Source organism: Anastrepha ludens, chromosome 2, assembly GCF_028408465.1.
Source record: "Anastrepha ludens isolate Willacy chromosome 2, idAnaLude1.1, whole genome shotgun sequence".
Lineage (NCBI taxonomy): Eukaryota > Metazoa > Arthropoda > Insecta > Diptera > Tephritidae > Anastrepha > Anastrepha ludens.
In genome coordinates this window covers 115,191,768-115,263,856 of record NC_071498.1, presented here as the reverse complement: position 1 = coordinate 115,263,856, position 72,089 = coordinate 115,191,768, and positions in this window count along the sequence as shown.

The following is a 72,089-nucleotide window of genomic DNA, read 5'->3' as shown; positions in this document are numbered from 1 at the left end:
AAGTCTAGTAAACAAAGTAGAGTCAAGTCTCCGTTGTCAAAACTAATTCTAATGTCGTCCATTATTTTAACCATTGCAGTCGAGCAACTGTGACTTTGTTTAAAGCCAGATTGTAGTGGAGAGAGTAGACGATTGTTCTGTATAAATGATGAAATTTGCGTGGCCATCAAGTTTTCGCAAACTTTGGAAAATGCGGGCAGTATACTGATAGGTCTATAGTCACCAGCATAAATAGCATTTGTCTTTTTTGCGACTGGGAAAACTATAGCCTTTTTCCATGGTGCTGGGAAACATGAACTAGTCAAGCAATGGTTTATTATATGGGTAAGGGGCCCTATTATATATTGTATGACTATACGGACGAATTTTAGCGAGATGCCATCATCGCCTACAGCATTAGACTTTATTTTGGATAAAGCTTTCAGGACATCTACCTCACTAACGGTCAAAAATTGAAACTGTTCTTTTAGAGTAGCACAAAGTGAGGACTCTTTTAAAATAGGAGCACAATTTGTTTTCTTACCAACACTAATGAAGTAGTCATTGAGTTCATCAAGGTCAATCTCACATTCGGAACTTTCCTTGCCATGGATTTTAAATTTTTTTAGGTTGCGCCACAGTTCTCTTGTTGGAAGTGACGGATCAAGTTTTGAGTAACTGTACCAACGTTTCGCTTGTCGTATTATTGCAGTGGTTTCATTTCGGACTACCTTGTACCGACGCCAAGAAGTATCCGTCAAGTTTTTTCTCCACTTAGCATAACACTTGTTGCGCTTTCTAATGGCAGCTCGAACTTTCGAGTTGTACCAAGGACATGAACTATTTAAAACATTTACAGAACGAAGCGGAACATGAATGTTAAATATCGAGGATAGGTTATGGTTGAGGAAGTCAAGTTTATTATCAACAGTACTAAGAAACCAACATTCATTCCAATTTATAGAACCCATGTCTGAATACAGGGAATTAACATTCAACGATTTAAAATCACGATACTCGTAGGTGGCACATAAATTTGGACGATTCATCACAACATCTAAAGTACAAAATATTAAGTCATGGTCGGAGATAAAGTCAACTTGGTCGAATTTAAGAATATGTGACAAGTCACATGTTATAAAGTAATCAAGAAGACTAGGTTGTGAGTTATTTGAATATCTCGTTGGTGTAATTCCGTTAACAATACAAAGTCCAGCTGTTGCCAACTGGTCGAATAGTTTACTACTACTAGGCTCATTTTTTAAAATGTTAACATTAAAATCACCACACAACAGGATACGTTCGTAATTTAAGACAGATTCAGACAGGTCAACAAATAGTTTATCAAGAGCAATACTTTTGTTAGGATTGTAAACACATGCAATTAAAATTTTATTCATGCCATCAGATACTTCAGTAAATATATATTCATTTTCACCGTTATTTGATTTTGCTATCAGTTTAAATTTCAAACTTTTTTTGCAGTACACTGCAACTCCCCCCCCTTTTCTATTAGGATTACGATCGTTTCTCAATAAATTGTACCCATTTAAGGAGAGGTTGAAATCAGGGAGGTCATTATGAAACCAGGTCTCTGAAACGCAAATTACATCGACTGCAGAATCTTCAAAAGTGCACCTAGTAAAATCGAGTTTTTCTTGATTTAGGCTACGTGCATTAAAATGTACTACATTAAAACCATCATTTTGTTTGCACATAATATCAATGAGAATTTTCTTATTTTCATTAACGCTGGACCTCACTTTACCGAACAGACCTAAGAATTTAAGTTATGCTGAACAAAAACAGAAGCAACAAAGCACAAGCACGCAAGAGTATATGTATGTTTGCAAAAATTTTTGGCGTAAACAAAGATAGAAGAGCAATAAACAGAACAAGAGCAGTAGTTAGAAGAACAGAGAAAAATAAGAAGTAGCACAAGATGAGCGAGGGTAAGAGAAGAACTATAAAATAAAGGAAGAGAATAAAAAGAGTAAGTAGAGCTTAAGCATAAACACATAATAAATATTCTCAACAGCTAATTAGAGCATTAGAGCATTAGGTGGCTGCAGCAAGTGCATTTTGAATGCACTCAATATTAGTCACCCTAACTGCTTTGCATTTCTGCATTTCTGCCAAAAGCCAAAGAAGAGAAGAGAGGAGTCCGTCCACCTTGTCGTGTGCCTCTGCAGACCTCATTTAGCCAATACTTTTCTTCTAACGAGTATAGCTTCTATCAGAGCAACAACGTTTGGTTCAACTCCAAAATTTTCTAATGCATCTACTATAGCGTTTGTATTTACATATTATATATTGTTGAGGGCGCCTGCTATGTCTACAAAAGCAACTAAAACAAACCCTTTGTTTGATAAACTTTTCTCCACAAATTCGACATCCCTTATGGCCGTAAGAATGACGATTTTTTTAACAGCATTATCTACTTTTTTCTTACATTTTCAAATGCAAATATGTAGCTCCTAATTAAATGAACGACTTTCTAATATTTTGTAATATATTTTAAATACTGTAGCGATACCAGATGCGACGTAAATTAAAAAAAATATTTCATTTCAAAATTATATTTTTAGATTTGTTTCAACAATTTTTGTACCAACTTTTATTCTATTCGTTTTAATTTCCAGTTACGGCTCACTTTTCCTTTGCTTAAAATTAATTTAATTGTGCTTGTGTATATCCCCGCCTCTCTGTGCCACACAAACCTTACTGGCACAGCGAAAGCCATCCGGCCAAGTGCAAAGCAACAAAGTAAAGGCCGTGGACACTTTCATGGCTTCACGTAATTAGCTTGTCTCTCGGCTTTAAACAGACGCCACTACTGCTCCGTTGCACATGTCCGCCGTCGCAGTCGATGCCCCTTAAAGGCGTGGGGTGTACGATTTCATGTTTCGGTATTTATACAAAAACCCAGATAAGTGCGTCACGGGCCAGACAGACAATGTAAATACAAACAAACAAAATTTACAAAATGCAGAAATGTTGAAAAATATCCTATGTTGACGATAGGCGCTCGATTGCTAGGCTATAGCAGCTAACTTTGCAGAAGTGTTTTTGTTTTAATGTAATTTAAAAAAAATTAACGCGGGTGAAAAAGGATGCGAAATGTTCAAAGTATACCTCTTTATTTAAATAGGCTGATGCCCTTGTGAGATAGATCAGTCAAACACCCGAGTGCACTGTATATGTGTCGGTGTTTATGCAACACATTTGGCTCCATATAAATATGCATATTTATGTGTATGTATGTGTTTGTGAGGTCAGCAATAATAACCGTTTTAGTAAAAGCGATTGTAGCAAATATTTTATAAATGTTCGCACATTTGAACTTTTAGATGAATGTACATATATACCTATGTACATATGTATGAATGTTTGATGTATGAATGTACATATGTACATAGGTTTTGTGCGGGAATGTAAGGCATTAATTTAATAGAGTTTGTTCTACATAAAAAGTTGTTAATGGCAAATTTATTTGATAATATTTGTAAAAATGTATTTCCATTAGATCGGGTCGTTCGCCGTACAAAAAAAAAAGTTGAATAAGTTTGCCCATGTATTTAATGGTTATAGAGGGTGGTTAAGTTTCAAGGGCCGGTGTTGGTTTCGAATAAAATACAAGTTTTTTTAAGAAATTATTGTCATTTCTCTTTATTGTGATAATATTGGTATGGCTCATTTACATATAAAATAAAATATCGGCGAAGTGACCGCCGCGTCCTCGGCGGACCATCCGATGGTCCAAATTTTCGATGACGCCGAGGCATAATTGAGATTCTATGCCGTTAATGTGCCGAACTATCTCATTCTTTAGCTCTTAAATTGTTGCTGGCTTATCGATGTACACCTTTTTTTTCAAATAACCCCAAAGAAAGGAGTCCAGTGGTGTCGTTGACGTTTAGGCGTGGGTTACATTCAACATCGGTCCTTAAAATTTAACCACCCTTTATTTTTTCGTTTTTTATTTTTTTTATTTTTTTTTTTTGGCTGTGAGGTTGGGTTACAAATGTCTTCGTCCTTACTATATTACATGTGTGGGGATTCCACTAAAAGTATCCCTCCTGTTCTCTTGGATTTTTCCCTCCACCCCGTGACTGTTTCCGCATTGCTTCGAGATAGAGGTCCATACGGCGTCCTAAGAATGACACTTACTTACTCACCCTGCGTCCAGGGACGCCTCTTCTGAGAAACCTATGCTCAATGCTCTTCAGCATAAGTTTCCATTTCACGCTACTTTTCCCCAAAGAAATTTGCGACGGCATTCCATTTTTCTCGCCTATCATTATTTTATCGATTATTTTTGCAGGTGCAAATGCCCCAATAGCTCGTTGCAGAGCTGTTCTCTCTATGTTTCACCACTCGCATTTAAAGAAGGTGTGCTCCGCATCATCATACTCAGTATCTCCATATCTGCAGTTTGGTTGGCTCACTTTTTCCATTCGCCACAAATTCTTGTGAAAGGACCCATGCCCGGACAAAAACTATGTGCGATTTTTGCATCCCATTTCAAAGGTTGTTCAACGGTTATATTAAGAGGATTTTAGCACCATAAAGCTCGTAAAAAAGCAGAATACGATATTTTTAAATTGGATCCACAAAATTCCTTTAAAGTTTTCTATGCTTCAAGTTTCCCCAACTAAACTACTTCGGTTAAAGCCGTATGTTTTTCTCCATTTTCTTTGAAATTTTTGCAGAGGTTTAAGGAAGCATTCATTATACATTTGAAGAAGTAAAAAAAAGTTCGGAGTTTGCAAAATAAATCCATAAAATTAGTTTTACTAATTTACATCGGTTACACTCATACATATATATCCGTAAGTTTATCATGGTCCTTTTAAAAAACGCCGCTACTTTGTTTTATTATAAATTTGTGTTCCTTGATTTTCTAAGTCAATATGTCGCTATTCTGGTCTTGAGGAGTTCTATATTTCGTTTTTATGTCCTTTTAAGCTTCGAAGTCGTTTTCACATAGTTGGATCAGTTACCCAGCGTTGCAACTCCCTGAGATTATTATTAATTAATAATAAATCTTTATTAGCTTTTTATACTCTATTTCACAACTATTCTTAATTCTATTACAAATTTTGCTGAAATGATTTTACCTTAAACAGAGTGAATAGACTGATTCATAAGTTTTTAATATGGTATACCCAAGTTCTTCTGAATATATTTACAGAGGGTGATCAATTGAGAGGTATCGGTTTTAAATTGAAATAAAGCAACGAAATTTCAAATTTATTATACAATCTTTATTATTTCTGTGTAGAACCATTTGGGACATTTAGTTTTTAAATATAATCTCTTTAAATGTTGGCCTCAACTGCGCCGTAATTCGAGCATCCGTAAACACCAATTTTGAATGACTTGCTGGAGGGACGGGTCGGTATTTCTTATTTAACTTTAGTCATGTTGGCATCCAATGCCACAATCGAAGCTTATTTATTCACAAATCATTTGGACTTTTCATACTCCCACAAATAAAAGTCAAGAGGAGTGATATCACATGATCTTGGCGGCCAATCCACTGCTCCAAGACGAAAGATAAATTGCTCACCAAAACGGCGACGCAGTAAATTCTTTGTTTCATGGGTTGTTTGGCAAGTAGGGCAGTCTAGTTGGAAGCAATTGTTGTGGAGATCATAGGCTTCAATTCCCAGCATCAAAAAGTCGTTTATCTGGCATGAGAGCGTTCGCCATTCACTGTTACATTGCCGCCAGCCTCGTCTTTGAAGAAATATGGGCCGATGATTTCTCCAGCCTATAGGCCGCACAAAACGATTGTTTTCAAAAGATCTAATGGCAGTTCTTGAAAGGCTTCGGGTTGCTCTTTAGCCCAAATATGGTAATTTCGTTTATTGACGTAGCGATTAAGCCAAAAAAGGGCCCATCACCATACCCCATAAGTTGGCCTGAGCGCACGATAAACACTTTTCACAGAATGTCGAATTTCGTAATACAATTTTACGATTTGTAAACGTTGTTGAGACGTACGTCTTTCCATGATGAAATATCAATCAGTAGTAAAACGAAATATGAATTTAGTTTGACTTTAGTCACGCGTGATCTGTCAAGAAACCCCTATTGGAAAAAGTACCTTCAATCTGATCGCCCTTTAGTAGCCGAACGGTCCCGTGAGGAGTTGTCTGATCTCTCATCGGGCGCATCCCAGGTGGTGGATAGAGAAGCCCTAGCATTACACGAGTGGCCTTCCCTGATGGGTTAGGTTCCAACGGATAAAGGGCGCTGCTTGAAGACAGTGATTTGGCGATTCCTCAAAACTCTGAAGTCGAGCCAAAATTGTTGGAATGCGCTATAATCCCGTGATTCTTATACAGTTCTAGTTTCAATTTTAGCAATTTTTATTTTGACAATTTGAAGACTCATCTTTTGACTTTATTAATTTTTAATTGTTTTATTCATTTGTTTAGTATTTTATCTACTAAGAACAATCTAAATTGACCCTCCTAAAATACAAACGAGCTCAGTTTACGCCAACCATGCATACGTGCGGATTAATTTGATCTCGACTTCGTGTGAATTGTCATTTTATGTGCATAGGAAATAAAATTATTCAGAGACCGAAAACTCGTATCACAAAAAGGAACTCTAATCCATCCAGTCCATCGACATACTCTTCCCAACACACTGTGCTGAGAGGGAAGAACTCGAGTATGAAGCAACGGAACCTGTCTTATTCACAGAAGAAGAATTTATGAATGGTGCAAAAGCAATGAAATGCAATAAAGCGCCAGGACCTGATGGCATAGTTGCAGAAATATTGAAACTATTGGCAATCGAACGCCCTCTTTTGCTGGAAGGAATTTTTCCAGAAATATGGAAAAAAAAAAACTAGAACTAATCAGTAAGGGAAAGGGAGACCCAACTTTAGCGTCCGCTTATAGACCGTTATGTATGCTGGATAGCGCAGGAAAACTCTTTAGAGAAACTGATAAAGCATAGGCTTAGCGAAGCCGTAGAGAACAGTGGCGGCCTCTCTGACAGGCAGCATGGTGTTAGAAGTGACAGATCTACCTTAGAAGCCATCCAAGATGTAATAGCTAGCGTAGAACAGGCCCAGGCAGGTAATCGATGCTGCAAACGCTTAGTATTACTAGCCAAGCTAGATATTAGAAATGCTTTCAACAGTTTAAGTTGGGACGACGTAATTGAAGCCTTAAAGGTAAAATTCAAGATCTCGAATAATATATTGAAGATTATTCGTAGCTATCTAAGCAATCGCGTGCTCTTATACGAAACGCGAGAAGGGTGTAAGACGAAGCAAATAACAGCAGGTGCGGCCCAAAGATCAATACTCGGACCTGAACTCTGGAATATATTCTACGATGATGACATTGCAGCTGTAATAATAGCCCGAAACACTGACGAAGCCAAAAGGAAGTTAAATCAGGTGATGACCCGAATTCAGACATGGCTAAAAGACCATGGATTAAAGCTGGGCACAGAGAAAACAGAGCTAATCCTTCTAACGAACAGACGTATCCCATTAGAAGTAGACATACAAGACTCGATGCCACTTTACCGACAAAAAGAGTGGTCAAGTACCTAGGAGACACAAGGCTAACCTACTGGGCGCATATAAACCATGCTGCCAAAGTAAGCGGCATGTTAAGTAAGCTCATGTCAAACCTTGGAAATCCAACGTAGAACAAACGAGAACTTTTAATGGACACGACGAACTCGATTCTCTTATATGGATGCGAAATATGGGCAGATTCGCTAAGGGTACAATGTCGGCGGAAAATTCTGCAATCTGTGCAGCGCACCTGTGCTCTCAAAATGGCTTCGTCATACAGAACAGTATCTGAAGCAGCGGTGTTAGTTATCAGCGGAACCATCCCTATAGATATTCTAGCACAAGAGCGCAAACGGCGATGGGAGGCAAAAAACACAGGAATCCCAATACCACGCTTCTCCGATATTAGAGTTCAAACGATCACACTTTGGCAGGCAAGATGGAACTCTGAACAGTATGGTAGATGGACAGCGAGACTAATATCCGATCTAAAAAAGTGGGTAGAAAGAAAGCACGGTGAGGTTAACTATTACCTCACACTGTTTTTGTCCGGACATGGGTCCTTTCACAAGTGGCGAATGGGAAAAGCGAGTCAACCAAACTGCAGATATGGAGATACTGAGTATGATGATGCGGAGCACACCTTCTTTAAATGCGAGAGGTGAAACATAGAGAGAACAGCTCTGCCACGAGCTGTTGGTGCACTTGCACCTGAAAAAATAGTCGATGAAATGATGATAGGCGAGAAAAATGGAATGCCGTCGCAAATTTCGTTGGGGAAAAGAAGTGTGAAATGAAAACTTATGCTGAAGAGCATTGAGCGTAGGTTTCTCAGAACAGGCGACCTTGGTCGCAGGGTGAGTAAGTATATTAAGTGTCATTCTTAGGACGCCGGATGGCCCTCTATCTTGAAGCAATGCGGAAACAATTACGGGGTGGAGGGAAAATTCTAAGAGAACAGGAGGGATACTTTTAGTGGAATCTCCACACATGTAGTAAGGACGAAGACATTTTTAACCCAATCTCACCGCCAAAAAAAAAAAAAAAAAAAAAAAAAAAAAAAAAAATCCATCCAGTTCATGGTGCCTTATCCGCTGAGCTTATTTTGTTTGACACATCTGTTAGTTTTCACTTTCGTCTGCCAAGGTTCTTTTATCAACCGATTCAAATAATACGTGAGTTTTAGTGACTAAGTAACTTTTGTTGCAATCGAAAGCTTGAGTCCTGAAAGAGTCAGTTATTTTGTCCCTCACCCTTGCCTCTCCAGCTACATTTATAATTAAGCTTTACTTAGTTACACAGATACATAAACTAATGGTTATTGATTGTTATATATAAATTGAAATTGTTGAAATTAATCAGAGTGGCATTAATGATTAAAAAGTGAAAGTAAAAGCTTTATACTTTATAAAATATTTATAAAATGATAATCCTTCAAACGAACAAACAATACATACATACATATGTACTTGGATGTCGCGTAATTGATACCATTAGATATAATAATTGAAGTAAATGTGACGAAGCCCATAAAATGAAATTAAATGTATTTTGCGCCTGCAATTTAATCAATATGGCGCCCCACATACTTGAAATTTTATCCAACAAAATGTCTGGTACAAACATAGGTGCATATATACATGTATGCACACATGCACATATATAGGTGTATATGTGTATAGCATTTTCTACTCTCTATGCCGCACAGACCGTAGGTGGTAAAGTGAAAAATCAGGCGCGAAGTTTACATCAGGCGCGCTTCTGCATAAATTCAATTTAATTATCTGCACGTAGTGCGTATGAGCGTCAACAAGTACATGCATGCATTCATCAGCAACAAAAACAGTGTGCAATATGTCTTCCGAAACCTTAGTCTTCTGGGGAATTCAAAGTCATGACTATGGCAATTTTCGTTTCCATTCAATACGCGCCTAACCTTCTAATGCACAAACCTAAAGCACTACGAACTGTGACAACATATTTTTTCTGGGTAATTTTGGTCCAAGAAATACGATTGTGAAGCCATATTTGTGAAATAAGTTATGGCTTAGCCGCTATTGTGATACCACACAGGGGAGGAGAGGGGAACTGGAGAGGGGAGGAATCATACAGCATCCAGGGCTTGGGTTAGAGGATTTGAGGATGACGACCAACAATGGCGATTTACGTATGTGTTACCCGCTTCAGGCTGCTGTTGAGTTTCACGAGAAGTGTAATATTTAAACCCGCAATATCCGCTGGTGTAGCGAAAAATAGAGAGCCGAGATGTTGAAACCTTAGCCCGACGAGAGAAGGGCAGGTGAGAAAAAGGTGTTGAGATGATTCCACGTCGTCTTCCAGAAAGTTTCTGCAAAAAGGACTTGAAGCGATACCAAGCCTCACCGCATGGACACCTGACGGGCAGTGTCCGGTGAGGAAACCTACCAAATTCAATACCTGTGGTTTTGTTAGTTTTAGCAGTTCTCTCGAGCGCCCCCGATCTACCCGCGGTCAGAAGGATGTCGCAACTTTACATGTTTGCGCACTAGCCCAGCGTTCGCTGAGTTGACGCGAGGCCCATCTTTCCAGTAGCAGACCACAAGTTCTTAAGGGAAATCCAATCCTTTCATATTGCGATGAATCCATCTCAAGGGACCCCTGTCTAGCTAACTCATCGGCCCAGTAGTTTCTCTCTATGCCGCTGTGACCGGGAACCAAAATGAGCCTAATATCGAAGTATTCCGATGCAATCGAGCGGGAAGTCAGGCATTCCCCGACTAATTTCGAACACACAAACAACGAGCACAAGGCCCTAATTGCCGCTGGACAGTCGGAGTAGATATTTACCTCCTTTATTGTAGTTAGGAGGGGGGAGAGGAAGCCTGAGAACCTCCTTGTGAGACTGGGCGGGCAAAAAACAGGTTAGTTGATTATAAATATATTAGACAACAGTTTTTTTTATTGAAAACTGAAGGTACTTAAAAACTATGGAGAACAAATCCGGATGCGGCTAGGTGCTTGAGGTTTCTTAGTGCACATTTTGGGAATAGCCTGATGCAGTTCTTTAGCCCAGATCCCTTTTCTCTCTTCCACTACATCAGCAACACTAGGTAGCTGTATACGGTTTTTCTTCCTTTAAGCTATCGAAGTGGTCTACATTATGGTATTAAAACGGCTCTCTAGTGCCACGTGTAGTGTACACGTGTGCCCTATCAAGCCAGTTACGTGGCAGCCGAAGTTAGTCGCGCACTTTTGTTTTCCACCATAGCAAATGGCCAAAACCTGGTAATCTATCATCGTTGCTTAAAAACTTCGGTTTGGTAAATTATGATAGAAAGCAATTTTTAGCTGCACTGCCACACAAGTTAAGGTCACATTTTCAAAAAACGTATTTCGTTTATGACGTCTTGCATTACTTGCATTTGCTTTAAAATTCTTTCGTGGACAGTCATACAGTCATCTGGTTTAATCGGTCATAACGCACATCTATTTCTGGATGTTAGGCTAGTGGGCATTTGTACTTGACAGCCCTGGTACAGTAGACGGTCTACCAGCAGATGGTTTTTTCGTTTCACCAAGAGCAACAGTTAAATTAATGTGAAACGCGAGATATGTATGATAGTAAGTAGGCTTCTTTTATGGTCCTGATGGATACTTCTATTACCTCCACTGTACTGAATTCAATAATTTGTGATGATCATATCTTTAAAATTGCTTTCATCCGCCTCAATTTCTATTATCCACCAAATCTCTCAGATCACTTATTTGCTCATCCCTTGTTGAGTTCAAGTCGAATTTCTTTTGACCTTCGCTGGAGACCTGTCTTCGATTTTTTGCCTTTTCTCCTCTTGTTAGAACCGTTTATGTGGTTCAGAAATATTTGAAATTTTGTAATATCCAACATAAATCAACAACAGTGGTAAAAAATATTGCTAAAAGTTCATTCATTTTTTTTTCTCGTGCTAACCAGCGCCAGTTGGACACACCAATTGAAGTCAAGTCCTTTTCCACCTGATCTTTCCTCTTGCTCTGCTATCACCAGCTGGTACCCTATCGAATACTTTCAGAGCCGCAGTATCCATTCGGTCGGCATGACCCAGCCAACGGCTCAGTCATAGCCCATACAGCTCATTATTATTTCGACTACGACGGGCATGATGAGATCCTTAGTCCAAAGTCGCTCTTGGGGTTAAGAGAGATTATCCGTGGGATTCAAGGCTGTCATTATTATCGGTGTTAGTGCTGGTTCCTAAATAACCGAAGTCTTTTACAACCTCAAAGTCGTAACTGCCAACAGTGACGTGGGTGCTGATGCGCGAGTGCGTGGCCTGCTTGTTTGATGACAGGAGGTACTTCGATTTATCTTCGTTCACTGCCAGGCCCATTCGGTTTGCTCTTTTACCTAGTTTGGAAAAGGCAGAACTAACAAAGCGCTTGTGAAGACCGATGACTGATGTCAATACCAGTTAATAGATTAACCTCAAAAAATACCAAGGATGGACATTTTTAATGCCTTGCTTCACATGACCACCCCCGATCAAATTAAAAAATCTTATAATTTATTTCTTATGCAACTTATTGATATAGAACCGAAACCGAACCAATAGAGGGTTACGAAGAGTTAGTTGTCTTCCAGCTGAGGAGAAGAAGGCGCTAGCTCAATTTATTGCATATTCTTCCTCCTTAGACTATGATTTTTCTTCCTTTAAGTCTACTTTTAAAAAGTTACTTATAGACACTTTGCAAAAGGTCTTTGTTTGCATCTAAATATATAAAAAATAAAAAAATAGGTCTAGTTTATTTTTTAAATAATTTCAAGTCAGCTCAAATTTATCCAGACACAAATTTTTCGTCACTATATCACAGAATCACAATCAATTTCAAAGCCGTAGGGATTATGGATCTGGGAAACTAAAGGTTGGCAAAGCTTAGCGAAGAGACAAAGTTTTTTAATTTGTTCAAAAACTTGTCTAACTTGAATTCAAATCAAGCACCTGTTGAAAAAAAAATTGTAAATGTTTATATAAAGGGTTTTCCAATAAGAGGTGTTACGATCAATGGTTTCGTTAATTGTGTGGCCCGTGGCGCCGTCTTTTTTAAAATAAACGTTGTGCAGATCAATACCATCCAATTCCGGCCACACAAAATCGTTAATCATCTCCCAATAGCGCAATCCATTCATCGCAACTGTTGCTCCAGCTTCATTTTCGAAAAAGTAAGGTCCAATGACTCCGCCGGACCATAAACCGCACCAAACAGTCACACGTTGAGGATGGAGAGGCTTTTCAATAATAACTCTTGGATTTTCTGAGCCCCGGATCCGACAATTTTGCTTGTTGACGAAGCCACCGAGGTGGAAATGGGCCTCATCACTCAAGATGATTTTTCGATTGAATTCCGGATCATTTTCATGTATTTCAACAACCCAATCAGCAAAGGAACGACGTTGTTGATGATCGGTCGGCTTCAGTTCTTGTGTTAACTGGACTTTGTAAGCCTTAAGACCCAAATCTTTATGCAAAATACGGTGTAATGACGTTTATGGAATACCTAATTCCAAAGAACAACGAGGAATAGACAAACTTGGGTTTTCTTCAACACTTTCGGCTACAACAGCAATATTTTCGGCTGTTCTTGAGCGGCGTGCACGGGTTTTATTCTTCACATTACTAACTTCTTCCAACGGCTCGAATTTTTTCACCAATTTCTGTATTGCGGTCCGTATCGTTGGATGAAGGTACTTCACGATGACCCAAAAATGTTCGAGTTTTACGAACCATCTCTGCGAAATTTTCACCATTTTTATATTTTTATAGTGAATTTTAATAATTTCAATGCGTTGTTTAAGCGTGTATTGTTCCATTTTTATTAATGGCGTAGTTTCTATTTGTCAAATATCAAAAAATGACAACTTCAAAAGTGACATCTACCGAAATAGCGGGCTATTCAAAATAACACCTGTTATTGGAAAACCCCTTAGTTTATTTTAATGTACTTAGGATAAGTTGGTAACGTAAATTTTTGAATTTTTCATACATTTATAACCGTATTCTGCGCCCGTCATAGCATAGAGGGCTTGTGTGGAGCTACCCTGTGGTAGGACCGCATCTGAAACCCACTGGGACTAATGATGTGCTCACCTCTCATCAGGCCATAACGAAATCATTTGAGGGCAATTAATAATTTATTTTATTGAAATACACACGCACACCTCCGAGTGTATTTCGGACATGAAAAAGTCCCTTAAAAAAAACCATCTGCCGTTCGGCGGCATCATAAAATTGTAGGTTCCTCCATTTGTAGGCCAACATCAAGACGCGCATACCACAAATTGGAGGGGCAGCTTGGCCAATGACTAGCAGAAGTGGTCGCGCCAATTACTTATATCTACTCTCAAACGAAGGCGAAACAAACACAATTGACAATTTTTTTTTTTAATTTCCCCCCCTTGATTTTCTTAGTTTTTTAGGGCCTTAATTTTCTTCATTTAATAGCAACGCGGATACGGTTAACCTGCATGTCTTTGTATGTATATATGTATGCTTCTGATAATATACGTATATCCTTTTGTACGAGTATTGATAATTTTAACTGAATTTATTCCAGAGCAAGTTATTCTAGGTATGTCATTCAAGACACTGTCTCGCCTAGTCCTCGCTATGCCTCCTGCCCTGATATCGGAATCTATTGTACGAGTATGTACATGCACATGCATAGGTATGTGTTCGATTGCTATTCGTGAGAATTCGGGTATGCATATGTACTCACATACATATGTATACGCACCTTTCCGTATCGCATTCATTTGCCAACAACAAGAAATATTGCATTTCGTCAAGTATTAAATATGAAGCTATAAATTCAATGCTCCCATCATCGATGTAATCGAGGCATCAGCGACACTCAAACGACCACACAGCAACGCCATCATCATTGCCACAACAACAGCTAACAGCCAGCAGCCAACAGCCAACATTGGCATTGTCGTCGGTAGCGACATGAACTCGCTTATCTTTATTGTCATCATCAAAGATGAAATTGGTGAGGATGTGTTGGTGCCGCAACTTTTAGGCTATTCATCACGCCACCAAAGTTTATGTTTGTATGAATGCTTTTAGGCCACCATACTGAGGACGTCAATCCCGTAATACCGTACTTGTAATGTTTTTTAAATAGCCAATGGAAATCCAAAATTGAAATGAAGCATGCCCTATTTACATATAGTACATATATGCACAAATATATACCCATACAAGTATATATGTATGGATTGATGATTGACTATCATTCGGGAATGCGTAGGTTCGAATCTCCGTGCATGAACATCAGATAATAGAACGAGCTTTTTCTAAAAGCGGTCGCCCCTCGGCAGGCAATGGTAAACTTCCGAATGTATTTCTTCCATGAAAAAGCTTCTCATAAAAACCATTTGCCGTTCGGAGTCGGCTTAAAGCTTTATGTTCCTCCATTTGTGAGACAACAACAACACGCACACCACAAAGAGGGGAGGAGCTCGGCCAAACACCTAAAAGAAGTGTACGCCCCAATTATTAATTTTTTATATGTATTAGGCTTGGGACTAAGTTCGTAGCGTTTTTACCGAGGGTTTTTATTTAAACAAAAAACAATAATTATATCAACAAGTTAATCAGTTATATATTTGCCGTTGCTGTTTAGAACCCCTTCCCACCTCTCGACCAATTTGTTGATGCCGTTAAGACAAAAAGCGTCTGGTCTGGTACCAACGCAGTGTTTGAGCCAGTTTTTGTTATCGAAGGTAGCTCCCTTCGAAGGGAAAGCTGGACAATGTATGCTCCTTGTTAACCGTGACATTCTTTTCGAGCATTTCCCAGTGCACCATCCCAGTCTTACCAAACACATATCATAATCTTCGTTGGATGAAGATCCGGCTTGACTCTCGGCTTTGGGGTATGTCGTGAGGCCACCCACTCTTTTCTTTGCTTCATATTGATGTCTATTTCTCATCTTCCGTGACGATTCGGTAGAAGAAACGCTGTTTATCACCGCGTGTTGCTGGATGGCGGTCGAGATGCTGAGGAGTAATTTAAAGGCAACTTTCTTTGTTTTCTTCGTTGAGCTCGTGAGGCACCCAGGCTTCCAATTTTCGGTAAATCCCATTGAATGATTCCCAAAAATACAATTAACATAGTTTTGTAAAGCAGAAATAATTATATCGAATGAATATTAATCCTTTGCCAAACAGCAAACAAATCGTTAAAAAATAAAGGAAAATATAAAAACGCTATGAACTTATTGCCCATCCCACTATATTTCCAGTCCCAAGCAAAGAGGGCTCTCCTAAGGCTATCCAAAACTACCATTGACTGAGGTACCCATCAAAAACGTAGGAAGTTTGATATTTTTGCTAAGCTAACCTCTGAGATCGCAATACCATGGGGCATGACGCTACCGACCTTTAGTTTTGTCAAACGCTTCAAGATTGAACTAAAAAATAAAAGGACTTGGGAAGGGTTATTTAAAACCTAGAAGATAAATTGAAACACAATAACATGGTGCACGAACGGAACTCGGACCGAGAAAGGTGTCTGTGGCCCGGTGAAAAGTTGCTCGGACTTGCTAAGTAAGAATGCAAGTATTTTTCACGCAATAGAATGATGTGCTCAATTTAACCTTGAACGCAGCTATAGCAAAAAAAGCATAGCTAGTCCGACCGAAGGCCAGGTAGCAGTCAAGGCAATCCTCTATTTCTAGGTTACATCGAAACTGATTCTGGAAGGTCTTGATAAGCTGAATATCTTAGGCCAGAAAACCCTGGTTTCAAGGCACATAGAAATTACTGGGATCGAAATGACAGATAAATTGCCAAGAAAAGAGGAAATCACTTATAGGCCCATAACCACTTTGTAGCTTATAAATAAAACACATAGAAATTACTGGGGACGAAAAGTCGAAAAGGCAAAGAAGATCACACTGGGTAAATCGAAGGGGTTTATGCAAGCAAAATCAATAATAAGTAGCTTTCACACAAACCGATCTAAAGATTGTATGGAATTATGTATTCTTATGAGGAATGTTATAAACAATTTCTTGAACAACTTACTTAGTAGTTTCCTTGTATCATTCCTCTTGGCAAGATGAATAGCTTCTAATCGAGGAAAGTTTTTATCAAATCATAATGACATTCGAATATCGTTTCGTTGGGAAAAAATGTACTCTGTTATTTCGGATGTCTGTTGGATGATTGCAATTTAGGTTAGGCTAGTTTACAAAAGTTGCCACCCTCTATAAGGGTATCTCTCTCCATTTAGGAATGGATCCCGTTTGTGTTACATTAGTTTGGACTCAAGATCCCTCTCTAGTTCACAATGTGGTGAAACCATTTTGTCTCTCGCATACTATACGAGAAAATTCTGTGAATGACTGCGGATTCTAAGTCTGCGAAACATCGAAAGAAGTAGAAGCTCATTTTGACGGTGGCAGAGGAAGCGTTCAATGCGGTTCATCTTCTCCTCGTTACTGTAGCTGCGACAGAAGTCATTACAGGGAAACTACACGCGTTTGTCATGTGTTCACATTAGGCATTGCATTGATGATACCAACCACCTAATGTAAGACCGATTTGGAGAAGTGAAGTAGCTAGTTCTGTGCTCATTACTTCAAGGCCAGATCTGTCAAGCGCTCCCCTAAATAGACTCCGTGGTTCTTCTACTTGGTTGACTTGCGCAATGTAGACCGACCTGAATCAGAGCTTGCTTGAGGGTAAAAGAGTGCCACGTATTGGGCAGAATTGACTGATTTAAGATATGTAAGTTTTTGTCCTATCCAGCTTATCTGCTATACAATTTTCATGAATGTTTTTGTGCTCAGGAGCCCAGACTATGCTCGTGACGTGGCGCTTAGCCAGCCCATTTGGAATAGATCTACATTAGATTATCATTTTATGGCAACTTGACTGTTTTTGTTGTTGTAGCAGCATAAACTCTCCCCACACAATTACAGGGAATGCTGCTGGAGTGCCAGACCTTGATCGCATATCAACGCGAGTCATTCCGGCAACGTAGAACCGATTGCCGTGGAAACGGGTAGCTTGACTGTCAGAGTAAATAGTGATCGGTAGTGATGTGACGGGCAAGTCCCTGACCCACAACGCAGTCGCCTTTATAGGTATTTACTCAGTAGTCGGGTAACGGCAGACTTGGGCTCAGCTGCAGCATTCTCGATGGCACTCCTGAACGTATCAGTTAGTTTTGTCAGCCGTCAGTGAACAGCAGCCAAAGCAAAATTTTTAGCAAAAACCTTAAATATACATTTTTTTACAAATAAACTACATTAAATAACTATAGCACTCGAAATTATTGATAAGCATTGACAATTTATTTGTTCCCAAAAAAAAACCAAATTCAACAACTCAAGCTTTCACACTTTTTGATCATAGTTTTTTAAAAAAATTTGGCGTTGCTTTTTCACATTTTTTTATTGTCGCATAGTGCATTTTCTCCATATAACGAACGTTCGAAATTTGTTTGTATATAAAAGAAAAGCTCCAATACCATCAGCAAAAAAATTGTCAGAAATCAACGCGACTTGGACCATTTAAAACTTTCGCTTATGCTACCAAAATGCATAGGGATACAGAACGCAACATTTAAAAGCTGGTTAAAACGTGAGCATTTTTCATGTAAATTTATTGAGCTTTTTTTTTAATTCGCACAAAGTTTTCAATTTGGATTTATATGGTTTTGGTAATTTAAACAAAAATAGTTGAGGAAAGTAAAGAAAAAAAAACATTGTAAAAACTTTTCAATAAATTCTAGTAGTACATAAATGACCTAATAGTTTTTATAAACCGCGGCTTTCGCAGGATTATGCGCATTTTTCGGCCTAACACTATCTCCAACAACAATCTCTGGGCTATGATGGAACAAACACCTGTTCACTTTAAAATTCGGCTTCGGAAGTGGAAATGGATTGGCCACTATCTACGGAAACCCAATGGAGATATTACAAAAAAACAGTTTTTGACTGAATCCTGCAAGGCAGTCGCCGATGTAGCAGGCCATCGAGGCGACTAGTAAAAGCAGAAGTGCTACAGGCAGGCCGCTCATGTGGACAAGGGAAGTTCCAAGCTTTAAATAAAAGTAGTTTTAAATTGTTTATTCAGGCGCTATGTTCTACCTGGAAATGACGAGAAAATATTTTAAGTAAAATATATATAAGTTTTAAAAGTATAATAATAATAAACTGCGAAGTTTTTTTATTCGAAAATAGTGGAGGAAATGCTCGAGAGACAAAGCAAACTTAAAATTGGAATATTTTAAGAAAATTGCCTGATCAAGAGAAAAGGAAAACAAGCCAGTAATCTTCGACTCAAAATTAAGTTTAGATGGCTCAGCATATATGTGTGTTAATTAGTGTACCTTGAGGGTTATTTTACAAAACCAAGAATTTATTTACAATAGAAAATATAGAATTAAATTTGTGTACCTTGTAGGAATACTTTCTTGATAGTCTGTATGTCTCCAAATACAGGTGTCCCTCGAGTTACACTATTAAATTGTTCTGTGTAACTCGAAGCCGTGTGAGTGGAAGCTCAGTAATAGTACCACATTTTTAATAAAAACGAAAATGTTTTTACTCTTCTAATCTTAGCATTAAATGTTTGACAGTTTTACAAAAACATTAATATATAATATGAATAACTCTTTGGGGTCCTTAATCTAATTAATCACCGTCGTTACTAATACTACTGTGGGCAAAAAGTAAGGTGAATTTGGTTGTAAAATGAAAAATCCCGAAACGCGTTCCCCGGAGTGGTCTCTTGAGTTTTTCGAATAACCAGAAGTCACACGGAGCCAAATCAGGCGAATACGGTAGTTGCGGAACGATATGCGTGGAATTTTTGGCGAAATGGTCACGAAGAACGAGTGCAGTGTGAGACGGTGCATTATCGTGATGCAAAAACCAAGAGTTGTTGGCCCATAATTCTGGTATTTTTAGACGAATTCCTTCACGTAAACGACGCATAACGCTCAAATAATATTCCTTATTAACAGTTTGGCCAGGTGGAAGGAATTCATAGTGCACCACACCACGAAAATCGAAAAAACTGTCATCATGACCTTTATTTTTGAACGACTTTGACAGGCTCTTTTCGACTCTTTTCGGTCTGGCCTCGCCTTTGGCATGATATTCGCTTGATTGGTCGGTTGTTTCAGGGTCGTAAGCATAAATCCAAGTCTCATCTCCTGTAATGATGCATTTGAGCTTGTCCTGATAGTCTGAAAGCATTGTTTCACACACATCAACGACGACTTTTTTCCAAGAAATTGAGAGTTTTCGGTACCAAACGAGATTTGACTTTTCGTGGGCCCAAATGGTCTTTCAAAATGGTTTTCACAGATCCTTCTGATATTCCGATCATATCAGTAACTCTAACTAACTAACTCCTTCACTTTATTGACGGTTTGGTCATCTGTTGACGTCGATGGTCGTCCGGAGCGCTCCAAGTCATCAACACGTTCTCGACCCTCTTTGAAGTCTTTGTACCACTTATAAACATTTTTCTGCGACATGGTCGAATCACCAAATGCCTTCTGCAACATGCTAAACGTTTCCGCAGCCGAAATTTCATTCCGCAAACAAAATTTGATGGCACTTTCTGCTCAATCAAATCAGACATTGTAAAAATCGAAAAATGCACTTTTGGTCGTTTGGTAAACACAAGCGTAAATATATTACTGATAATGACAATCATATGAAAGTTGGCCCAGATGTTATTAACAGTGCTGCCAACTCATGAAAAAAATAACTAGAGCGAAATTTTAATCCCGCGAAGTTTGACAAATAAATTCACCTTACTTTTTGCCCACAGAGTATATATAAAAGTTATTAATTTAATATCCCTTCGTTAAGGAGGCAAAGGATCCTCGTCATTAGACACTTCTTCGTCTTTTTGTTTTCGGTACTACAAGATGGTACATTCAATTCCGCGAACAATTTTCTGTATGCACCTAAACACTTATTTAGTTCTGCTGAAAATATTCCTCTACGGGCCATACACAGATCTCTTTCTGCAAAATAATGCGCCAACTCTTTCGCCATATTTAAATTATGCTATGCATCAGTCATGGAGAGTTTCTGAGTAGATACATCCTCATTACTTTCTTCCTCTTCGGTTATCACTAGATAAGACGTTGACTTTAAAAGGAGCTCCAAAAGATTTTCTTCATGCAAAAAACTGTATAACTTGAAGAAATGTCGTATTCAGGGTTACCTGTATATGAATTCAGGAGTGGAGTGAGCATGTTGCTGCTGAGTATGAGGAGCCTTGCTTGGTCGAATGTTTGTTATTATTTTTTTTTTCGTTCTATGCCCAAGCAATAGCTGCTCCAGAAACTATGTTTGCATTTCCTTATTTGTGTGCGTGAGCCATATTCCTTCCATTAAGTAAATATTTGCCATTCAAAATATGATTTGATTAAATTTTTGCATATTTTATTTTTAATGTTTAATTCTTTGCCTTATTTTTACTGCATTATTAGGCCCTCGTAGCTGAGTGGGGTTTGTGTGCTAGAGCAAAAGTTCTTCTAACAGACAGGCAATAGCAGTGAAAAAGCTGCTCGTAAAATCAATTGCTGCTTTGTTCGTTGGCGGCATAAAACTGTGTGTCCGTCTCTTTGCAGGACAGCATCAAAATGCATAACATTTGTTCTGGCGAACTTGTCCAATCGCCTAACGTAGGATGCACGCAACCATTATTGGAGTACAATATACTATATGTACATACATACATATGTACATACATACATCGAAGGTTCTACTGACTAGCGGTTTATAAAAATTAAATGTTTCTAATAATTGTATTTTTGTACCTAATTGATAAAAATAAATAAATAAATATACACAATAAGTAAAAAATAAAAAAGTACACAAATATCGTCGCGGGTATTGAGGTAGCAAGCAAACTCTCATTGTGTCTTTGATCAGCGGGCTGTCATACTCAGAAACCGAAATACTTCAAAAACTAGTTTGGCAGTCTTCGTACTCAAAGGTGGTTCAACTACCGGTGCGGCGTCATTCGCTAATACCTACCAGGGTATTTTATGCAGTAGGCGGTAGATAGAGGCCAAGTGACATATAAAATCGTTTTTACTGCTCCAGTTCTCATTATGTGCACTGAGACGATGTCGGAGATAGTGAAGGTAGCTCATTAACTAAAGTATAGGTTATGTTAGGTTTTTGTGGCAGCCGGTTTAGAATAGCCAACTCACTTAGACCATGTAGGTCCTTTTACTGTTCATTTCTTTCATGAAACCAGTTAGACTCTGTTATGAAGCGTAGGATAGATTTCATCCCAACACTGGATAGTTCCGTAAGAGCGTAAAAATGGTATTTTCCTAACAACCATGCTCTACTCCTAGCTAAGGCTGGACGATTACAGAGGAAGTGTTCTAGTGTTTCATCCTCTTCTTTGTCTCTACAACTTCTGCAGTTTTCATGCGAAAATACTCCTAGCCTAGAAGAGTACCTACGTAACAGCCAATGGCCGGTGACACTACCCACGATCTTCGAGATGTTCTGTCTTGAGAGGTTGAACAATTTACCTGACCTTTTCTTATCTATTTGCGGTCATATCAGCCTTGTACTTTTTCGATCTATGAACTATTGGCCTCCTGGAGAATACTATTATTTACCGTTAATTTGCAAGTAGCCATAAGAATCCCAGTAGTTCCTCTGTTTTCAAGCAGTGGAAGATCAGTACCCTTTCTGGCCAGCTCATCGGCCTTGCAATTTCCTTCAATATCTCTATGTCCCGGCTATAACCCTTATACGGTTGACCTTGAAGATGTTTTTAATATCATTTAGAGCTTCCAGGCATTCCTGAGAAATCTTTGATCTTACATAGTATAATTGCCTCCAATGATTTGATTGCCTCCTGGCTCTCCAAGAAGATGTTTAGGCAAATATTTAGAAGAAGATATTGAAGTGTAGGCTCGGTGCAGCAGCAACGATTTGTTAATGAAATATAAGTTTTGTTGTTCAACAAGAAAACACAATTTTATGGTTTGAAATGCACTTATTATTCAGTGTAGTCTCCCTCTCCCTCTCACTTGTTCCAATGATATTCCAGCGTAAGAATTTCACGGCTTCAACAGCTGTTATGTGACCTCGTCATTTGATAAAACCCGTAATCCACGCATGAAATTTGTTAGGTCTAGAAACAGATGCAAGTCGATAGGGGCCAAATCTGGTGAATACGGTGGACGTTCCAACAATTCGAGCTTTAATTTGTGGGTTTTAACCACTGTCAAAATGATCTTTCGACACGGCGTATTGTCCTCATGAGAACAAAATTTTTGCTTTTGCAAACTGGGTCTTTTACATGATTTTTCCCTTCAGCTGGTCTAAAAAAGTATAATAGGTACAGTAATATTCTGAATTTATTGTTTTACCAGTTTACAAGAGAAGTCTTTTCGCATCCCAAAAAACTGATGCTAATAACTTCTTGGCCGATTTCTGGACACGAACTCGTTTCGGAGCCGGAGAACCAGGTTCCCACTACTCTTTAGACTCTTTTTTGATTTAAAGTCATGGTGGGGGCCAAAGTCTCATCCATAGTGATGAATCGATGTACCAAAATTCACTTTGTCCTTTCGAAAACGCTTTAAATGTTGCTGAGAAATTTCCATTCGAATGTGTTTTTGTTCCATTTATAGCGAATGCGACACAACTTGTGCACACAGTTTTCTAACACCCAATGCTTCTGTCAAAATATTGAATACACGGTCCAATGAGGGCTTCTACTAAATCCATTTCAGTCACCAGATGATTTTCCAATAAGATATCCTGTATTTTTTCTACGATCTCTGGTGTTGTGGCTGTTACTGTTTTTGGACGTCCTTGACGTGGATCGTCTGGCTTTTAAACCTTCCAAAAATAAAAACTAAGTTACTGTACGATACTGGTTTTTTTCCATTGTGGGAAATACTGTAACACGTCGGTACAAAATGGTTTGTAAGCAAAAAATGAATTGACAGATTGAAATGAAACTTCACATCCACTCATATGAAGAGTGTAGCAACTTAGGGGGTCGGCTTCAAAAAATCGATTTTTTTTACTGCAATCGATAGATATATTATATTATAGGAGAATATGCCGTCAAAATTTTATAGCGGAATTCAAAGTGATTTCGGAGTTACAGGCCTGTGTACCGGCTCTTGTAAGGTGAGCTCGTCTACCTTCTGAAAACTTTGAAACGCATTTTCTCAAAACCATGTTTTTGAAAATGGTGTGTAAAATTAAAATAAAAAAACGACGAAAGTTATCGTTTCAAACCAATAATTTATATAAAGATAATTAAAATGCGCAACTAATTAACTAGCAAAATACAAAAAAAATTTCATTTTTTAATGTTATTTAACACCTTTTTTTGAAAAAAATAGCGAAAAAAGCACTTTTTTCAATAATTAATTGTGTGTTCATTTTTTCATATTTTTATACAAGAGTAATCTATTATGTGCGGGAAGGCCTTCTGAACAAGACACTATTTTTCTTTTGTGTTTCAGGTGAAAACTACGACCGCAATCTTACACGCCGTTTTTCTAGCGCGCAACGAGAAGGTGTGCGAAATCCCTCATATTTCCGCCATTTTGTTTTTTTATTTATGTTAAAAAACCATGCCTTCAAATAAATGCAAATGACTATTCCTGTGTCTCGCTTTTTTCGCCTCGAAAAAAAAATTGAGAAAATACACCTTTTTTTGAAGCCACTGATAGGAGGCCCCCTTATTAAATAAATTTAGGCTAGTAGCAACGCCCTCTCCTATCGAATCGCAAAACTTATTGAACAACCTAGTAAATTTTTTATTAATTTTTGTTCCGATCAATCCTCGGAAAGCGAAATTTCTACCAAGGTGATTCCGAGAAGTTGACCAATATCTTTATAGCGAATTTTTTCTATCTTATAAGCTAACAATAATTCGGCGAGAATTGCATCAAATTATTGGTTAAAGCTTTATGTGCCATTTAGAAACCGTACTGATATTTCCCGGGACTAGTTTCGGGATTATTTTCATAAGAAATTCTGAACTCTCGAATTTGAAAATTTTCACCCGCATCGACAATCTAATAGCCGTACATTTGCCAGCACTGCTATTGCTTGTGTTATTGCTTTCATTGATGCTGTTCATCTATGTTAGTATGTATGTATGCATGTACGTGAAACAAATGGAATCGATACTTGAATGACAAACAATAACGGCGGATGCCTCTAATAACGGCAAGTAAAAATTTGATTATATGCATGATTAATGATTTTTTCACAAATTATTAATGAAATATGAAATGTGTCGTCATGTATGAACAGACGCAGCTTGACATGCGCCTAGGAGGATAAGAAACAAGTGTAACCATATACATCCACACATACATGGATATGTTCTCGGAAATGCGGGCATACGGATACCTTCCCAAAGGCTGGCTTCTATGACCTTGTTCGAAAGTCAGGTTGTCAAGTAGACTTTTGGTCATATCTTTCATACCTACTTACAATATACACATGTATGGATATAACTACACATACATACATACGAGCAGAGCAGATATTTGTATGAATAAAGGTAAATACGTAGGTATGTGCACTGAAGCATGACACAACATATCGCCTTTGAAGCTTTTGCACATCCATACACTTACATAAATGTGCACCTACATATGTAAAAACATACATATATACACACACATACTGCAAATAGCAATTGAACTTCCTTGTACTTTATAGAAGATATTTTGTTGGAATATTTAGGGTTTCCATCATTAAATTCGTTATGCTACTATGAAGTCACACAAATGAGGTGGTAACACCAGACAACATCAAAAATTCCACAAAATCTTTTTGAATGATTGAGAACTGAAATTGTGTGATTTAGCTGACATCGTAACGTATTCGCTTTACAATGCATGAGCATTTGACTATGAAAAAGCTGTGTTCAAAGTAGTGCCACGTTTGCTCACTGTTGACTAAACACCAGAACGTAATTCTGAGCTGTGGTAGGTTAGGTTAGGTTATGGTGGTAGTCGGTCTGCACGACCAACTCACTTAGACCTTACAGGTCCGTTGGGATACCACTGTGCTATACGGGAACCTCATTTACCTTCCTTCGTGGAACCATTATGTGGCTCCTATGAAACGCAGAATTGATCCCAACCCCACGCCAGATAGCTCTGTAAGAGAATTAAAAAAGTATTTACCTGATTTTAGCTAGGGCTGGACAATTGCAAAGGAAGTGCTTCCTCTTCCTCATTTCTGCAAACTTCTGTAATATTCATGTGAGAAAACTCCTAGTCTCGAGGAATGCCTGCCAAATAGCCAACGGCCGGTTGAACAAGCCACGACCTTCGAGATATTATCTCTTGAGAGACTAAGCAACTCCTTTGTTATTTTCTTGTTTATTTACGGCCATAGTAGCCGAGCTGTTAGACACGTACCTTTATTTCTCCATAACCTATTAGCCTCTTGGATAATGTGGTTTTTTTTTATTATTAGTTTACTCGTGGCCATGGGTATTCCAATGGTATTTTCAACACTGAGCAGTTGAAGAACAGTACCTTTTCTGGCTAGCTCATCAGCTTTACAGTTTCCCTCAATATCTCTATGACCCGGAACACAAATAAGGCTGACCTAGAATACGTCACTAATATCATTTAGGGCTGCCCGACATTCCTGTACAACCTTCGATCTTAGTAATGGGTTATTCAATAGGTGCGCTTCAACTTTTTTCCGATAGGGAGGGCGAACGACGCAATAGTTTTTATTTTTCGCTTGTCATTTGTAAACTTCATTAGTATACATTTCATCATGGAACGTTACACACTTGAGCAACGATTGCAAATCGTGCAAATTTTTTATGAAAATAATCGTTCTGTTGCTGCTACTTTAAGGGGTTATACGCAGTTATGACTTTCAAAAAAATCGATTTTTTTTATTGCATTTTTGTAATGTACATATATTCAAAAGTATACGCACGAAATTTGAAGTAGATCTAAGCAATACTTTCGGAGTTATACCTAAATATGTAGAGATGCCTCGGCACGTTTTAAGGCACGTTCAACCGGTATTGAAACTTTAAACGAGTTTTTTTCAAAACGGCATTTTTCAAGTCGGTGTACACGATATCTCGAAAACGGCATGTTTGATCGGACAACCGTTTTAACTCAATCTTTAAAGATACATTTTCTAGTAATTAATCGTTCCTTTTGTAAATCTGATACTTATTTTCCATTTTATAATCAATTTACGGCCAAATTTTAACGTAAAAATCGAAATCATTTCTTTTAAAAGCTGCCATTTTGTGAAAATTCACTATTTTGATTAGCCGAACGATTAATTACTAGATAATCTAATATATTAACAAAATTTTTTTGGTTTTTTGATTTCAGATAAGCCAATCCTGAGTTACGATGTACACCGCAAATCGTCTTTTTTTAAAGGAGGTTCCAGAAATCGCCTGCAGCGCGCTCTATAATCAACATTTTCATAAATAAAAAATTTTGTTACGTTCTTGAAGGATGCTTTTATAACCGCCAAAAATTTTCAAATTAAAATATTCCGAACTTTCTTCAGGATAAATCCTTGACAACCCGTCTTTTATTTGCTTCATAACTGCATATAACCCCTTAAGAGCATTACGGCCAATTTACGGTCCATTTAACAAGCCGTCCCGTTTTGGGGTTATGTGAAGTCATTGGTCTACAGTAACAAGCCGGCGACGATTTGTGAGCTCAGAGCCAATATTGAACGCGAAATTGCTGGAATTTCGGCCGATTTATGCAAAAGAGTGATCGAAAATTGGGTTCAACGATTGGACTTCGTAAAACGTGCACGCGCTGGTCATGCAAAAGAAATCGAATTTCATACTTAAATGTATATGTTCAAACACGATAATGTGTTTGTGTTTTATTCAAAAAAGTTCAAAAGTTGAAGCGCTCTTACTGAAAACCCCTATATAACCGCATTTAATGATTTGATGGCCGCCTGGCTATCCGAGAATATATTTATAGTCGTTTTTGTTACGGCATGCTTATTTAGATATAATATGTAGCCACTTCTTTTATATATTAATATAGTTAGAACCTCTGCCTGATAGACGCTGCAGTTGTCTGGTAGTCGAACGAATAGTTCCAGTCCTAATTCCTTCTAGCTTGGAACCATCTGTATAAAAATTTAATTCCCTCCTTCTCCATGGCCTTGGTGTCTGCCACACCTTTCTTGACGCTATACTCGTCTGGAAGAGCCTTTCGAAGATGAGTCTGGAGATAAGGTAATCTTTTTCTTGTTTGTGACTATTCAGAGAGTGCAAAATACAGGCATGGGCAAACCACTGGTCTTTCCATAGTGCCATGCTGCTGTAGTAAAACCACATGAATTGAACTTCGCATTGCACCACTACTAGCCGGTAACAAAATTTCGTTGGAATGAAGAGGTTATCGTTAAGACTGAGGCCTATTTTGAGTCAAAAGGTAAATCGTTCTACGAAAGTGCAGGGAAATGTTAGAGCAGCGCCGGAATGATTAATAATTTTGACCAATTAATTTTCTTTGTCAGTCCCGGGACTTTTCAGCCCATGTGTTACGCTGTTATGTAAATATTATATTGCATTATACATTAATTTCTTCCATCTTCAGTCACTCACACCTTATTTGATACAGATACGATTTTTTTGTAAAGTGGTCTAAAGGGTGGTTAAGTTTTAAGGGCCGGTGTTGATTGTGAATAAAATACTATTTTTTTAAGAAATTATTATCATTTCTCTTTATTCTGATAATATTGATATGATTGAATTACGTATGGAACAAAATATCGGCCAAATGGCCGCCGCGGCCTCGGCGGCACACCTCAATCCGATGGTCCAAATTTTCGATGACGCTGAGGCATAATTGAGGTTCTATACCATTATTGTGCCGAATTATCTTATCCTTTAGCTCTTGAATTGTTGCTGGCTTATCGACGCGCACCTTTTCTTTCAAATAACCTCAAAGAAAGAAGTCCAACGGTGTCGTTGACGGTTGGGTGTGGTTCACATTCAACATCGGCCCTTGAAATTTAACCATCCTTTATTTATTTATTATTTAAAAATGGACACACAGAGTATGCAGACATCTTACTTATTTTGCCTCATTTCATTTCTCAACATGAAATACAAAAAGTATCTACTCATTTCATTCTAATGCAAAAAAAAAACAAAGGCATACAGAGAATTCACGTCGCAGCTTAAATGATACAGTTAAAAAAGAGTAAATATTTATTTCTGATTTTTTGAAATTTTAAGGTACTTAATCCTCTTTTGGGTATCCTTTATTATCAATTACAGCTTGAAGTCTACGTGGCATGGAATCAACCATTTTTTTGTGTATTCTGGACTAATTTGGTTGCACTCTTCAAGTATTGCCTTTTTAAGATCAGATTTGTTATGGATGTCATATTTTCGTATATTTGTCAAAACCAGCCACACATTTTCGGTGACGTGCAAGTCCGGAAATTGTTTCAACAATGTTGGGGATTTATATATTAACCATGTTTTCAGTATTTGTGACTTATGCAAAGGCTAGTTATCTTGATAAAAGCGAAAATCGTCTTCAGTTTGTAATTTTCTAGCGTTTTGAACCAAATTTTCTTGCAGAAGTTTTAAATAAACATATTTGTTCATTGCTTCTTCAATAATGTTCAAATTTCCAACTCCATTTGATGGTACGCAGACCCAAGCCATAACGTTGCTACCGCGGTGCTTTATAGTAGCTCGCAATTTTGGGGTTTGAGCTCCATCAATATTGGTCTCGCGCCATTTAAAAGGTCCAAATAAATTTAATTTTACCTCGTCTGCAAGAAGTACAGTCCCCAAATATGTTGGGGTTCTATTTAGATGGTCCCGCGCAAACTACAATCTCTAACTTCTATTCCTTGCGCTTACGAAACCTTTATTACGGGCTATTCTGCCATTCAAATTTGCATCCGTCAGTACTCTTCGAACAGTTTCTGGATGGCAAGTCTTACCTAAATCCTTTTGGGCCATTCCAGTTAACTTTGGATCACTTGTTCCTGAACGTTTCTTCACTTTACGCCCTAACCACTAACACTCTTTCTCTGTGAAAGTTTTTTTGGAGCCTTTCATCCCTTATTTACCACACGGTTTTCATGCATAAGGCATTCGATAATGTCCTGAACTGTCGAGCTTGAATGTATTCCGAAGACTTTTATTTAAACAAGAAAATAAATAATTATATCAATAAGTTAATCAATTATACATTCGCAGTAGCTGTTTACAATCTTTTCCCACCGCTCGACCAATTTGCCCCTCATTTTACCCCTGCAATGCACCATGCGAATCTCCGATTGTTCGAAACAGTGCTGGATATCTTCTTTTATCGACTACTTCAGCACAAGTGCCGCTAACTCTCTCTGTCGTTTTGTTTTTGTAAGTTATCACCAACATCGACTCGGCCATTTTGAAAATGCTTAAAATATCCAAAAGCACGTGAAAGCGATAAGCAGTCATGGTCATACACTTCTTTAAATAAATTATAAATTTCAATGGCGGGTTTTCCAAGTTTCATGTGAAATTTCACATCAATTTGTAGCTCATTTTTACACTTCCATATTTCTGATTTTTTTTTTTTTTTTTTTTTGAAGACGTTTATCGTGCATATCTACTTTGTCCCTTTCGAAAAGTGTCTTTTGGCAATGAGTGTGGCGCTTATGCTGGGTACCAACAGGCAATAAAAATAGCAACAAGCGGCTTAAATTCTTTCGCCCCTCATTGTGGATCGGCTGACAATTTTCGTTTCACTTTGTTCGCTGCTGGAAAGAAAATAATTTCCATGTTTGCTGTTTATTTCTTTGTTCAATAAATTTTTTGTCAATTATTCTCATTTTGCCGCTCATTCGCACGCTTCGAAATCGCACACACATGCAATCGCCTGGGAGAAAACCAAAAAGTGTTGTAAAATTTCAAGTCTTAAAAACCACGCCATACTCGGATACACGTCGCTCTGTTTAAATTTGAACCGACCGGGAGGAAATAAATAAAATCCAAGCGATTTCGAACTAAGTAAAAGTGAAAGCTATAACCACGTGAATCTCTTCAAGTTGATGCAGTAGTACAAAAACAAAATTCATATGCATTTTTGTTTTTTGCTTTAGATCTTTTCGGGGCTTTCAGATTTTAAAAGCAAGCTAATATTTCCAAGGCGAATTCACTAAAGGTGGTGGAACTAGATCAACAACACTGTTGTCTACGCGAAGTATTGAGAAACTAGAAAAGGTAATAATGAATTCGCCGAGTTTCATTCTGAGCTGACAGCCACATGGACTCGGCGAAAGAAAAAAAAACAACTCAGCTGATTTACCAACACCACCTTTAATAGATTCGCCTTGAATATTACTGAGGCAAATAAATTCGCTTTGACAAAAATAATTTATTTTCAGAGCATTGTTAATGATTCGATTGAAAAAATACAAATAAAATCTTACACCATTTTCGAACTGAAATGTAAACTGCCAACTCATTTGGAAAATTCCCATGCCAAGACAAATAAAAAAATCAAATGAGCTGTTCCACTGACATCACCTTGAATAGATTCGCCTCGAGCTTAAAGCCTCCGTTGCTAACACTGCGTTTCTTTTTCTTTTTTTAATAATTTTATTGTTATTTAAGCTTTCAAAAAATTAAAAGATTCACCTTGAGCTTGAAATAATTCGAATATCCGAAAATTTTTAAATTTGTATTTTTTTTAGCCATCCACATCTTCTAAAAAATTTTGGCCCACTTGTCCCGAGCGGTACTACATTGGAAAAAGAAGGTTTTGGGCTAAACAACAAGCGCTAGCATGTGTAATTTATTTTAATTCGTATATAGGTATGTAAGTATAGTATATGGAATAATTGGCGCGTACATCCATTTTGGGTGTCGGGCCGAGCTCCTCCTCCTATTTGTGGTGTGCGTCTTGATGTAGTTCCAAAATGGAGGGACCTACAGTTTCAAGCCGACTCCGAACGGAAGATATTTTTTTTTGTGAGGAGCTTCTTCATGGCAGAAATACACTTGGAGGTTTGTCATTGCCTACTGAGGGGCGACCGCTACTAGAAAAAACTTTTTCTTTATTTTGGTGTTTCACCGAGTTTCGAACCTACGTTCTCGCGCCGACCCATTCGGCTACGGCGCCCGCCGTGGTGTAAGTAACCTTATTTAAAAAGAATGAAGAAGGGTCTGGAGCCGGATGGTACTTAAATGATAGTAATAAGTATCACTATGCTATAAGGGGAATGGCAATAGTTTTCCAAACGGAATTTTTTGCCATCTGAAAGTAGCCGAATGGATGACTGAGAGGAGATGGAGCGCGAAACATATTGGAGTTTTCAGTGACAGTCAAGCTGCACTGAAGGCCTTGGAGAACGGGAAGCAAACTTCGAAGATTTTTCAAGAATCTAAGAAGAAGCTTAATTATGTCGCAATACAGAACACGCTTGTACTTATATGGGTTCCGGGACACTCCGGTGTTCAAGGAAACGAAATTGCCGGTGAATTGGCCAACCGTTGCTCAGCGGTTCCCCCACAGGGACCATAGCCAACAATAGAAATCGTTTCCGCAGGAATCATGAATTGGATCAGCGATTATGTATGCAATTTACATAAAGAGCGATGGTCCGGTCTAGAACGCTGCAGAGCTGCAAAGTGTTTTGTGACAAGTCCGAACAGAAAACTGTCCAACTTTCTACTAAAACTTAGAAGGAAAGTCGTTCGGTAGATGGTCGATATCATTACAGGACACAACCCATGGGGTCAGCAGATTACTACCATTCGAATCATTGAGGACCCAATGTGTCCGTTATGCTTGGAGGAGGCGGATAGCACTGAGCACTTTCTCTGTGAGTGTCTTGCCTTTGCTAGATCAAGGCTACGAATTTTGGGTTCCGATATCGTGAGAATGAGTAATATTCGTTCTCCAAAACTGGAGGGTATTTACGGATTTGTCAAAGAATCTAGAAAATCCTCACAGGATTAACTACCTTTATCTCTGTCTCTATTCTTTCCTATTTCTTTCTCCGATACTTCTCTCCTTTCTTCCTTGACTATCTACTCTCTTTCCAGAGCTCTAAGTACCGTGGGTCTTTTAGCTCAACTTTTTCAAAATTTCAATTTCAACCTTATTTAATAGATAAACCTCGTGTTATGTCTTTATTCGAAAGAACGAGCATTCAAATTAAATTCGAAAGTCAAATACAAGCCCATTTTTACTGGCTTCGTAATAGAGCATCCATTCAGACCAATTTTACTAAATATTGGTGAAGGTTTCTGACTCTATCTCTTGACTGGTTCAAACTATGTTCACCTTAGGGATCTGGATCGATTCGGGACTATCCGCATTAAACGATCTTAAAAAACATCTCGCAGAAAACAAGATCAATTTATGGCCAATAGACAGCAATAAGATTCATATACCATCAATTACCAATAGAACCCCAGCAAAACCTGCGTGACCGAAACTCTAACACAATTACACTTATATGTTACAAACACCCCAGCAAGAAGAGTGGCGGTCACGTTACCCTTCACGTAACCGCCACGCGTGGCCGTTAAACTGTCACTAACCACGCCCCTTTACAATCACGTTGTTAAAAGCGTTGGGAAAATCGTGCCAAAAACTTTGTGTACGTGTGATTTTTTATCCCTTTCATACATATGGATTCGTTTGCCAGTGCCAGTTTCATATAAACGTAGCGACGAACAAAATAACTTTTAGGCCAGCGCCGGCAGCACAGCGCGATAGCCTAGCGGCTAGCAATGTGGGCTTCCGATCCAAAATCCTTGGTTCGAATCACAAAAAAAAAATTTTTTTATACATTTATTTTATTTTGTTTTATGATATGTTTTTGAGGAGAATTTGCCTGCTGATGGGCGACCGCTATTAGAAAAATGTTTTTATTAATTTTGCTTTCACCGAGATTCGAACTGACGTTCTCTCTGTGAATTCTGAATAGTAGTCACGCACCAACCCATTCGGCTACGGCGTTTGTTTACTTTGACTGATGCAAAAATGAGGAAAAATATTTGAATGAAGTTTGCTTACTGCTTACACATTTGCCAAAGGTTGACAATTTGATTCTCGGCCTACTTTGATATCAAAAAGAGAGAAAAGATATCTTTTTGACTTATTGCTTTGACAGCCACTTGCCGTTTTTTTTGTTTTTTTTTTCTATTGATGCAAAAATGAGAAAAAATATATGAATGAAGTTTGCTTACTGCTTACACATTTTCCAAAGGTGACGGAGAATCAAAAAAAAGTCGATTGTGTTAGAGTTTCGGTGACGCCCCAGCAAAACCTGCGTGCATGGCACCCCTACTTTGGGTTTAGACTGTGGAAATTGCATATACTTCTATTTGTTTTTTTCATTAAGTAAAAGAAATGACTTGCCTTTTAGCAGCATTAAGTAAGTCAATTGGGGCAAATGTCGCTAAAGTCATAGAAGTCGGCAGAAGTCAGATCGGCATTGCTCAGACCTTAGACACCTTAAAAATCATTCACAAAAGGCTGGATCATGTAGAAGCTTAATAAATGGGTCTAACATGAATTGACGCAAGAGAACATTTCGGACCGTATTATCGTCTCTGACTATAATTGTGACGCAATTTATGGTCACATAATTGAGCCTCTTTTTATTTCTTAACTTTTTATAAAAGTACAACTCATTATTTAATAAAAATTAGCGAAAATTTTACAAATTTCAGAATATTACCATCAACATTTTCTACTTTCAAAAAGGGCGTGGAAAAAAACCTCTGGGTGAACAGTTTTATAGTCCATTTAATTTGTGTATAAGATGAAAATCTGAAGTCGTTCAAAAATCGCGTTGATTGTTGAACATTGTTTTTGCACATGATGCTGAACAAGTCCAGATTAACTCTTTCCGGCGCACTGAAAAAAAAAACGCTAAATATTAAACACAAAGATTTTTTTATTTCATTTATTCGAGACATTTAATAAAGAAAATGTAAAAAAAAATGTTTATCCTTGCAGGATTTTGTACAAGGATGCGGTACGATTTGTATACCATCGCGCATGGAGTGCGAGGATTATTTATGAAACTCATTGAAACAAGTTTTTGTTTTGCTAAGGCAAAGTGGCACATAACAACTTGAGCACATCCACTGAGTCCTTCTTTGGTGGCTTGTCGTGCTGCAGTACGCACATCTACGTAAGGTTGTTCTGACTGGTTGGTGAGATGACGAGGATCGTAGGCTTGGATCTACATACGGTTTATTTTTTTTTATGCGGACTCTAGCTTGCTTTTTATTTTTGGTTCCAAAAGTAGGTGGTGAGGCTGAACTGCATAGTATTGAAATCAAATCAAGTTTGAAGTCCTTAAGGGATAAGTGGTACCCTATGCTTTTAGAAATAATAAAAGAATTCACGACTGCAATATCAAGAAAGTGAAAAAATATTCGGTGCCACCACTTGCGGCTTTTTCTGTTCAGCTCGTAGTACTTCTTTAGCTGATCTAACTGTCAACGTTATTCATGTGCATATTATAGTCGTGTATTATTTCAGCCTTTTCGATTTCTTTGACAGAACCATCGCTTTGGCGTTGTTGTACCTTTACAAATTTACTCGGACCATGAAAGTTAGATAAAGCTGTCAATCTACTTCATAAAGAGTATACCAGAATCACTAACTTGCCAATCATAGTCGCCCCGTTTTAATTGCTTACCAGGTCTAATATCGGTAGGAAGAAATTTTTGATTGGTTCGCACTGTTCCGCATCCATTTATCAACTGCTTTTTCAGTTCAAGAATCAAGTTGAACGAAGTGAAAAAATGATCGAAAAACACTTTATGGTGTTTCCCCCCAAAATCAGTAGTTAAGCCGAGAACGACCCGTTCTCCAAGTTTTTTTTCGACTAGATCTCCTTTTTTACCCGTATACAGTATATCTCGAACCCTGCTTAAGTTTTTTAGCCATTGTCATTTACATACGTATTTACCGCGCGGTGGTATACTTTTTGTACCAGGAACTTTAAACACTTTCCACACTAAGTCTTTTGATTATTTTTATTCCATTGGCTGAGTAATTAATTCATTAACACTTTATTTTATTAAAACTGTAGGAAACCGATGCTGTTCGTGCTTTTATTTACAAAATATGATAAATTCTGAGTAACACTTTAATACTTCAATACTCTACTCATTTTGCGCGTAAAAAACATATATATTTATCTCTTTCAATCACTTGTTATATTTTTTTTTAGAAAATTTAAGCTTAAATCTGCCTGTGTAAGTGGTAAAAGAATTATACCAATGCGCATAAAATGCAGGAAAAACATTTAAATAAGTGGTATAAATTTTATACCAGCGCCCGGAGAGAGTTAACGTAGGAGTGTATTCCTGCCACGAAAAAAGGAACCATTTTCCGTAAAGTTTGTGGGAAACATCAAGACGCACGCCACCAATAAGAGGAGGAACTCGGCCAAACACCCAAAATGCGTATTAGGGCCAATAAAATTTATATATATAGTGGCGCAAAATTAATCATCCAGTTTAGTTTTTGAATTCATTTTTCCATGAATAGAATAATAAATAAAAATGATTTTGAGTAATGGAAATTTTTATTTCGAGCAATGGGGTGACTAATTTTGAGCTATTTTTCCGCGTATATGAATGACCGATTACTTGGTAAAGGAGTGCTTGAATTCAAACACTTAAGATACATTTTTCATAAGTCAATTAGAAAAAAATCACCAGAGTTTCCAATAGGTGTCGGTGTAGTCAAAATAGATCAAAAAATGTAAGGTCCAATTTGCTGAAAGTATAGCTGGATGATTTGTATGAATCTCACATAGACCACAAGGGTCCGTAGTGTTACTATTGTTGTTGGCGTCCTGTTAAAATTAGTTCGTGATACATGTCGTGGGGAGTTTTAATAAACACTTAAAATTTTGTCAGCAGTATCGTTCAGAGACAGTATACCGATCCCAGCCATTTGTAACGAGTTCTGCTTAAAGCAGGGCAGTGGTAAAGGAGTTGTTCTAACGTACCGCTTTCTTGTTCGCATCAGTTACACGCGTCGTTCTGGGCACGTAACTGCGTGATATAGAGTGAGATAATATCCCATTAGTAGTTCAACCAATATTTTACATTCTTTCCTTTAGAGTGATAGAATAACGTCAAGTTTCTAGCATTATTTGGGGACTCTGTAGGACGTCGAGGCTTACCATATAGACTGTGCTTCCATAGCTTGTTCCTCATCCAGTTCCGACTTTAAAACAAAGAGTGAGGGATAAATGTTCGACGTGCTCATCCTAGGCAAGCGGGAGCCTGCCTTAGCAAGGATGTAGAAAGGAAAATATTTTGTTTCAAAATTGACTCGTTAGACGAGGAGGTAAATATATGTATGGTCCCATTTGGCTCAAAACCTAATTCCAAATCCATGGCCAAGTTTACTAGAAGGAAGAAAATTAATGGATTTAACACATCATTTGAGACATTAAGACTATCCCAAATTGACCCATGTAAATAAGCCCGAAGAGGTTAAGAAAGCTCAAAGCAAGAGTTAACGGAGAGATAATACTTCAAGTTATATACATATATATATATCTAAGGCCGAGTCGATTTGTGGGGAGGCAAAAAAATCGGCCATTGCTCTGTGAAAATCATATTCTAGGGATCAAAATAAGAAACTTTGCCGAAGGAACCATACCTCTAAAATGAATTCTGAATTCTCCCCCAATTTGGGTCGAACTTTTTAGTTTCTTTTCTCATGTAAAGGCCAAAAATGGTGATATTTTGAAATGATTGTATGGGGACCACCCAGGGGAGTTCCAGGGGGTGTGCCACTGGCATGGGTGGATCGGCCGTCCAAAATTAGTGGGGGTCGGTCATACATTTGGACTCGATTGGAGCACTCTAAATGGGTCAAAGTGGGATTTTTCGTTCGACCCAAATTGGGGGACACCAGAATTCGTTTTAGAGGTATGGTTCCTTCGGCAAATTTTCTTATTTTGATCCCTAGAATACGATTTTCACAGAGCAATGAGCGATTTTTAAATCGGTCCGCCCTAATGTGTATATATATATATATATTTGGCGCGTACACTCTGTTTGGGTGTTTGGCCGAGCTCCTCCTCCCATTTGTGGTGTGCGTCTTGATGTTGTTCCACAAATGGAGGGACCTACAGTTTCAAGCCGACTCCGAACAGCAAATGATTTTTAAGAGGAGCGTTTTCATGGCAGAAATACACTCGGAGGTTTGCCATTGTCTGACGAGATGCGACCGCTATTAGAAAAAATTTTTCTTCATTTTGGTGTTTCACCGAATTTCGAACCTATGCTTCAAGTTACTGACCCTTTTAACCCAAACACAATTAATTTCAGCGTCCGCTTTATATTCCCGTTCTTATTTTAGTTAAGCATCTAATTGACTTTGGGTGACCTCCTAAGTATAAGTACTTTTGTGCTGAGATTTTGCTCTATCCACCTTCTAAGCCAATAATGGTTACTTAAGTTTTACTACTCCATGGTACACAATTTCAAACAATAAGCATAACGTTTGGAAGGAGAAACGCTCCGAATGCGCGTACACACATACATGCACATATTTGTATTCATACCGAATACTGCATGCACAATTGCATGTAGCCATGCACTCTCGTTCATGTTATTTGCAGTACAGTGTCCATTATTTCACTTCCAATTTCATTATTAAATTGCTATCGACAAAGCCATTCAAGTGGCAGTTGGAAATGGTCAGCAATTAAATGGCGAAAATTGAGACTACGAATGCAAAATAGCGATTTGTGAACTGCTGCACGAAATACAAAACGTGGATAAGCGCAAGAAACTGAAAACAATTGTCGTTGTTTGTTAATGTCCACCGAAACCATTCCTTCGTTTCACAATCGATGCACCCGCCCCAAAAGACAAAGCTTATCTCCCTACGAGAGTGCCCTTTCGGTGTAAATATGTATGTATGTATGCACATACTTGCGTGTGTGTTTTCGATGTGTTATACTTGTATTGTTTTATGCATGTGCGTGTTAACGTTCTATATCTGTGTATGCAGAAGTGTGTATGCATGTGAGTAGTTTATCCTTTTAATGAGCATTTTTGTTCACTTCAATCGAATGCACCGGAATGCTCCATCGCATTCAAGCAGCAGACAACTAGTCAATGTTCTAGTTTCACATTATCCAACCTCCTTCTTCCACTTGCCATGCATTCAGACCTGATGTGCAGTGAAATTGAGTCCATTCCCTAATACGATTATCTTCCTCGTTGCACCGCTCTGTGTGCCACCGAGAACAAGCAAACACGTCGACACGCTTGTGTTTGTAGGTGAGTGGACACGTAAGTATCGTACTTGGACTAGTGGAACAAATATCTGGTTAAGAATTAATATTATTTCGCCAATTTTGTACCACTTCACTAATCAGGATGCGATTGGCGAATTCTGTCTTCAGAGTATGATGGAGTCTTCACTTGAACGAGAATCTCAAATTTCTTCGTTGGGGGTAAAGGGGAAAGCAGAAAAGATGAGTAGCTGAGGGCGAATAAAAAAACCAAACGATAACTAATTATGGCTGTGGTAACCACTTCGGGTTTATAATGAAATTCAGCCGGCGGCTAATATCCAAACCTGCAATCTCCACAGGCGTAGCTAAACAGTGAGAGCTGAACCTTCTTCTTTTTCTGGATTGGCGCGATGACCACTTAAACGATTTTGCTCGAGCTTAACAAAGTGCGCCAATCATTTCTTTCGCGTGCTAACCGTCGCCAGTTCGACACACCAAGTGAAGCTAAGTACTTCTCCACCTGATCTCTCCAACGCTGAAGAGACCTCACACTTCCTCGCTTCCACCAGCTGATACTGCATCGAATACATCCGAGCCGGATCGTTTGAATCCATTTAGACGGCCCGACCCAACCAACGAAACTGCTGGATCTTTATTCGCTGCAGTATGTCGTAAAGCTCATACATCTCATTGTTCGATTGTCTACGATACTCGCCAATGTGCAAAGGTCCCCAAATCTTCCACAGTATATTTCTCTCAAACACTTTAAGGAACGTCTGGGATATTTTCATCGTCCAAGATTCTGCGCCATACGTTATGATTAGCATGATGAGTATTCGTTTGGTTCGTCGAGAGGTCTTTAGTATTTAATTGCCTGCTTAGTCCAAAATAGCACTTGCTGGAAGAGAGATTCTTGGATTTCAAGGCTGATATTATTATAGGTGTTAATGCTAGTTCCAAGATAAACAAAGTCTCTTGCCACTTTAAAATCATCACTGTCAACAGTGACGTGGGTGCCGATATGCGAGTGCGCCGACTGTTTGTATGTTGACAGGAGGTACGTCGTTTTATCCTCGTTCACCACCAGACCCAGAATTAACAGCTGTCTTGTTAAGACAGATGATGTTAATATCATCGGCATAAGCCAACAATTATACGCTTTTATAACAAACTGTTTCTAAGCGATTAAGTTCTGCGGCTCGTACAATCTTTTCTGGCTAAAGAAGACATACGATAGCGAATTACCTTGTCTGAAACCTCGTTTGATATCAATCGGCTGGGTTTGGTCTTTTCCAATTGTGACGGGGCTGCTGATGTTGACTAACGTCATTTTGCATAGCCATATTAGTTTTGCAGGAATTCCAAATTCAGATAACGCGGCATATAGAGGCAAGTCCTTTTCGTGCTGTAGAATGCCGCTTTAAAATCGAGGATGTGTGCCGATTATCTTTTCATGGATCTTTTCTAAGGCTTAGTGTATTGTGAATATCTGGTCAGTTGTATATTTTTCAGGTCTAAACTCACACTGATAAGATTCAATCAGTTGGCTGATGGTGGGACTCAGGCCTTCACACAATACGCTCGCTAGAAACTTACAGGTGATATTTAAAAGATTAATCCCGCGATAATTGGCATAGATCACCGGCAGTCCATTGGCTACCACGACTATGTTGTTTTTTAGCCGCGTTATCGCTATGGGCACCTTGACATTGTCCTCCAAATCCTCCACCTACCGGGAAAAGTACTCAAAATAATGCTGAGTCTCACGACATTAATGTCTAACGAACAATGGCCGACCTTGCAACTCAGTTCTTCTGGGACATAACAGCAGTGCCTGTGTGAATCGACCTGGTCTCAGCTTCAATAAGTTTCTTGTTGGAGTAGTGATGGAGTGATGATGTAAAATTTTCAAATTCAATAAATAAATATGAATATGTAAGTTGTTCTGTCACTTTCGAGTTCAGAAAAAAAAAAATTTATTGTATATGCAAGTGTATGTAAAGTACTAAATCTACATATCGGGAGCTTAAGGGGGGAAACCGGTTTAGGAGGCCAAAATTTTGGTGTTTTTCGAACATTTTTTGAACAAAGAAGGAATAATCAGAAGTTGTTTAAGTTTAGAGGATATTTTATGTATAGTTTTAGGTACACTTTTAAATTTTTTTGTAGCCATTAGGTTCATATATATTAGAATTGAATAAAAAAAAATCCCGAAAAATTTTAGAACGCTCGGTCGATAACCTTTTAAGCTAGAAGTCCCACCAGTTGAAAAAAAGGTAGTTTCGAGAAAAACGTCGTTCTAACTAACACCCGCTACGGTGCGGAACCGACGGGCAGTCACTTAAGCGCTCATACCTAGAATAGGGAATAATACGAATTTCGTTTTAAAGTTTTTAACACACATTCTTGAGTAGTTATACTAACTCTTTATGCAATAAAAAAAATCGATTTTTTGATCGATCTAAACCGGTTTCCCCCTTGAGCTAAGTACTTTTGTTTTTAACATTGGCGATTTATCATCGTATTGATCATCCTTTTGATCATCGACCTTCATCAATCTCTCAGCTAATTTGCGGATCGCTTTTTGAAAATCGTATGTGATTTCTAAGGTAATTCATGGACTGAGTATATTTGTGATTCCATTGAAAGAAGGATTGTGGTGTCCAGCCAAAACCTTCTGCATCTTTCGGAACAACCAATAATCGGAATCATGAATACGGCGGATGGATATGTGCCTCCCATTTCAGTATTTTCAAATATGTTGACTTGCTAGCAGCGGAGCGGTGACATTCTGCATATAACTCGATTTTATCTTTGTCCAGGTTCTTTATGATTTTTTTTAAATGCTCTATTCGAGCACATCAGTTGTAGTCAACACCTATCCTCATTTATGGTTGCTGTTAGTTTTAGCTAGTTCCAGCCTCTTATAATAAATGGGACGGCACTCGTCCCGGCAAATACAGTCCTGGTCCCCGGGAATATTTAATTTGGATGTTTATAAAGAAAGTGGATATCGTAGTAAATAATTTTGTTTCCTCTGTCACAATCCGCTGCAAAAACTATTACCTTTCTTGGCATACCATACAAGCAGAACTTCAAATGCTGAGCGACGGCTTTCGATGTTTGTTGGCACACACAGTTCATACAGTGCTCGGTTTCCTTGCTTTGAACCTTTCCTAGAATTTGTAATTTCAAATTTCTGAGAAATAGGGCGTTTTTAAACCAATTGCTGAATTAGGGCGTTCTTCTACTCAACCAAAGATGTGTAACTTGCATAGATGACACTAAATGACACAAATATTTCGCTGTTTTCTTAAAATCGTATCTAATAATTCAGGCAGAAAGATACTCGGAGGGTTAAAATTGCCTGCTGTTGGCAAACGGCTATTAAAAAAACGGTTTCTATCATTTGGTGTTCATGTCCGGGTCTTCTAACCTGGGCATTACCAGATAGACTAATTATAGTTCAAAAAATGTAAGACTTAGACTAGCGAAAGGCCGAAACATACACACCAGTGGCGGATCCCTGGGGTTTCGGGTCCGGTGTAGTACGTCTGTGTAATACCTATACGCGTTACGAAGCTCATAATAGCAACCGCGTGTGCTGTATTGCGTCCGGACCCGAAAGCCGCCCCCCCCCATTGGAATCATGCTCTAAAATTTTATGTTTCAATTCTGTATGAGTCAAGTTAAAAAAAACAATATTTTTTTATATGCATTAGCAGTTTATTAGATTTTTCTTCCAGTTTTAATTTATTTTATAATAAAAACAATTATAATACGACAGACGCAATTCAAAATTTTGAATAATTACACAGGCCTGCGTAATTTCATTTTTGTCCAATTTCTAAAACGGCTACGAGTGTCTCTTGAAGTTTTTTTTGTGCTGAAAACGAATTTGATCTTGAAAATGCTCCAGCACGTCAGGACTTTTGGCAATTTGTGGTTAAATAGTCAAGAAATGCCGATTTTGGACATCTTTATGAATTTTTTTTGAGTAAGGTAAATTTTTTTTTTTATTTTCCACAACGGAATCGCAAAGTAATACTCTGTAGCTTTAAAATCCGTTTTTTAAAAGACTTCTAGGATGAATGAAAAAAAAGTTATACTATTTTGAATTTAAGACTTTTAGACATGCAAATTCATTTTCTTAACGCCCTCTTTAATGGCGCAACAGATTCTTAGAAAACTATGTATGTTCGACATTGGTGTCGATGATTACAAATCTGATGTTAGTTTTTTAAAATTCAAAATGGTAGATGAAGGTGTCCCACGATGTATAAAAACCGCCAATTATTCTTGTAATTTTGAATCAAAGTCCTTTACTATTTTTAGAATTTTTTTTACAAGATATCTAGAGCTATTAGTTTTTTCATCGGCTAGTCACGACATGCAGCGCGAATAATGCCATATTTTATTCACGAAATTGATTTTTAATAAAAACACCCTTCTAAAATACCCCAGACCCCCCCCTTTATGAAATCCTGGATCCGCCACTGATACACACAAACATTCGTAGGACGCTTGGTCTAAGCAAGTATTAGGTAGTGTAGTATAGGTACACATAATGCCTTCTCGCTCACCGTGGCTGCGCAATACGCAGGCGCGCACACATACGTACTAGCATACATACAAACATTAGAGTCGCAAACGCTTTTCGCACTGTATCCCATGAAGCTATTGGGGTAATCTCTGGCATAATGCCCCCAGATATAATGGCTCTGGAAAGTAAGAAAATATATGACAAGAGCCGAAGCCTTGGCAGGCCGTTAATAGCTGAGGAGCGCAAAGAAATCAGACACGAGAGTCTATCTAAATGGCAAAGACGCTGGGATATAACAACCAAAGGGAGATGGACACACCGACTCATTAATGATGTGCAGGCATGGGTTGATAGAAAGCACGGTAGTGTCGACTTTTATATGACGCAATTCCTGACAGGACATGGTTGTTTTAGAGAGTACCTCCATAAATATGGTCGTGATGATGGAGTTATATGCTCATTTTGTGCCGAGGCTAATGAAAATGCGGAGCATATTTTCTTTCACTGCCAAAGATATAATAAAGAAAGAGAGTTGTTGGAGAACCAAGTAGCAGAAAGAATAACACCGGACAATGTTGTTCCACATATGCTACAATCAAAAGAAGTTTGGGATGGTATCAAAAAATTTGTCAGCGTTCGTACTCAATGATCTGAGACAAATGGAGAGAAGGCGAAAAAGCGAAAGGATAGCAATAGCTGAAATTCCATAGTAGTAGATGTAGTACCTTTTCCTGTAGTAGTAGATGTAGTAACTTTTCCTGTAGTAGTAGATTTAGTAACGTATGGTGGTGCTGTAGGCCCACTTGCTAGATAAATTTATTTGGATGCAGGTAAACTGACGATACCAGACATAGAAACTTACGTTTCTGTGGGATGGACAGAGACATGGTGCGTGGGGGAGTACTGTTATGACAGGGGTGGCTCTCTCATCAGATGACCTAAACAATGGGTTGGTAACAAGCAGATGCTATTTTCGACGTATTGCATCAGGACAATAACGGACATTGAGCTTAGTGCTCAAACCGCCTCCCGACGAATACTTAACGGTTGTACCGGGGGGATCGGTACTTTGACGGTAGGAGGTTTAGTTCGGGTTAAAGTCCCACACTGACGGGGTTAGGCTTTCGATGCTTCCTCCTCGTAAAAAAAAAAAAAAAAAAAAAAAAACATACAAACATACATACGTATGACGCTTGAACTAAACACCAAAGCAAGTAATAGGCAGAGTAGTATACATACTACAATACTCACTATACTAGCGTGGCTCAGCAGTACGCAGCCACACACATATACGTATATCAACATATAACGCTTAGTAGCCAAGAGTGGGGAGGCTACGAAGCACCGCACAAAGAGGAGACGGAGAATAGGAAACGCTGTATAACTGTGTTCTATATCATTCTCTCGCAGGCTATATACTATAAGATCTATATGTATGTCTCTTTTTAGTGTAGCTTTTTCGTTTCATCGAGTGTCACATCACTCCCAACGATTCTAAAGAAGTTTTCACTTCAAAAAATTGATTTGTATAAGTGAGGTATTTTTCTTTGGTTTGGTTATTTACAATTTATTAATACTATCTTTTGAATACAATATAAATCAAGTGGCCCCCTTTATTAGCAATCGCAAACTGCGATCTTTTTTCTGCGTTTGTCATCACCTTGTCAAGCATTTCGGGTTTTATAGCGTCGATTTCCGTTGTTTCGGTGTGAAGCGATCTATGGTTGAAATTGTACGGAATTGGCGTATCGAAAACATGTATTGCTGAAGTCGATCGGTTGGTAAATGACAAAGTTATTCAGCCTTTACATACCGACATAAAAGATGGTGCATTCTGTATATTTTCAGGCCATGTGCGTATATTAGACAACGTAAAGCTACGAAAACGTCCTGAATATCGTTGACAAATATCAAGAAAAGTAACGACCCCAGGTGGGTACCAGTGGTTAATCGCATCTGATTCGCAATTATTTACGTCAACGAATTGCGTCCTATCAGCAAGATAAAACGCAAACTATTTGCGCTGCTTTGTGATTATAATTTTTAAAGAAGTATTTTATAGCTCACCTTATCAAAGGCTTTCGAGAAGTCAATGAAAACGGCATTGTATTGGTGACTGATTTCAAGTTATTTGAAAATAAATTTTGAAATTAAAGCCAGGGTTGTGGACGTACCTTTAATGAAGCCATTCTTATAAGGCGATAAGAATCCCGTAATATGGAAAAGAACCGCAACTACTTTTTGGAAAGGTTTCGGTACACCTGAGGTTTGGCCGATAATTTCGGTCGTCTGACTTGCTCTCAGACTTATGAACGGTCCTAATAAACGACTATTTCCAATTCTGAAGAAATTACCCTAAAATTAGTGATTTGTTGGAAATACAGGTCCGCCGAGGTAAATCCGGAAAACATTTCGAAAGCTCTGGAGCAGTAGCGTTAAGTCTAAAACCGCTGATAAAGGGCCATATTTTTAGTGTGTTGTGTCCTGATTGACATTGGAGTGCCGGAGTAAGTGCTAGTGAAACGATGAGTCGAGAGCAACACAGAAGAGCTGCGATACTAGAGTCACTTCGCGCCGGAAAAAGCCCTAAACAGATAATTGAGTGGTTTGGCTACGAAAAAACGCAACCCTGGATGGACCGCATGGCTGCTGGAAGAGAATATGTGTTTCAGCAGGACTCCGCACCTGCTCACAAGGCAAAGAAGACTCAGGCTTGCCTCCAGAACAACCTACCCTATCACTGGTCACCAGATTTTGGGCCACCTTCAAGCCCAGACTGTAATCCTCTTGATTATTACGTGTGGGACACAGTTGAAGCAAAAGTTAACACGAGGCCTCATAACACTAAGGTCGCTCTGAAGACAACCATCGAGGAAGTGATGACCACAATGGACAAAGAGGAGGTAGCTCGCGCATGTGGGCGCTTCAGGTCCCGGCTGGAGCAGGTAATTGCACGAGGTGGAGGTTACATTGAATAATTTTCAACTATGATATGTGTACTCACATTATACAAAGTTAAGTGCAAATAAAATTATTTTTGAGTAAATATCCAATAGTTTTTAAGTTCAACATTCCGGATTTACTTCGACGGTCCTGTATATTAATTATGCATATTTGTGTTTAACGGCAGATTTAATTTGTCTAATTATTTAAAATGTAGCACTGGCTTAGAATTGACGAAATGGTGCGCGGATCGCACAAAATCTCCTGTACCTGTTCCAAACTACAACTAATGAAAATAGGCAGGGAATAGATGCTTCCTAACATTGCCTATACAGAAAAGTGAAGGAACTCGAACTAGAAAACTGTTCCAAGTTTACTAAATGCGCACCAATTCGGTAATAGTGGATTCGCACGCTGGGTAGTGGCTCTGCTTATGCGACTTCTATCAGAGAATAACTTGCAGACTTCTCATTGCATGTTTGCATTGGTTGAAAGTTGTGTACTCTAAGAAGGCACGTGTGAATGTGTGTTCAACACACTTGCTCGGTTGCTCACATAGAAGTTGATTACGGACGATATTTGGCAATTTCACCAGTTGTATGGGTGGATATGGGTGAAGTAAATAATAGGTACACTGCACAGAAGAGGTCAATTCCTCGATACAATACAGTTTGTCGTTGTTGTCACTCTACAGGGTCTGGCACTCGAAATGTAACCAATTAAAAAGGACATAAATTTAGTTTGGAAAATTCCTTTTATTCAGTTTAATTTTGCTTGATATGACCACCTTTTGCCTTGTCTACGGCCTTGAGACAGTCCAGAAACGAACCGAAAGCTGCCGGAATGTGACTTGCAGTTATTTTGACCCACTCGCGGGCAATGGCCTTTTTCAGCGCCTTGAGACTGGTGAATTTCTTAGTTCGGAACTTGCTCTCCAAAATGGCAGAAATAGAATAATCCATCGGATTCGCGTGTGCTGAATTTGAGAGCCACCGAAGTGCTTGTCTGCTCACGGCCTCAAAGTAACCTCCAGAATACTTTACCGATAATATTTCACATTTACCTTCGATGAAAATGATTGGAGAGTGTCCATCTGTAATTACAGCTGCCCAAATCATTACATCTGGCGGGTGCTGAATCCTGGTGGCCAATCAATGACTCAAATTGTCGTATGAACGGTCGGTCAAATAAACCCTATCGTTTTGGGAGTTTACGAATTGCTCAATTTGAAAAATATTTTCGTCGGAAAACAGAATGTTCGGAAATTGACCGCTTTCGGCCAAGCGAAGCAACTCCTTCGCTCTTAAGCCTGACTTGTTGCTGCTCTGGTGTGAGATCATCGCCTTTTCGATCTTGTAAGGCTTGACTTTCAGTTAATTTTTGAGTATGCGGCGGATGCTGCGCTCAGATATTTTCAGTTTTTCCACCATTTAGTGCGCACTTCGTCGGTGACTTCGCTGATTGATTTTCTTGTTGCTTTTACAATTCCATTCTAGCAAATTTCTTGAAGAGTTCAATACAACTCTGGTAAAGTCAGTTGCCCATGCCTTTAAAATGTGCAAAAATTTTGCGTGAGATGGAGGGTGATGCTGTTACCAGGGAAGTCCATCCCTATATCTGACAAATAATGTTCAAACTGAAAAAGGGAAACCGTCGCTGATAATAAAATATTTAAAATAAGCTGGCTGCTAGATTATATTCAACCCAAACACAAATATTTATTCTCGAGTAGTTAATAATTTTAGTTTTAATCTATTTTTTCTCTAGAAAAAATGTCGCCAATTTTATTCCCAGATAGTGGAAGTAGAAAATACGAACTTCGAAATTACTGAATACTTTGTACATTCTTGAGAGTTCTATGTGGAGCGAATTGTGTGAAAATTTCAGTTGTTTCAAATAAAGTAGAGAAGAAGTAAATAAAGTAAGTAAACAATATTTGCGGTTTGCTTGCCTTGCTTAGAGGAGCCGGATAGCACTGAGCATTTTCTCTGTGAGTGTTCTGCCTTTGCTAGAGCAAGGCTGCGAATTTTCGGTTCTCATGTCATGAGAATGAGTAATATTCGTTCTCTAAATCTGAGGATATTTACAGATTTGCCAAAGATTTTGGAAAATTCTCACATAAAAGTTAGCCTCTGTCTCTATTCTATACTATCTCTTTCTCTCTGCCACTTCTCTCCTTTCCTCCTTGACTAACGCTTTTGTTTCCCAGAGCTTTGAATGCAATGGGCTTTTTAGCCTGACTGTTTTCGGAGTTACCATTCTTTCGGTGCTTCTTGGTTCGCTTTTTTCAAATTTCAATTTTAATTAAGTAAAAAAATGATTCTGCAATGCAAAACATAGCTTTTTAAAGATTAGCAGAGGAACAAATTGCTAAGCTGGAGTGCAGCCATAGGCACATAAAGCTTTAAGAAGAAAACAAATCCACTTCAATTGCTCACTGCTATAGCTTCACTTGTTCAATTTTCCACTTTTAAAAGGTTTAAAAGGTGCTACAGACTAGGCAAAGCTGTTTTTCTACGCATGTTAAATGTGCTTGGAATGCAGATGGAACCCAAATGAAAAACCATTTGTCGTTTCGCCTATTATCATATAACATTTAGTGCGACTTTGCGTTGGTTTCTTGAAGGTTGATAACAAACGGTGAAAACGCAGACATTTCTTGGACCCAATCCACTCTCAGTGAAGTTGGTTGAAGTTTTTTAAACATAATTATTTCAGAAGAAATTGTCTCCCAATTTAGCGGTAGCATTGAGGTAAATTCAATCGCTTCGTTCCAATACTTAGCAGTGGCCCAAAGTACCAGAAGTAGAGTGGGAAGCACGCAATAGAACCAGTCGTCGAGATGGAGCACAATTTTCCAGAACTTAGAAATAGTTTTAATTATTATTATTATTGCGGGTAAACAACCTAATGATTAATGGTAGTAAAGGGTTAAGGTATGGCCCTTTAGCACTGCGACCATATTGATCTATTGTGCACCCTATGCTGTCTATTGACTGTTAAGTATGCTTATGAATTGTACCAGCTCCTTCTGAGGGAGTGATTGAAGGTCTTCATCTGTAAGCATGAACTTGTTTAAAACCCCTTTCCTTCTATGCGTCAAGCCCGGACATTCGATGATGAGATGTTCTATAGACTCCTCATCTTCGCAGCAAAATCTTCAGGTGCTGGTGTTAGTTATGCCTAATTTATGTAGGTGTTTGTTGCAGGTGAAGTGACCCGTGAGGGCGCCTGTGAGAGTGCGAAAGCTTTTTTTGTTTAACGTGAAGGCCATGTTAGCTCTTTTAGCGTTGAAGCTTAGGAACTTTTTGGAGTGTCTAAGACCCTCTACGTTGTTCCAATGCTGATTTAATAGAGTTTTGGTCCAGTATTTTACTTCTTGTTTTAGGCTGTTTTTGTTGAATCCAAACATGGGACTAGGTCCGATGAAGTTTACATCTGCCCCTTTTTTGGCTTGAAAGTCTGCCTTTTCGTTGCCGTCATATCACTCATGTCCCGGTACCCAAATTAATGAGACATTGTTTTTGGATGCCAGGTTATTGAGTGCCTTGTGGCATTCTAAGAGAGTTTTTGAGATGTAGGTGTAGCTATCTAAAGCTTTTAGAACTGATTGGCTGTCCGAGAGTATTTTAATCTTTACTCTCTCGTGGTTTCTACGTTGCATGATGTTTGTTGCTTCCATTATTGCGTATAATTCCGCTTGGAAGATGGTGTCGTCTCTGGTGAGAGTGAATGATTTGTGGATTCTGGGCCCAACTACTCCTGCTCCTACACCATAAGGTGTTTTTGATCCATCAGTGTACCATTTTTGTGAATCATCATTCATCCATTTTGGGTTTGTTTTCCACTCGATCCTCTCAGGAAAGGTAACTGTGTATCCTTTTGTGAAACAGAGGGTTGGGTCAATATGCTCTGAGACTTGAGCCATGCTTATGGTGTAGCATGAGTGCTTGCGTAGCTGCTTCCTCTTGGATTACTATATGAAGTGGTGAGAGATTAAGGAGTGCTTCCATGCCAGCTGTTGGGGTAGTTCTCATAGCCCCTGTGATGCATAGGCAAGCCAGTCTTTGTACTTTTCCCAGTTTGGTTATCGCTGTTTGTTGGATAGATTTGCTCCACCATACTAGTGCCCCATACAGTATGATTGGTCTAACCATTTTGGTGTATATCCAAAGGGCCATACTAGGGCTGAAGCCCGAGGATCTCCCAAGTAATTGTTTGGTTGTCCATAAGGATTTCGTGACTTTTTTTGTTATACCTATTATTTATATGTGATTCCCAATATCTATTGTACCCCCCTTCATGTGTTCAGAGTATTTCTCTGAGCCATACATCCCCAATAAATTCTAGTATTTGTCCTATTTTATTGAGTTTTATTTCATCCGCTGGTAAAATATGTTTACTCAGTTATTTGCCTGGCTTATGTATTAGTGCCGGACGGTTTAATTTTCCTCCTACAGAACCTGCAAGCTCCATTGGAGTTATATATCCAGATTAATAGAATTCTTGTAATGATGCTAAAATCACTTTTATTTAATTCCATACTATTTCTATCGATTTAAGCTTAAGCTACGTATCATGGATTTTGATTACGATAAACCCGGTACCTGGTCCCACTATTTGCCTCTCCTCGACTTCCTGAATCGGAAAGGAGATTTACTCTTATCTAGGCCAAAAAAATGGTTCTGCGTCTATAAATGGGGAGGTCGCCCCTTTACGGGTTCATTTCTCTGTCAGCAATTCTTATCGGATCCGGACCTGATTGTTCTGGTCTAAAATATTCAGCTTATCAAGACATTCCTGCACCAGTTTTGATGTATCCAGGAAAGAGTTGAGAGCCTTAATTGTTGCCTGGCTATCGGTAAAGACGCTTTGCTTTGTACTATAAATGTATGCCTCTGTGGACTTCCGCTTGAAATATATTTGCATTCTTGCCTAGTGCTTTCGAGTATCTTTTCCTGGTTCCGCAGCCACCGGCCCTGCTCCTTTCTGCATGAGAGATCCGCCTGTGAACCAGGTTGTCTTGTTCTGGTTTATCTTGTACAATAATAAATAAATAAATAAATATCAACCTTTCTGCAACAGTTTCAATTAAAAATTAACAAAAATTTACTCAACTAAAATTATTATTTTTTTTTTAAATAATTCATTATTTTATTATTATTATTATTTGAATACTTGGTGATAAAAATAATAAAACTGTTTCACAGAAAAATTGCACTATTGCTGAAACATTCATGTTCTTGTTGCTAATACCATTTACAAAGATCAGGCACTTTTTTGGTTGCTTAACCTCCTGCTAATGTCTTCCATGCTGCCTTTATAAAAGCCTCTCGCGATTCCAGGATTTCCTTGCATCAGATTTACTAATAACTCTAGTTGACTCTTTTGCCCTAAACTCAAAACTAAACTTTGTCTCTAATAACTCATTTGACCTAAAAGAAACTCTTTGCATTGTTTTTCGTTGTTCCATTGATATGTTTAAATTCTAATATTTTTGTGAACTGCTCGCTTACACTTTGCTGGAGGAAAGTTCATTTGAAAGTGCCAACACAATCTCCCTTTTTTGCATTCTTTTGAACTTAAAAATAGGTTAGCAACTATGTTCATTCGCAAGGTGAATGCTATTAAATAAAAGAAAAAAAAAGTTGCCGCATATTTCAAGGAGCATATTTGCTTTTTTTATTTTCTGTAGACTTTTGCATTCTTTGTATGAAGATTTTCTCTGAGAATACCCCTAGTAAAGTTTTCCGTCAAAATAGTTTTTTACAACCTCTCAAATGCCATTTTATATAGACAAGAAAGGGGCCTAAACGACCCTTTTCATGAGAGACCTAATCGGCTAAACAAAAGTATTTCTCGTGGAATTTTATTATATGTAGCCAAACAACATATTTCGCTCCACTCCCGTTTTTTACTCATTCAAAAAATACTCAGGGAAAAAAATTGCAAAAATAAGATGTCCAGAAAAAATCTCCTTAGAATTCATGGAGGTTTTGCCATATATGTGTAGTTATGAAGTCCTAAACGACCAACTTTTTTAACAACCTGTAAATCACAACTGAATGGAACAAACAAAAAGAGGAAACTATTTTTTTAGTGTGAAATGTCACTTTGCCAACGAGCATAAGCTTCAAATTGTTTGATTGATACGAGATATCGATCACTACAGCCATCCATCAAGAAAATAATGTATTTTTTCCCCAAACCAATACATTTGGCAGAAAATGCATCCGTACACAAAGAATTGAAAACAACATATTAAAAATTCATTGTAAAAAAACTAAAACATTTTAAACTTTTATGAGAAATGTTTAATCAGTAATTTTTCTACAATTTCGATACATTTTTTCGTAAGCACATCTTTAAAAATAAAATTTCTCAAAACAAAAACAAAAAGCTTCATTTCAACGAAGCTTCACTTCCGTGCACATGAAAACATGGATTCGCCGCAATATGCAGTGGCATATTCATACCCAATAACGGTTTTATTTTAGTTTTTAATTGATTTTGCTGTGACTACATTACTTTGTAGTTATTTTAAAGTTTGTGTGTACAAGAAGTAGCGATGGCCCTCCAAACTAAGGAAACTAGTGTTGGCGAGAGAAAAATCATGCTGAAGCTCAGAAATGAAGGCAAATCTTTCCGCCAAATTGGTCAAATCCTAGGAAGAAGGCACTCTTCTGTACAGCATGGCGTGCAAACATACAATACGACTAGTTCAATTGTGTCAAAACCACGTTCCGGTCGACCTAGCAAGCTAACTGTACGTGAAAAACAAACCGTATTGCAATCAATGAAAAATAATCCTCGATTTACGGCTTCTCAAATATGTAAATACATTTCAAATTTCTGAGGCAAGCATGTGCACGACGATACTGTACGTAAAATACTTTAAACTAATGGGTATCGCGGATGTGTAGCACGTAGAAAACCGTACATATCCGAAATCAAAAGAAAAATATGCATGGATTTTGCAAACGAATATGTTAAGAAGCCTCCAAAATTTTGGGAAAGTGTTCTATTTTCGGAAGAAAACTAGTATGGCATAGAGCGGTACTGCGCTCGAAAAAGAAAATCTTGTAATCCAATCCCCAGACCTCAAGCCAGACCATTGAGCATTTGTTGGCTTTACTGGATCGCAGGATCCGTCAGCACAGCATAACCTGCAAGGAAATGCTTAAAAACGTAATAATTAATGAATGGAGGAAAATTACCAAAGATGATACTTCTATTGGTTGATCCATTGCAAGCCACATGTTTTACTTTTTTTTGCAATGAATTTCGTAATATGTTGCTTTGATTTATTTATGTACGGATCCTTTTTCTGGCAAGTGCATATTGAATAAAATGAAATAGAACGGTTTACCTCCATTCTTCTGCAATAATTACTTGATACTTTGACCACCCTGCATACACAGGCAAACTAAAATCAGTTGAAAAGTTCTCATTCTCACTTTTTTTTTCGCCTGTTGCAAGTACAATAACAGTTTGAGAAATGAAAACGAAAATTTGACAGTTATGGCATAGCGCGGAATAAATGCGACATTATTGCGAGAAAAGAAAACATCATTAGTAGACGCTTGGGCGTGTAAAAAGGGTCCCATCATGACAATTCGTCTTGGCTTAGGTTAGGTTAGCGAGGTGACTTGTCTAAGACAAGACACTCGGGCGTCATAAGGTACATTGTGATACCTGTATTTGGTTTCCATCCCCTAACTAAGTCGCTTAAATCACTTAGATCTTTTTAAGAAGGTTACTGGTCCCACCAAATACCACAAGTCTTCAAAGAAATAATCGCGAAGATATTTGGCACGGCTTCTTTGAAGTGAAGGGCATTCACAGAGGAGGTGTTGTACCGGCTCAATTTCTTCTTCATCTTCACAACTCCTGCAGAAGTCATTGTGAGATACACCTATTCTCCTGGCTAGGGCGCCAACAGTGCAGTTACCCATTATAACACAGTTGATCTATTGCATTCAAGCAGACATTTTGTCCTTCTAAGATTCAGTTTTGGCCAGAGCGCTTTGGAGGCCCAGCAATTAATAATCAGGGACCAATCAGATTGCTTTCCGCGGTTACGCTCAAGTCAATCGCAATGTATAGTTCATTTAGAGGAATGCAATGTCCTTTACCAGTCACTGAAGGTCAAACTTAGAGCCTTTCCTTACACACTCTTCCGTTATTTTATATGCCTTCACTCCAGAGTGGCCAAAGTCTGAGGTTATGTTGTTGGACAAGCGAGAGCGACCTCCTCCTACATTCTTTAACACATCTTGAATTAATGCGCATTGAGACCTTGGTCGCTGTTTGACTATCAACAAAAATGGTAAGGTTTGCCGAGGGTAAGTCCATTGGTATTCTTGCCTTTGCTGATTTGTCTATAGCGTAGATCTCAGCTTGGAAGACGGTACACCGGTCTGGGGGTCTAAAACAGCAATTTAAGGATAATAGTTCCGAGTACACTTCCAGTCTAGTGCCATTGTCGATTTGTCTTAGGTTAGGTTAGATTGACCATTTCATTCGGGTTCTAACTAATGCAGAGCAAGAACATAGAAGATGTTCTAGGGTTTCCCTCTTTTCCAGTTCATTGCAAAATCTGCGGTTAACATTGTTTTGATTCGTATCTTGTATGCTTGTGCCGCTAAAAAATTGTGACCTGTCAGTATAACTACGATAGATTCGCTTACACATGATTTTCGCGGTTTTGCAAGTGGCTAGATTATTCCACCTCCTGTCTATCCGTGTTTTCATGTCTGCAGCGATGTCATGTACTACCGTATTTAAAGGTTTCAGTATGTCCTTTTCTTGTTCGAATTGCTTTTGGTAATCTCATCTACAATTTCGTTTCCTGCAATGCCCTTATGTTCAGGTACCCAATAGATGTGCAACCGTCTGTCTGCGGCTAGTCTCTCTATTACTTCCATGGTCCTAAGAACATTTTTAGACGAAATTTCATATGAGTTCATTGCCTTTATTGCCGCTTGACTGTCAACGCTTATATGTATGGTATGTTGGATTGCTCGATGTCCTTGCTAATGCTATTTCTGCAGCCTTTCCTACCGAAAAAAGACTTCTGCTTCTCCTACTCCGTCCATTATTTTATAGCCGTCTGTAAATATATTAAGCGTATTGGGTTTCAAACGATTTGTCTTAACGTAGATGAAATTTTTAATTTGACATCAAATACTGGTTGTTTGTGGTACAAATTTTATTCTTTAGGTGTGAGGCTTCGAGAAGAAGGTTGTAGTTAGATTTGAATTAAACGCAAAATTTAATACTCAGTTACTGATAACTTTCGTGTGCATGTAAAACAAAATTATGTAAATTTGTTGATAGTCCAAGCAGAGTTCACACAGATGTACAATCCTGAACTTAATGATGTATCACATTTCGCCGTAATTATGGCAGCACTGAAACACACATCATAAAATACAAAAATTAAAGAACATCTTCTGTGAAAATATTGCTCGGAATGTTTGTGGGCCAGACACTTAAATACGCAGTAAGAAGCTACAGTCTAGACTTGATACCAAAAGTCATTTACTTGCAAGAAAAAAAATCGCTCTTATCTTAATTGTGCCATTCACGCACACATAGGCATGCAAAATTACATGCATATGCATGTATGTATTTGGGTACGTATCGGTCCACTTTCGGTGTATGGCAAAGTGAAAATTTCGCCAATAAACCGCAAGTAAATCCTTGCAGGTTCACATTAATGGCTTATAAAGTAATTAAACGTGCACAATATTGCAGTCGACGAGGATCGATTTCTGCAGCGGCAACTCTTTTCCCAGCAGCTGTCTACTACACGCTGCCTACTGCCAGCAAAAGAGGGTGCGGAGACTCCGTTGCCAGTGGGTGTGTATGTATGTGCCACGCAATGATGGCATGGGCGTCTATCTGCCTGAAAAGTTTTGCGAAAATTGGCAATTATGGATGGAAATTACGATTTAATAAATTGGGCAGCAACAACCGACTCTGCCTGCACGCGACTCACTTAGTCTCATGCCACATACAAACTTATAGGTACAACACTGTTTTACAGTACTCGATAGCACAAGCATACACATGAAGTCAAGTGGGTATGTGTGTAAGTATGTTTGTATTTTTGTATGTATGTACGAGGGAGTATATAAGTGCATTTACGCATTCCGCTGGCCGCAACATCCGCTCAGCTTACCTTCACGCCACGCTCACCACAACTACCTGTACATACATACATACATACATACACACACACATATATATATACGTACGTACGATGCATATTTTCGCAACTTAGCACCGTGCAAATGCGAACGCTGCAAGTTTCGAGTTATGCGCAAAAATAAATAAACTCACACACACACACACACATTTATTTACTTATAGAGAATACTTCTACATATATAGAGAATGTACATACATATGTTTTGCTACCACACACTTAAGTGGCAGCGATTGCTGCTACTCCTCGTAGTCAATTGCTTGTCCGTCAGTCTGATGTTGCTGTTGCTGTTAAATTTTGGTCGGCAAGTGTATGAAATTGGATTGTTCCTTTGAGTTGAAATCTCATAGAAGGGGGAGGGCATGAATGAAGCTGAAATCGCGTGCTATTTCTTTGAACATATTGCCTCAGCGCATCATCAAATGCCCGCGCAACGACCATATCTCTGGTCTATCTGTTTCCTGTTGTATCGCGTAGACGAGTATCACACAAGCTGCAGGCGGCAAGTCCCCTATTCGCCGAAAAGAGGAGCAACTCCGCTAGAGTATGCAGTCGACTATGCAGCTGCTACTTCATAAGTTCAACAAAGCTCGTCAAATGCAGCTTCCCTCTTGTCGAGTAGCAGCACGTTGCACCCGGCTGGGCATCCACTGATTTTGGTGAGCACATATTTGCTTTAGAAGATACATACAAGTACGCATACAAATGTGCATCTTCATGTTTGCATTGAAAATTGTAATTATTATTTCGCTTGCAACCATTTCCTGATCAAGCAGTTTATCTGCGGGCAAATGCGTATTCTACTTTCCATCACACATATCTACATATATACGAGGAGATGTGTGCGGTATGTTCACATGTGAGTGAGCATTTCTCAATTCAACTACCTTTGTTAGAAACCTTCTAAATATTTGCTTTTTAAATATATGTATGTAAGCAACTATTCAACTGTTCAGCGCAGCTTGAATTCTACTTCGAATTTTCAATCAAGAAATTTTTGTTTGCTTTCAATGCATTCAAATTTACGTAAACGTAAACGGCTGGCTTCTTTTTCAATCGCGTGTTGTTATGTGACAGCTGACAACTATTTCGTACTCGTAAGAGTTACAGAAACTTAGCACCAAATCTCCGCCGAGTAGAGTGGTTGAGTTACGAAAACAGTGTAAATTTGAAAAAGATATCGCTAAGTAAAGATTTAGGAAAGTCTGTAAAGGAGAAAAAGAAAGTTCGAGCTTTCGTCTGTTCTGCTTAAAATTTGTGTTTCGCTTTCCTATCCCCTCCAATTGATCTGCAAAAGCTCATTATCTACACGCAATTTTATTGGTGAGTTCAAATAGGCATTTATTAAGGGGTTAGGGGTAGTCAGATTTTACAAAAAATTCATTTTTATTTTTACATTTTCTGAAAGTATAATATCTTAGAAATATTGTGTGAAAATTTGAAGTGAATCCGACAAATATTGTACTTCTTGAGTTATTTAACAATTAACAAAGGGCGCTCGGGCGCTCCGGATATCGGTAGCAAAATTTAAAACTATGTTTTTTGAACTGGTGATCACTGTAACTTAAAAAACGCTTGGTAGATTTCAATAAAATTTATACTGCTTTTGAAAAACATAAAAAACTCGTGCCTGATCGAAATTTTTTTTTTTTTTCAATTTAAATTTTTGTTTTTAACAATTAACTGTCGGTCGGGCATCGAATTAAACCACATGATCTGGCATGATGGCTGTTAACTTAAGGAAGGGACTATGAAAATCTCTTACTAATCTGTACTGCTCGTTAGTTTATCTGTAACTATATTAGTTGCAGTGCCAACAAACATTGTTATGTATTTTATATTGTATCTATGTTTGTAATAAAAAAAAAAAAAAAAAAAAAAAAAACTGTCGGTTTTTTTTTCCAAAATGTGAAAAATATGAGTATTTGAACATCAGTTCCTCCAGGCAGGGTTTCTGTACCAGCCCAACCTTAAAGATTTTATGCCATGTACGCCATAACTCAACTCAACCAATAATTTACCAAGTATTCCAAGGAGCTTTTCTGTTTCTTCTAATTCTGTGACCATATGGCATATATGGTCCTGAGGCCGCCACATCGTTAATTTTGAAAAAAAAGCTGCGATCAGGCAAAAGATTATTAATTAATATAACTAATTTTTAATTTAATACTTAATTTTTTTTATTTTTTTTCCAAATTTTGCTAAAGATAAGTCATGATGTACTATATTAATGCTATGTTTTTTATTTTTGTAAAATAAAGCAATTGACTAGCAACAATCATAAATTTTTCAGGCCTCTGACTACCCCTACCAATTTTAAAAAACAAAAACAAGAATGATGTGAGTAATTATAGAACTACTTCCACGCTTTCGACAACCTCTACGTTTTTGAATGGATTGTAAAAGACAAGATGTTCTTTGCAGTAAAAACTGAATTTATCTCAACCAGCCGGGCTTCATCCCTGGTGGATCGATTGTTTTATCGGAAGATAGCATATCAGCCTTTCAGAAAGGTTTCCAGGTCGTTGTTGCTTTGTTGAAATAAGAAATAAGCGAGCTTTGTCTACCATTTCATTAATAGAAGTCTTCTCTCATGAATCGCAAGTGTAGGGTTGTCGTCGACAATCATCAGCAATAATATTTCATTGTGTCATCTGAAGGCAAACATGTTTACGGATGGCTCGAAGTTGGACGGAAAAGTTGGTGGAAGAGTATTGTGCGAGAAGCTCCCCATTCTGCTCAAATTTAGGCTTCCGGCCCACTGTAGTATTTTCCAAGCGGAGATAGTCGTAATTAAGGAAGCAGTTGATTGGATGCTGACTTTTATAATTACTGTAAAGAACGTAAATGTCTACTCAGAAAGCCAAGTGCAATTAGGGCCTTGCGCACGTTGTTCGTGCGTTCGAAATTAGTTGTGGAATGCCTGACTTCTCACTCGATTGCCGACTACTTCGATATTAAAGGGTGGTTAAGTTTCAAGGGCCGGTACTGATTTTGAATGAAATACAATTTTTTTAGGAAATTATTGTCATTATTGTCAACGACGAGCGTGAGAGGTGCAATTGTTGGGCACGACGACGAGTTGAGGTGGACGGCTCTTCAACCACACTATCGCGAACAGCAGGAATATTTTCTTCAGTGCGAGCTGTACGAGCATGCACTGGCGTTTTCACATCTCTTACAGACCCGGTTTGCACAATCTTTTGCACAATTTTTCCGATTGTACGCACATTTGGACGATTAAATTGACCGAAAAAATCACGAAGTGCGCGATATGCATTTATTTCATAATAAGCCTGAATAACTTTAGTGCGTTGATCGATTGTACCTATACCTTTCCATGGCTTAAATTAAGTTAGTCTGAAATTGAAAAATGTCAAAGGAAATGCAGAAAAAAACTTGTCGTTTAGGTGTGGTTTACATTCAACATCGGCCCTTAAAATTTAACCATCCTTTAGTAGACGGGTTTCATGGAACGTAACACGAGGGTTGCCATTTAAGTTTTGAGATGGACAAGTAAAAATGTATTTTTATAAGCGAAAACAACTTACCCTTTTTCTCCAAATATTGATCACTTTTGTTTGGGTTGGAATATTTCTTTTCACCAAATGTTACAAATCTTTATTTTGAGCGATTGTTAAATATTATTTTATAAAGTATTTTTCATAAGCAATTTTTAATAAGATACACTAATACTTCCCGTATGCGTGTGGAACTTATGATGAGAGCGCCTTTCACTCACGGTAAACCACAGAAAGATCTTGCAATATCAGTTCAGCACAGCCTCGTTGTTTTTGCTTTTTGTTTTTGAGACAGCGAAGTGCTACCATAACTGAAATGAGTTGGTTGGTAACCCATTATTGATATTGTTTCAGTTTTAAATGTACATTTATTTAATTCAACAGAAGTAGTCGTACGTTTCATTCAATTAGATACATCGGTAATGCTTATAACCGAGAATTTGAGTTGACGCGCAGTCAATGCTTCTAAGCGGGGTTTACTGTTACGATCATAATGCCAGATTTGACATATTTACACTGATGTTGCCATATCTAAAAGATTAAGTAGCAATCTACGTATTGTTCACGCTTTGGCTGAAATAGAAAGCAAAACCAGCAGAAAAGTGCTTCAAAATTATACTAATAAAATGGGCTACTACAGTGCCAGTCGAGCCAGCCATCCGAATGACGGTATATTAAACAATTAATCACAAGATTCACTCTTTCGAATGCAGCAAAAATCATTCAAAAATACTGAACGCCACTTCTAAAATGTAAAAAAAAAAACTAGCCCTTTACTTATACCGTAGACATTGGCTTTAATGTATCGGCACTGCCGTGCTTATTTACATTGCAAATGTGTGAGAAGCACTTCAGCATCTACCTACACCGAACTTTTTCTAATGAGGTGGTCTGGCGTTTTTTTAAATATGGCGCCTGTATTTTAAAATCGCATCGCTTTGTCATTCTTTATGATGTTGTATGTACATTAGGGTGTACCAACAAAAAAACAAGCAAAAAAATCGGTACTGTTTTCCATTTCTGAAAAATGTGGGTTCACAAATATGATATTTTTTCCAAACCTATCTCAGTTAACAGAAGAGTTTAAGTTTAAAAGGTCTGCATAAACATGTCTAAGAATTTTATATGAAATTGCAAACAGAAACAAAACTATGACAAAGTTCGTCTGATGAAATTCGCCGATAATATATTTATTTTTTTATTAATTATTGATGAGAAATATAAAGCTATCAGTTATGAAATATATAGACATTTATGTGCTTAATACCAGTGGCGAAGAAATTCTTGACTGCTGGATGTTGCTCACGAGCCGAAAACAAACACTATTTCAAGTCCAGAAATACTGCTCGAATTCATTGTTCAGTTCAGAAATGAAAGCGTTTTCTCGAATCTTCGCGTCGCAATTCCAATTCTACTGACAATAGCAGCTTCCATTGCTAGCTGCGAGAGATCCTTCAGCAAGTTAAAACTTATATTGTCTTATTTAAGAGCTACAATGGGTGAAGAAAGATTGTGCGATTTGGCGTTATTAAGTGTAGAAAGGGATGAAACTGAAAAAACTGATTTCGATGATAAAGGGTTTTTCAATAAGGGCGGGTAGATGTTGAAATGGAATAAAATAAATGGCACGTAGCGCCGTCCTGCTGTAACAACATGTCGTCTAGATCCATATGGTTCAATATGGGCCATAAGAAATTGGTTATCATCGTTGTGTAGCGCTCGCTGTTGATGGTGACCGCCTCACCAACGTCGTTTTAAAAAAAGTACGGACCAATGACGCCCCTGGCCCAAAATCCACGCCAAACGGTAACTTTTTGAGGATGCATTATCACCTGGTGAACCTCGTGTGGATTGGTGTCGTCCCATATACGCCAATTTTGTTTGTTAACACAGCCATCCATCCAAAAATGCGCCTCGTCACTAGAGATGATTTTTCGCCCAAAACTCGGGTTCTCTTCCAAACGATTCGAAGCCCAGTCACGGACCGCGGCAATGTTCTCGGCTGATCTTGTGTTTCTTGAACTTACTGGTGTTGGCTGATTGTTTACTGACCCGGTCGTCTCAAATTTGGCCACCAAACGTTGAAGAGTCGACTTTGAAGGGCCACCACGTTTACCGAAAAATGGGCGCAATGCGCGCAACGTTTGCGTTAATGAACACTCATTTTGATAATAAAGTTTTATAATTTGAACGTGCTTTTCAATCGTGTAACTTGCCATGATGATTTGGCATAAACAACTGAATAATAAACAAAAGATTTAACAGATGTCACCAAAACAAAATGGCTGCCACAGGGCACCAAAATCGACCCGAAACCCTTTGTTATCAATGAAACCGCATCAAAAAAAGCAAGAAAAGTACAACTGTAATTTTTACAAAGCTTCGAGCGCAGTAACAAGTTAGTTGAAAAAATATTATTGTAACGATGCGAGATCTTTCAACAAATAATTTAAATCTAACCTTAAATGTCTTACGTACGTATTTATTGAAATCCAGCATCCTGAAATAATAAATTATCTTAAAAAGGCAAATTTAATTTCCATTATTTAGCATAATGATAGTGAAACAAATTACGAGGTACTTCTCATTAAATTATTATACAATTTTTTTTTTGAATTCATAAGAATTAAAAATGAATTCTACAGATTAAATACAACACATTCGTAACTTTATAGAAAAAAGAGAAGTGGGCGGGGCGCAATTGTTTCGCTGCCATTGGCGCTACGTCCCCCAGGTACGCCTCTGCTTAATACTAAGTGAAAATTCCCAAATTCAATACAATAAGAAGTGAAGAAATTTTAAGTGAGACTACTTTTAACAATTATTGTATAATTTTTTTTTGGTGCGGAAGAGGAGGTTTAAAATGCCTAATGCATCATCACCGCTTTTGCGTTACTTCAGAGTGGCGTTCCATCTTTCTCAGTACAAGATATATGCTTGTGTGCCTGCGTTCAGGTTCCGCTTTTTCATCCGAATAATTTTTCTCGCGAAATCATTGTTGATTCATGTGTTCAGCATCATCTTCGGCTGCATCACCGTATATGCTTGTGGGGCGTTCGAAAAAAGAACTTCTCGCCGGTGAACCATATCCTGTTAGAAAGGGTTTCAGTCACACGACAATTCAACTGTTGTTTGTTTGTTTTTTAATTAATTTAAAAATGTATATATTTCTACTATTCAAAATGTTGATAACATAATATTTTTTTATTTATCTATGTCAAATTATTCAGTAAAAAATTACGACATAAATTAAAAAAAGCGGCCCCAACCAACGAAAGTGCAATTATCCTTTTAATTACACAATGTTTTCGGTTTTTTATACACGTAAATTTTATTGCAGAAGTTTTGCTGTTTCTATTATTGCTAGTTGATAGTATTCGCATTATTGCTGGTGTAACAATATACGCATTGGTGTAACAACACTTAAATCTACTGCAAATAAAATTAGGAAGAGAATTTTGTCATGGCTATGTGTACTTGCCCTAACCACTTTTAACTCGTACAATTACGATTTCTTCTTATACACATCCCAAAAATTATAAACACACTACTATTTTTTTATAAAAATATCGCACCCTAAATACAAAAGGGTCACAACTCAAAATGTACTTTGTGCTCAAATATGAGCGAGACGTTATCAATAAAACGGTCTGCGGATGACATATGGCAAAAATAAATTTTTTGTTTTTTGGTAGGACTGTTATAAGCTTACATGGCAAATTTCAGCGTGATATGTCACATAGTTTGTTTTCTGTGCTACTGTAAACAAGTCAAGCTCGACTGTGGAAAATTTTGAGTTGTGCCCCTTTTGTATTTAGGGTGCGATATATGTAGTTGATACTACAACAAAAAACATATACGCAAAGTTTGTAACTTTGTAAAAAATTTTTCAAAATTTCCTCCAAACTTTCAAAATCCCATGAAAACTTTCAACTTTTTAAGCAGATAGTAGATTTTTTCGTACGCAGTACGCAGTTCTATCGCCCATTGATTTTTAGTTCAACAAAGTGCAAGTTTTAAGTGACTACAAACTACAGTTAATTTTTGACAATTTTTTTGCGAACGGTGGTAGGCTTTTTCTGCCATACAAAAAAATTCGATCACGTACTTTATTGTATTCGAGCATTGAAAAACCAGATGCTTGCTTTTTCCATGTAAAATAGGGAAGTGAATGCAAATTGTGTGGCTCAGTCTTAATCGAATATAAGACTTTAATATGTCGTTTATACCAGGCAGGATTGTGCCAATCGCTTTGGTTTTATTCCGTAGTACTTATGACCGATGGATGGCGGCCGCCGTAGCCGAATGGGTTGGTGCGTGATTACCATTCGGAATTCACGGAGAGGTCGTTGGTTCGAATCTCGGTGAAAGCAAAATTTATAAAAACATTTTTCTAATAGCGGTCGCCCCTCGGCAGGCAATGGCAAACCTCCGAGTGTATTCCTGCCATGAAAAAGCTCCTCATAAAAATATCTGCCGTTCGGAGTCGGCTTGAAACTGTAGGTCCCTCCGTTTGTGGAACAACATCAAAACGCACACCACAAATAGGAGGAGGAGCTCGGCCAAACACCTAACAGAAGTGTACGCGCCAATTATTATTTTTTTTTTTTTTTTTTACTTATGACCTTGCGTTGACCAATTCAGAGATTGTGTTTTCTGTTTATAGCTCAAGTTGGCAATAGGAATAAAGGTGTTTGGTGGTTTCACGACATTTTTTTGATTGTACTCCGTGCTCCAGTAAATTATAGGTAGGTAGGTGAAATAGTTGAAGTGCCGGTCCGGCACTCCTCAAGTAGCACTAAAGCGCCGTTTTGATACCATTATGGGACATCCAACAGGCAGATATATAGCCAGCTAGAGCTGTTGATATAATATAATGGAGAAGATTGACGGGACTTAGGTTGGCGCACTGCCCCAGGCTGCCGAAGAAAGGAGCACTTAAATCGTCTAGCTGCCAAACCCGGACATTTACAGGGAAAGTGCTAAATAGTCTCCTTCTCTGAAAGATTCCCACAGCTTCTGCAATGGGGGTTAAATGGTAACCCTAGCTTTTGCGCGTGTGTGCCGATCGTCCAACGACCGGTAAACACAGCTACGAGTTAGGAACTTGCATGGCGAGGAGTTCCAAGGGTTTTCTGAGTCCGTCGTTCATTGTATTGGAGCCAAAAGGTTTTCGAAATAGCACATGTAGAAATGGAGCTCTTTATTTTCTGCGCTTTCCTGAGAACTAATTTGTGCAGTCAGGGGGATGCCGATGACCGCGTAGGAGGTCTCTGAGGCCAATTCAGTCCACTTCCTAGCAAGCTCATCAGCAATTTCATTTTCCTCTATGTTCCTATGTCCTGGAACCCAGATCAAAGAAATGTTACCTGTATACCCAAGAGATTTGATATCCTCCTTACAAAAGTTTACTAGTTTCGTTCTGCACCATGGTGTCGTCAGAGCCTGGATCGGGGCTTGACTATCGGAGAAAATGTTAATATCTCACTCGCTTCCACGTTCCCTAAGCATTTTGCATACCTCTAAGATCGCAAAGACTTTCTGCCTGAAAAACACTAGCAGTATTCGACAATTTTAAGGAAATGGATAAATTTGTAGATTTAGAGGTAACCCCAGTGAAGACAGAGGTTGCAGCTGCGGTACAGATTTTCATTCATCGTTCTCGCCAAATCCTGTGCAAATAAGTGCAAAATGGCATTGCAGGCAGCATTGGTGCCAGTTCTATATGCCCCGGTGACACCAATACAGGCAGTCCTTTGCACCCTTCCCAGTTTAGTGCTATTGTAGCCTTTCCGAAGAGCTTCCCACCAAACCGGACAACCATACGTTAAAATTTGTGGAACCACTACGTTGTACATCCAAGGCACTGGCCGTCTTTACCCGATTTTCAAGAGCTTCCAATGGAGTTTTTAGTCAAGTATCATTATAAGACACGACGAAAGAACGCGGTTGTTTAATTTGGAAAGTCTAAAGTGTGGAGGTCTATATTTTCTGGTAAATACACCAGAACCTCGGGGGAATCTGCTATCCCTAGAGGGCGCGTCCCCAGGTGGTGGATAGGGGAACGCCTCCCAGATATGGGTGGTAGGAGGACATCTCCCGCGAACCACACAGGTCGAAGATGTAAACTTCGTTAAAAAAACTCCCTCAACCCAAGGTGTGATGCGACCCGTGCTTATTGGGTGGGTTTGGCAGCCGGGGGACAAAATTTGGCTATTTTCTAACGGAGCCCTCCTGACACCAGGCCGCCTCAGGTTGTAACGGTGGCCTTACCATGGTATGGGGCGCTGCCATGGCTGACCAACTATTTCCCCGATATCCTCTTTGGTCACCGCACATGGCGACATGTGCATGTAAGTAGAACAACTTCAAAAAATGAAGAACTTCATTGCTTTTCTGAAATAAAATCTTAGTTAAAAAAATTTGTGCTAAGATAATTAAATTATTCAGTGAAAAGTAATTAAAAAATTTGTTAAAACTAAGATAAACTATATTCTTCTGAAAAACAGTTGAAATTGGAAATAAGTCAGTAACTTGAAAACGTAGAAAACTTATAGAAACCCATCGTCAAATCGATTTTTGATTAAATGTGTTCAAAAAATATTTGTATATCTTTTATTTTATGGTAATAAATGATTAGTTTTATGCACAATATTTTTTTTTTCTGTTTTGCTTATAGCTACAGTAGCCATAGCCAATAGCTTATTATAGTTTATAGTTAACTGTAAATACAATTGTCAATAAAACAATTATTTTGGCGCTTCTCGGCCTTTATAAAACGTATTTATTTTCTACACTTCAGTGTGACTGCTTTAACAAAAAAGGTATTCTTGGACGATTTTTGATTTAACTTTATAGTTTTTGTTTTAATTCACAAAAGACTCAAAAGAACTCCTGCTACTTGATGAAAAGAATGTGGTCATAACAGGCACAAATGAAAAATAAATTCTTTGGGAACGATATGTCCGTAATCTATTTAATGACAATCGACCACCTTTTAACGATCCGAAACACGTCACTGATTACAGCATTACATTTGACGAAATAGAAAAGGCTGTACGTTCCTCAAAGGATGATTTGTGCTAAAATTTGATTAACGTGTTAAAAATTGATTAACGAAGAAGGTTTACAGATACTTTTGCGCATTTTTAACCACATCTACGATATACGACAGTTTCTACAGGATTTGCTAAAATCTGTTTTCATTCAAAAAAATCTCACGCAAAGAAGTGCGATGAATATTGGCTCATAAGTCTCATGAATCACTCACTAAAATTTTTTTTGAAGATGTGCAAAAGGATGTATTCATGAGTTTTCTAGGCTATGAAAACCCATTCGACACAGTGCAATATGACAAGCTCTTAAACATCCTACCATCACTTGATATTGCCATAAAAGAGTTGCGATGTTTCAGAAACCTTTATTGGAACCAGATTGCCGTGAGTAATGTGGACAATGAAAAATCAATGGAAAACCTCGTTCTAAAATGCGTTAGGCAAGGATGTATATTATCACCCGTCCTTTTAACATCTATGCTGAGAAAATCTTCCAAGAAGCTCATCGGGACTCACATGAAGGCATTAAAGTTTATGGTGTGCTTATAAATAATATTAGATATGCCGACGACACTACACTTTTAGCAGATAACTTGAAAGTTGTTCATTACAGCGAAAATTACGGTCTTAAAATTACATTAATAAAACGAAATTCATTCATGTCAGCAGGAGTTACGCAGGAGCAGACACTAATCACACACGACAGGGCCTCGTTAGCAAAACCTGGAGGGTGTATCAAGTCCAAAACAATATGTCGAGACAAGTGGGTGGAAGTTGTCATTTGGAAAAGAGCGGCCGTGGTATACGAATCATTTCCCCATTAAACCCCGCGAAACCAAACGAAATTCATGCATGCCAGTAGGAGACCCGCAGGAGCAGGAGCTATTCAAACACTAATGATTCATAACGTAAAAAGTTTCGAATTTCAAATACCTTGAATGCTGGTTGAATGAAAATTGGGACACATCAGCCGAAATAAATACCAGAATAGAAATGGCTAGATCTACATACATGTTGCAAATTTAGAAAGAATTCGATATGAATCTTAAATTTCCTTTTGTGAAGTGCTATGTGTGGTCTGTGCTCTTATATGGCATGGAATGTTGGACACTTAAAGTCGCTGACATGAGCAGACTCGAGGCCTTCAAAATGTGGATTTTTAGGCGAATTTTGAAAATTCCATGGACCGATCTGGTTTCTAGTTTAGAGGTTCTACGACCAAGTAATCGAGAACGCGAACTTCTACAAACAATACTTGCGACGTTGACAGCTTACACATCATGAGAAATACCTATGTTGCATATGTTAGAATTAATATTGGAAAGAAAAATTGAAGGGAAACGATGCGTTGGCCGGAAGCAGTTATCATGGTCACGAAATATAAGGCATTTGACGGGCATATGCAATGTTGCAGAATCTAAAAATATAAATATTTAAAAGGAAATTTGATTTGGAAAATTGTTTAACCTTGGCTATTAAGGCAAACGATGGAGTGAGAACCTCTATTAGCTTGACACGTTTTTTTCATTTCAATTTCTTCAATCTTCATTTCAATTTCAATTCTGATAAGAAAGCTTTTGTTGTTTTTGTCGAATTTTGTTGAAATTTTGTCGAATTTAAATAAATCTTGTTTAGTTTAGAACCTTGGTTTATATGCTGCTTGTTGCAGATGCGCTATATTTTTATAAAGAATTAATAACAGTGAAAAGAAAACATAAGTAATGCTGTAAAAACTGGTAAAAATATTGCCAATCTATGATTTTGGCCATGGATGTCATCTAGCAATTGAAATTTAATTAAACTCCTCTTGACTATTTTCCAGTTATTTTTTTTTTTTTTTATTATAAAGAGTAAATCTTTAAGTATGGGGTATTATTTCAATCAAATAAATCTTACTTCTAAGCCAACCGTAAATTCTAGTTCCAACCCAAATTTTCGGCACGTTTTCGCTTATTTCTGCACTTCTCACCAATAGCAAGTGGTAACTTTGATTTCGTGTTTCAACTCAAATGTAAATAAATTCGGTACAAAGTTCGAAACGTCGATTAATATAATATGATCTTTGATGTATAATGAACTAAATTTTAATAAAAAAAGTTTTTTTTTTTATAAAAAAATAAAAAAAAAAATTCAAACCACGTCGAAAAGTTCTACCGAGTGCGAGCGGATCAAATATCAATTTTCCAAATACCACTTAATTATGGTACCCGAAAGTTTTTTTTTAATTCTGCTTAGGACAGTTTCAAGATATAATTTTGTTTTCTCTTTTTATTGTTGTTGGTTCATATATCATTAATAAAAATATTAGCAGTCATCTCTAAATTTGTATGGCATCTTACTAGGTTAGGTTAGGTTAGGTTAAATGACTGCCCTAGCTTAGGGCACACTTGGACAAATATTGAAAATTCGTCCGTTGTGGAAGGAAGAAGGAGCCTTGGGATTAGAGACGATGATGACCATGTATTTTACGACGACGCCGACGGTGGCTGATTTGCGTTCGTAGTTAGCCGCAACAAGCTACTGATGAACTTCGTCAAATTTATGATATTAAGACCCGCTATATCCGCAGGCGTAGCGAAAAAATTAGAGCCAAGATGTCTAAATCTTTGCCAGATGATAAATGATTCCAGGCCAGTTGAGATGATTCCACCTCGTCCTCCAGACAGTTTCTGCAGAACGGACTTGAGGCAATCCCAAGGCTCGCGGCATGCACACCTAAAGAATAATGTCCGGTAAGGATACCCACCAAATTCGAGAGCTGGGGTTTTATTAGCCTTAGGAGCTCACTCGAGAGTCCCCGATATACCCGTGGCCAAAAGGATCTCGCGACCTTGCACGTTTGCGCACTAGCCCAGCGCTCGCTGAGTTAACTCAAGGCCCATCTTTCCAGGAGCAGAGCACAGGTTATGAAAGAAACCCCAATTCTCTCATTTCGCGACGAAACCATCTCCAAAGTTCCCTATTTAGCCGCTGGGACCGTGAACACAAATGAGCCCGATGTCGAAGTATTCGGATGCAATCGAGAGAGAAGCCAGACATTCCCCGACCAATCTCGAACGCACAAACAATGAGCCCAAGGCCCTAATTGCCGCTTGGCTAACGGAGTAAATACTTAGTTCCTTAACGGTAATTACCGAGGTAAGCAACCAGTCCACCCCTTCCTTAATTGCGGATACCTCCGCTTGGAAAACACTACAGTGGTCCGGAAGCCTAAATTTAAGTTTAATGGGAGACTCCTTACAGAATACTCCCCCACCACTCCTTCCGTCCAATTTCGAGCCATCCGTGAACATGTTTGCCATGCCTTGCCGCCAAATGTTGCACTCCGCCCAATCATCCCTTGAGGGAATATGAGTAGAAAACGATCCGCTCGGACCTAGCGTGGGCATACAGTGATCCAGCACCGTGGAGATGAACTCAAAATGTTTAAGGATGCTAGAGTGTTCGTAACTTAAGTCTAGCCTATGGTCCGAACACCATACTCTGATTGCGGCGCGGGCAGCGGTAGTTTTTCCTACAATGTCCACGGGTGACACATTCAGCATAGCGTTAAGCCCTAGAGTAGGAGTGGTACGGAGTACCCCACTGATTCCAATAAGAGCAGACCTTTATACCCTCTCCAGCTTCTTAACTAATACCATCCTTTCTAGCGAGTTCCGCCAGACAAGGACTTCGTATAGCAAGATTGGTTTTATAATCTTATTACAAAGCCAAGAAGTGGCTTTAGACGAGAGGCCCCATCTTTTGGCGATAGCGCCCCTACAACCATGCAAGGCGACTGTTACCTTCTTAATTCTCTCCTCAATGTTTGGCTTCCATGTAACACCTCTGTCAAGGATGAGTGCCAGGTACTTCACCTTGTCAGAGAGCACCAATGGAGCGCCCGCTACTGAGGGGAGAAACTATCTATGTAGGTATTTTGTATTTCCTCGTAAATAAGTTGAGCTCCGTCTTCAGAGGATTTATCGATAGGCCGCAATTTGCGGTCCAGTTCATAACTACATTCAGATAACCCTGCATCAGTTCCATCAGAGTATCCAGAAACTTGAGTCTGACAATAAGTGCCACGTCATCCGCGTAGGCAATCACCTTACAACTCCCTCTCTCCAGCTCCTCCAGCAAACCGTTAAATACGACATCTTACTAACAGAGCAGGCTTTACTATTTCTTCACCACAAGCTCGGCCAAACACTTAACAAACCACAGGTACGTGCCACATATAAATTTTCATAATTTTGTTTTTTTTTAGCTTTTGGGGTAAATTCAAATTTCTTTTTGAAATCGACTTTACTAAGTTTTGAAGTATTTCCTTATCAGTTTCTGCTTAAGTTTCCTTAATTTTCAATTTGAGCTTTATAACCGCATGAAAAGTGTAATTTCAGGGTTTTTGGTCGTAAATCCTAATGCATAGATTTTACAAAGAATTTAAATCGGGACTACATGCTGGCCATTGCCGTAGTGCGATCTGGTGCTCTCTAAACCACTCCAACGTTGTCCTTGAGTTATTTATAGCTGCGTTGTTCTGCTGCAAGTCCTAGTCATCACCCATCACCCTTCATAAAAGGGAGAACAACGCGCTGTGACATTTCGTTGTAAATGACGAAGTCCATTTTTGGGGAAAAAGAAGTCTGACCCCTTCCAGTTACAGAAAATGCTGCCCAAATGATAACACTCCCACCTCCTCCGTTTACTTTGAAGATATGCCAATAACCACTCATGAACTCATAACGCGCGTCCTATCTTTTTTTATAAAAGAAGGCAGCCAACACCTTAGCAAAAAAACAATGCCAAAAATCAGCGCGATTTTTAAGCTGCTTGAAATTTGCCGTTTGTTAAGCCAAAATTTAACGAGTTATATAATTCCATACCCCAAATTTGCATACCCCCTGATTAGAAAATGTGAAACTTGAATGAAATATTGTTTTTTTTTTTGTTTTTGAATTTTCACGAAGCTCAAAACTTTGATTTGTATGGGTTTAATAAGAAA